Below are 72,089 nucleotides of genomic sequence, written 5' to 3' on the forward strand. Positions count from 1 at the left end.
TACATGGATAAAACCAAATTCATCATCTTTCCACCATCTCATTCCCCAACTGACCTATCCATGAAAGTCAATGGCTGCCCACTCTGATCTGTCCTTGAAAAGTCAGATCCAAGCCCTTTCCACTTGCTGCCGACTACAACTCCAAAATATCTCCGGTATTCACACATTCCTCAACCATGAATCTACAAAAACACCAGTGCATGTCCTCATTCTCACCCGCCTCGATTACTGCAAGCTCCTACTCTGTGGCCTTCCTTCTACCACTCTCGCACCCCTCCAATCTATCCTAAACTGTGCTGGCCGGCTAATCCACATGTTATCCCGCTATTCCCCGGCTTCTCCCCTTTCTCTGTCAATCCCTGCGCTGGCTCCCCAGCCATCGAAAACCTGTCTCCTCCATACATGTGTGACCTAGTCTCCCTGCATGCAACCTCCCATCCTTCCAAGATCTTCTCTACTTCCCTCTTATCTCTTCTTGCCACAATCCCATACAAGATTTGTCCCGTGCATCTCCCCTACTGTGTAACTCTGTATCCCAACACATCAGACTCTCGCCTACCCTGGAAACCTTGAAAAGGAAGCTGAAGACCCACTTCTTCTGACAAGCGTACAATCTACGGTAACCCTCGCTCCAGCATACCGCTAGACGACTAGCTGTACCCTGACATACTGTATCCTCACCCATCCCTTGTAGATTGTTTGTGCGCCCTCGCGGGCAGGGTCCACTCTCCTCTTGTACCAGTCAGTGACTCCTTTTCACATGTAAAGAGCCAGGGAATAAATGTCGCTGTAATAATAATAATTATAGTACTTGTACTCTGGGTCAATTGATGGCACTTTCCTGGTGTCTACCCCTAATTTGATGTGTTTTGGCAGCTTTTGGACCAGTTTGAAAGTGTTGTGTATGTGTTTGTTGTTGTCCCCCATTGAATCCTGTGACGTTCGTCAATGTTCGGCGAATTTTGCAAATTCGACAATTGTAATCTGACCCGAACATTGAAACATTCGCTCATCTCTGCTCACTAACATATCGCGAACAGGAACCTATACATTCTGATCAGAGGCGTAAGTAAAGTCTGATGGGCCTGGTGCAAGATAAATATATATATATCCTGGCATATATGTCCCTCATTATGGTCCCTTATCTTAGAGCCCCATACTGGTATATACAGTATATATCCCCCATTCTGGTGCTGTTATTTACTGTATAGAAAAAAAGTAAAGCATTACACTCCCCAGGGGTGAACACAGAAGTCATAGTGCCCCATAGTCCCCCCTACAGTATTATGCTCCTACTTATAGTATAATGCACTCCCCATACTCCTCCATACACTATAACCCCACAGTGCTCCATACAGTATAATGCACAGCCCTTAGTCCTCCCTATTGTATAATGTACTCCCCATACTCCTTCATATAGTATAATGCACCCTCAATAATCCACCATACAGTATAATGCACACCCTATAGTCATGCATGTAGTATAATGCACAGCCTATAGTCCTCTATATAGAATAATGCACAGCCCATTCTGAAATATGTGCCCCATCCTGGTATATGGCCCTCATCCTGGTATATATTCCCCATCCTGGTGTATGGCCCTCATCCTGGTATATGGCCCTCATCCTGGAATATGGCCATCATCCTGGAATATGGCCCTCATCCTGGTATATGTCCCCCATCCTGGTATATGGCCCCATCCTGGGCCCCCATCCTGATATATGGCCCCGCTGTTGGTCAATAGACAGAAAAAAAAAACGCTCCTACTCACCTTCCTAGCACTCACCATGCTGTGCGGCGTCCACATCTGAAGCTGGCAGCTGATTTTGGTTGATTTTGACAGGAGCGCATAACGTCACTGCCATGCGCCCCCGGCCGCCTCTGATTGGCCATCAGCATGTATTGCGGAGCATGGATCTGGCAAGTTTTTGCGCTGCAATACACTTCAGCTGAATGTGTGCCCGAGGATGCACATTCAGCTGAAATAGGGGCTGGCGCCGGCGAGCCCCTTATCCGCCGGGTACGTTATGCCCCTGATTCTGATGTTCTATTGTATACATGGCAGGAGCCAATATATTGTGATGACTTCACTATTATATACCACCAGGAGCCCTTACATTATAGTGTCTTTAACAGTGAAATGGCTAGAATGTATGGGCTGCAGTCAAGAACTGGAAGGAGACCATACATTGTAGGCTACATTCTGCTAGCTTCACTAACATATACCTGGAAAATGATCATAGATTCTGCTGGCTCCAATAATATATACCTAGCAGGAGCCCATACATTCTCCTGCCTCCAATAATATATACCAAAGACAAGAAAAATACCCAAATGATTGAAAGTAAATATATAAATCGCACAGTGCAAAAATAATAATAAATAATAAAGGGTATTTAGTTAACATAATTTTGATCAAAATATTGTAAAAGCTGTCCCGCCACGTCACGGCATCCCTTGTGGGACAGTCCTAACTCTAATATTAAAAACCTTACCATTTGTCAAGTGACATACATATGGACAAGGACAGAGAGACTGGATCCTTGGTGCAAGCATAAAACCGAGGCAGGATCAGCGTCCCAGCCCAGACAAAGGGCGGCCACACCCTTTTATATGCACTCAAGCATACTAACTGCAAAGAAAAAACCTGAAGGTGTGAACTGGAACATAAATTGATGTGCATGCAAAATGTAAATGCATGTTCACACAAGGCCATTAAAGAGAAACCAAAGACAAGAAAAATACCCAAATGATTGAAAGTAAATATATAAATCGCACAGTGCAAAAATAATAATAAATAATAAAGGGTATTTAGTTAACATAATTTTGATCAAAATAATGTAAAAGCTGTCCCGCCACGTCACGGCATCCCTTGTGGGACAGTCCTAACTCTAATATTAAAAACCTTACCATTTGTCAAGTGACATACATATGGACAAGGACAGAGAGACTGGATCCCTGGTGCAAGCATAAAACCGAGGCAGGATCAGCGTCCCAGCCCAGACAAAGGGCGGCCACACCCTTTTATATGCAGTCAAGCATACTAACTGCAAAGAAAAAACCTGAAGGTGTGAACTGGAACATAAATTGATGGCCTTGTGTGAACATGCATTTACATTTTGCATGCACATCAATTTATGTTCCAGTTCACACCTTCAGTTTTTTTCTCCAATAATATATACCTGACAGGAGCCCATACATTCTCCTACCTCCAATAATATATACCTGACAGGAGCCCATACATTCTGCTGCCTCCGATAATATATGAGAAACACAGTAGCCCACATGTTGAGATTCACACAAAGGCATTGTGGAGGAAATGCCACTCACACCCCATATCCGTGTCGCCAACTCGAACAAGATATATATATAAACAGGAGAAAAAGCGAGCGTATTGGCATAAAAAAAAACTTTATTAGTAATTCATATAAAATTCCATTAATAAATGGCAAGAAATATATAATGTAAAGTGCAGACATGCAGATAAAAAAAAAACACTAAATCTATATCCCAAAAGAAAGGGTAATATAGATATATTCAAGAAATTACATAAATATCAAAAAACACACAAGTATTACACACACATCCTCCAAAAGGGAGGAAATGTAATGAGTATTAAATAATAATGACAAAACAGTAGAGGTAGTAGAAAGAAATAGACCGGGGCCAAAAGAGGTGGTATACATGGACAATTAAATATACCACTGAGTATATGGGGATCACGTATACCATAGTCCAATGCCATTAATCAATTGCCATAGTGCATATCATGTACAGGACAATGGTGACTCCAATATTGTCACATGCAGAAAGGGGACCACATGAGGGCAGGTGTCTGTCGTGGAGGGCAGCCTCGACGCGCGTTTCGCGGGTGCTTTTTCGAGAGGCGTAGGTAAGAAAAGTACAAGGACCTTTTTAAATACATAACTCCGCCCCCTCCGGCCATCACATGTGTGGTCATGTGATGATTAAAGATGGCCGACAGTGGAATGGTGTGAACGGCGCATGCGCCGGGATAATCACCACCCATCATGACGTGGGCGAAACCCAGAAGCGTCACCAAGACCACATCCGGGAGGCGCGCCAAAGCCATAAAGATAGATGACGCAAGGACGAGGGACGCGAGCCACCCAGCGCATGCGCACAACAGCATATCACAGCCGTTCGCCGTATCACAATGTAACAGTCCCCAGCTCCGTGCATTAGCATCCATATACTAGATGACATAGGGGTTAACAACATATAATGGCCACTGTAGTGGTAACAGGCCACTATAGTTAAAGAGGAATTGAATAGTAGAGAAGTATAAAAAAGGAGGGGGGAAAGAAAGAGATAAAAAAATATATAGAAACTAGTACATATCAATAGCACAATTTACAAAGAAAGCAAAAAACAAAAAACAACAGACTGATGAACAGACAAATATATCGTTGTGGGTTGCTCCTCCAAAGAAATTGCTGTGGAGGAAACTCCAATATCCCAGATGTCTGGACATCAGAACAAAGGTCAGGTGGGGTCCTTGAAGAAAAATCACAGACAAAAAAATAAGCAAAAATGAAAAATCAATAAAGAAAATATTAAAAAGACAGAAGACCAAATAAGCCCCCATATGTTAAAATATACAGCAGGGGTCGCAGGAGAGCATATCAATCAGGTCCATCAGATATCACATTGTCCAAGAATAGGATATGGAATAAATCAAATGGTAGAATATTAGATAAATTGCAGAACTAGGATGAGTCAAATCAAAGAAATGGCGCAAACCCCAGGCTCTCATTCAGACCCTGTGGCGCCATAGTATCCAAGGTAATGATCCACCTCGCCTCCTTTTGTGCCAGGAGGCGTTTGGCATTCCCACCCCGAGAGCCCAGGCCAACCACATCAATGCCCCGTATTTTCAGTGACCGCGGATCACAATTGTGAGCAGTCCTGAAATGTCGAGGCAGTGTCTTGATCTCCCGGGGATCAGTGGCCAACCGGGCCGCACCAATGTCCCTGACGTGTTCACGAACCGATACGTAGCTCCCTAGATGTTAAACCAACATATATTAACCCGCACCCACATGTGGCATAATATACCACATGTGTGGTGCTACAGGACACATAGTGGCGAATATCAAAATGGTGGGAGCCGTCAGAGCTCGTGAACGACGTACTACGTAGGACATTGGTGCAGGCCAAGCAGTGTCCACATGGGAAGGTACCCATCCTAGGGCCACGGGATCCGAAAGGGTTAGATGTAGGGGGAATATAGTGGCTAGTAACTAATAACTCCCCTAGAGTGCTCGACCGTCGTGGTGTCATACACGGAGCATCTCCAATGTATTCCCGAAGGGAAGGCTCCGCATTCAAAATGTTCCAATGCCGAGAGAGGATCCGCCGCATAGCCCCCCACTCATGATTGAATGTAGAGATGTAGCGGATCCTCTCCGGTCCCCCATGTGTGTGTCTGGGAGGGGGATGAATGAGATGGTCACGGGAGGTATTACGGGCCCTCACATAGCCACGGCCAATACATCGATTGCTATAGCCACGTTGTCGGAAACGTTCAGCCAAATCGGAGGCCCGTTGCTCGAAGTTGGAGTTTGTGGAGCAGATCCGCCTCACCCTGAGGAACTGTCCAACCGGGACAGCCCGAATAGTTGACAAATCATGTGCAGATGTAGCATGTATCAGAGAATTCACTGAGGTAGGCTTTCTGAACAAGTCAGTCTGGATACGATATTCTGAATCCACTTCAAGTGTAATATCCAGAAACTCGATCCGCTTAGGATGGCAAGTATACGTCAGCTTCACAGCACGATCATTAGAATTTAGACGTGCCATGAAGTCGTCGAGCTCCTCCACCGTCCCACGGCAAAAAAAATAAAATGTCATCAATATACCTCATCCATGACACGACATGGACCGCGCCCTGCGTCCCCTCATCACCAAAGATGTCCCTCTCCCAAGCACCCAGGAAGAGATTGGCATACGAGGGGACATGGGCCGCCCCCATCGCCGTGCCACGGATTTGGAGGTATATTCTATCTTTAAATAAGAAATAATTATGGCAAAGGACAAACTGGAGCAGCTCAAGGATGAATTCTCTGGAAGGGCCGCTCAGGTTGGAGCCCCCCAGGAAGAGGCGGGCCGCAGACAAACCAAGATCGTGGCTAATGCAAGTATAAAGGCTCTCGACGTCGGCCGGAGCCCATACATTCTCCTGCCTCCAATAATATTTACCTGACAGGAGCCCATACATTCTGCAGGCTCCAATAATATATACCTGGTAGGAGCCCATACATTCTGCTGGATCCAATAATATATACCTGACAGGAGCCCATAGATTCTCCTGCCTCCAATAATATATACCTGACAGGAGCCCATACATTCTGCTGCCTCCAATAATATATACCTGACAGGAGCCCATACATTCTCCTGCCTCCAATAATATATACCTGACAGGAGCCCATACATTCTGCTGCCTCCAATAATATATACCTGACAGGAACCCATACATTCTGCTGCCTCCAATAATATATACCTGACAGGAGCCCATAGATTCTGCTGCCTCCAATAATATATATCTGGTAGGAGCCCATAGATTCTGCTGCCTCCAATAATATATACCTGACAGGAGCCCATAGATTCTGCTGCCTCCAATAATATATACCTGACAGGAGCCCATACATTCTCCTGCCTCCAATAATATTTACCTGACAGGAGCCCATACATTCTGCAGGCTCCAATAATATATACCTGGTAGGAGCCCATACATTCTGCTGGATCCAATAATATATACCTGACAGGAGCCCATAGATTCTCCTGCCTCCAATAATATATACCTGACAGGAGCCCATACATTCTGCTGCCTCCAATAATATATACCTGACAGGAGCCCATACATTCTCCTGCCTCCAATAATATATACCTGACAGGAGCCCATACATTCTGCTGCCTCCAATAATATATACCTGACAGGAACCCATACATTCTGCTGCCTCCAATAATATATACCTGACAGGAGCCCATAGATTCTGCTGCCTCCAATAATATATATCTGGTAGGAGCCCATAGATTCTGCTGCCTCCAATAATATATACCTGACAGGAGCCCATAGATTCTGCTGCCTCCAATAATATATACCTGACAGGAGCCCATACATTCTCCTGCCTCCAATAATATTTACCTGACAGGAGCCCATACATTCTGCAGGCTCCAATAATATATACCTGGTAGGAGCCCATACATTCTGCTGGATCCAATAATATATACCTGGTAGGAGCCCATACATTCTGCTGGATCCAATAATACATACCTGACAGGAGCCCATACATTCTGCTGCCTCCAATAATATATACCTGACAGGAGCCCATACATTCTGCTGCCTCCAATAATATATACCTGACAGGAGCCCATAGATTCTGCAGGCTCCAATAATATATACCTGGTAGGAGCCCATACATTCTGCTGCCTCCAATAATATATACCTGACAGGAGCCCATACATTCTGCTGCCTCCAATAATATATACCTGACAGGAGCCCATACATTCTCCTGCCTCCAATAATATATACCTGACAGGAGCCCATACATTCTGCTGCCTCCAATAATATATACCTGACAGGAGCCCATACATTCTCCTGCCTCCAATAATATATACCTGACAGGAGCCCATACATTCTGCTGCCTCCAATAATATATACCTGACAGGAGCCCATACATTCTCCTGCCTCCAATAATATATACCTGACAGGAGCCCATACATTCTCCTGCCTCCAATAATATATACCTGACAGGAGCCTATACATTCTAGCGTCTTCCCTAGTGAGCGAGCCTGAATGTATGGGCAGTAGTCAGGACCTGGAAGGAGCCCATACATTCTAGGCTCAACCCTCCCGGCCGACGCCTCCATCACGCCCTGTACACAGACGTCGTAATAACTAGTGCGGCCTCTGCTCGGCTGATACTACGACACCGCCTGCTTTACAGTCACATGACTTGAAGATGTCACCTGACCATGTGACGTCAGAAGGTCCTTCCGCGGTATGAGACTTACCGCACAATATGGCGGCGCTGTGTGTAGGAGCAGTGACTAGTGGCGATTACCTGTGACCGATATTGTAGCTGAGTGACTTCTACTCCGCTGTGTCTGTTACTGCCGACTGATGCTGCAGGTCCTGCTGTACCGAGTCAGTGACAGGTGAGTGCAATGGCAGCCGGAAGAGGTGAGGGGATGACCGGAGAGCTGCTCTGCTCCCCGGCCGCTGGGGACTACGTGCAGTGACGGTAGTGCTGAGCCTGCTGTGTGCTGGCCGGCATTGTGCAGGAGGAGCTCTCATCACCTCAGTATGAGGGAGTGCTGGGATGGCAGCCGAGCTCCCTGCTGTCAGCCCCACAGCACGGGGCCTTCACCATATATTCCCTGATGGGCTCCTAAACTAAAGCCTTAAAAGGATTGTCCACTAGTGGATTGCCCTGTATGACCGGCCCTAAGGTGCTACATAAAATAAGTCTATGCTCCCCTCCCTCCTCCGCCCTGTGCCCCCCTCAGCCGTGTGACCCCCTCAGCTGCTCTCAACTCTGTGACCCCCATGCTCCCCTCAGCCCTGTGCCGCTCTCAGCTCCTTGACCCCCTCAGCGCTGTGCCTCCCTCCTTCTCTCTCAGCCTCGTGCCCCTCTCAGCTCTGTGACCCCCCCACCCGATGCCCCTCTCAGCCCTGTGACCCCCATGCCCCTCTCAGCCCTGTGACCCCCTCAGCTGCTCTCAGCCCTGTGACCCCCATGCTCCCCTCAGCCCCGTGCCTCCCCCCAGCCCCGTGCCCCTCTCAGCCATCAGGCGGCAGCGGTCATGTGACATTGTTTATGTTAGGAGACCGGTGGGGGACACAGGGTTGAGAGCTGAGGAGCAGCGTGGTCCAGGAGGAAAGTTTATTTTTTTGTTTTTTTTATGTAGCTACTTTGGCACATTCATAAAGGATTGCACAACCTCTTTAATGCCCTCGTGCACTTTAGAGAAAAGTCTTGCTGCTGATTTAAACAAGACCGGCCCGAGTATCTTATATCTATGAGGGTCAACCGACACTTCCCCGAAAGAGATCAGGGTGAAAAAAGGGTGTTGAATTTTAAAGCGCACCTGTCAGCACGATTGTGCTCAGTAAACCACATACACTGTCAGGTGGGCGACATTACACTGAGTAAAATGATACCTTGGTTGATGACATCTGTCCTGTGGTTCTTGTGTAATCTTTGCTATCAGTTTGGAGATAATGATATGCTCGTGCTCCGGGGGGCCTGTGGGGGAACCTCAATCTCGTGCTCTGCTCATGTATTCATCTGTATGCTCTTATGGCAGCTGACTGTGCCTTCACTGACCTACTTCCTATTTTACCTAGCCCCGCACTACTAGACGCAGTATGTAAAATAGGAGGCAAGTCAGTATTCTGACATAAGAGCATACACATGAATATGTAGTAGAGCTCCCCCTGGTAGCTGCTCATTCCCCGTTGAAAACGCTCACGTGTACGGGGTCAGCTGGAATAGATGTCAGCCATTGAAGGTGTACCGATATCTTTAGTTTTAGAGGCTTTGGTTCCCAGGAGTCGGCCTGCTCACCTGTACCTGCTCATGATGCCAGTGACTAGCCTGTGTATAGCGCTGCAGAATATGCTGGCGTTATACAATCTGCAGGAAATAAGCAATGGATGGTCAGCCTGTGTCTATGAATGAAGTGGCTCTGCCCTGATAGTGTTGTATATCTTCTACTTATAAAGGATCGCTCAGGCCAGGTCTGTGTATGGCGGCCATTGTACACAAACCTTCATGTTCTATTTCCATTTTTTGGCCCGGTGCCCACACGGTTGTGTATTTCCTCTTGTCACTGCTGCAGTGTTCATTGTGCAACACTTACTATGTGACAGTATGGCGCAAGAGCAGTAGCTAACCTTATATAGGTACACTTGCCAGAAAAATTAAGTGAACCCTTTGGAATTCCCTAGATTCCTGCATTTACCACTAGTAAAGTGTGACGTGATTGTTAATGATAGAAGATCACAAACTAAACTGACAACACATGATAATCTTTCAGTGCAAATGCATCTTAAATGTCCACAGTGCTCAGAGAAAGTTAGTGCACCCCAGCCAGAAATTAACCCCTTCATAAGCAGGTGATTTTTATTTATTTTTCTTCCCTTTTTTGAGCTTTTGTGCCCCCCCCCCCTCCCTCATCTTTCAAGAACCAAACATCTTTATTTTTCTGTCGACATAGCCATGAGGGTTTGTTTTTTTGTGGGCTGAGTTCTAGTTTTACATGGCTCTGTTCATTTTACTATACATTATACTGTACCCTACAACAAAAATCCACTTTCAGTGTTATAAAACACAATTCTGCTTTTGCTTTTCTGTTTTTGGTCATGTTTTTATGGTGTTCATTAACCCCTTAGTGACCACCAATACGTGTTTTTACTGACCTGTGAGATATGAGACTAGCGTCCCCCGACAGGTGACAATCCTTTAGCTGTACACTATCGTTGACAGCTTGCTGCATCAGCCATGATAAGTGTTGGCACCGACCATGGCCATTTAACCCCTTAGATGCTGCTGTCAATAGTGACTATAGCTTCTAAATGGTTAACAGAGTGCAGGGGGGGGGTTCCTCTTTTACCCCATTGGCACCCTGTATCTTGGTTGTGTGGTCCTGATTTACTATGGCAGTTCATGATCAAATAACCGCCTTAGAGTCTGCCGGCTATAGTGACCTGATCAAAAGTTATCAACATTTAGGTGGTAAAAATAAACTTTTTCAGTCCTGTCATGCCACTTTTCATTAATTTCTGAAAAGCACCTGAAGGGTTAATGATCGAGCTGAAAGCAATTTTGAATACTGTGAGGGGTGCAGTTTTTAAAATGGTATCACTTTTGGAAGGTTTCTAATATATAGGATCCCCAAAGTCACTTCAAAACTGCTCAGGTCCCTAAAAAAATAAGTTTTGTAAATTTCCTTAAAAAAATGAAAAATTACTGCTGCATTTATAACCCCTCTAAAATGCTAACAAAATAAAGCAACATTTTACAAATGGTGCTGATGTAAAGCAGACATGAGGGAAGTGTTATTTATTAGTTTTTGTGTGATATGACTATTGGGATTAAAGGGATAATCATTCAAAGTTTGAAAATTGCAAATTTTTTTATTTTTTTTTGTCACATTTCTGATATGTTTTGCATTTATTTATAACAATATCATCCTACATTTACCATTATTATAAAGTGTCACAAAAAAACAGTCTCAAAAGCAATGGGACATGTTGAAGCATTCCAGAGTTATTACTGCATTAAGTGAGACTGGTCAGATTTAAAAAAATTGGTCTGGTCACTAAGGGGTTGAAATACCTGCCAGCATATTTCCCCAGGTCAGTACAATTTCAGTGATACCAAGCACGTGTGAGTGTAGATAGATTTATAGATAGATTTTTTTTAAAAAAACTTACTTACAAACCTTAGCTTTTTTTTTTATCACCACTTTGAGACCTGTGACTCTTTTATTTTATCGTTGATGGATCTGTGTGAGCTTGTTTTTTCCGTAGCAAGCTGACTTCTTTTGGATGCCAATTTGGGTTACATACAGGTGCCTCTCACTAAATTAGAATATCATCAGAAATTTAGTTTATTTCAGTTCTTCAATACAAAAAATGAAACTCCTATATTATATAGAGTCATTACTAACAGTGATCTATTTCAAGTGTTTATTTCTGTTAATGTTGATGATTATGGCTTACAGCCAATGAAAACACAAAAGTCAATATCTCAGTAAATTAGGATACTTTATAACACCAGCTTGAAAAATGTTTTTAAAATCCGAAATGTTGACTACTGAAATGATATTCAGTAAATGCACTCAATACTTGGTCGGGGCTCCTTTTGCATCAATTACTACATCAATGCGGCGTGGCATGGAGGCGATCAGCCTGTGGCACTGCTGAGGTGTTATGGAAGCCCAGGTGGCTTTGATAGCAGCCTTCAGCTCATCTGCATTGTTGGGTCTGGTGTCTCTCATCTTCCTCTTGACAATATCCCTTAGATTCTCTATGGGGTTAAGGTCAGGCGAATTTGCTGGCCAATCAAGCACAGTGATACTGTTGTTTTTAAACCAGGTATTGGTACTTTTGGCAGTGTGGACAGGTGCCAAGTCCTGCAGGAGAATGAAATTTCCATCTCCAAAAAGCTTGTCGGCAGAGGGAAGCATGAAGTGCTCTAAACTTTCCTGGTAGACGGCTGTGCTGACTTTGGTCTTGATAAAACACAGTGGACCTACACCAGCAGATGACATGGCTCCCCAAACCATCACTGATTGTGGAAACTTCACACTAGACCTCAAGCAGCTTGGATTGTGTGCCTCTCCACTCTTCCTCCAGACTCTGGGACCTTGATTTCCTTATGAAAATTGGAACTCTGGGACCTTGTGGAGGGTGTCAATGACTGCCTGCTGGACATATGTCAAGTCAGCAGTCTTCCCCATGATTGCATGATTGTGGAGCCTACTGAAACAGACTAAGGGACCTTTTTAAATGCTTAGGAAGCCTTGCAGGTGTTTTCTGTTAATTATTGTAATTTACTGAGATAATGACTTTTGTGTTTTCATTGGCTGTAAGCCATAATTATCAAGATTAACAGAAATAAACACTTGAAATAGATCACTCTGTTTGTAATGACTATATAAAATAGATGAGTTTCACTTTTTGTATTGAAGAACTGAAATAAATTAACTTTTTAGTGAGATGCACCTGTATGATGTTTTAATCACTTGTTATTACATTTTTAGGGAGATGCGGCGACTGAAAAAATATCCCAGAATTCTAGCACTTAGATTTTTTTTCTCTTTACCGGTTTTACCTTATGTATTAAATAATTTTATCTTTTGATCCATCAGACTTTTATGGACAAGAGAATGCCAAGAGTGTGCAAAGCAGTCATCAAAGCAAAAGGTGGCTACTTTGAAGAACCTAGAATATAAGACATATTTTCAGTTGTTTCACACTTTTTTGTTAAGTATATAATTCCACATGTGTTAATTCATAGTTTTGATGCCTTCAGTGTGAATGTACAATTTCCATAGTCATGAAAATACAGAAAAATCTTTAAATGAGAAGGTGTGCAAACTTTTGGTCTGTACTGTATGTGTGTGTGTATGTGTAGATATCTATCTATCTATCTAAACGGTGACTAACCACTAAGTATTCATATGCATAGTGGATCATAGTCATTTCCAGTTCTATAATAGACCAATATGAAGAGTGGTATCACATTTATGCTAGCCAAAGCGAGTAAATGAGAGAAGTTGATTACTCATTTTAATATCCAGGAACACATCACTCCATTTCCCCAACGCGCGTTTCGTGTCACTCGCTTCCTCAGGGGATGTGGCTACAATCCGATGACGTCCTTTTATGAACAGCCCGTCAGTCACATGTTCACATTTGTCGAAGATAATGGCTTTGAACTAACAGATCTTTTAAATTCTTACTTTTTCTAGACGTCATTGGGGGAAAATCAGATATTTTGCCAAAGTAGATTCTGTTTTTAAAATCTGCCAGTGTCGTCGTAAGATTGTTCTCAGGGAATCCCACTCTCCATTGAATGTCGAAATGAATAGCGCCTTATTGTCAGTCCTCTTCTCGGCTGAGGATCGAAGCAAAAAATCGTGTGAAGTTTTTTAGCACAAGTATAACTGTTTTTGATACATCTATTACTATAGCCTCCTCTATGTCAAAATCTACTTTTAAGATCTTCCGCTTGTACTTCAAATTTAGGGTAAGTTGAACATATCCATTTCATTCTGAGGAATTGTCTGACTGTAATGGCCTTTATAGTAGTGAGATGATGACTAGATGTAGCATGCAATAAGGTGGGTTTTCAGTAAACGTCTGACGTAATTGTGAATTTGAGTCTATATCAATAAGGATATCAAGAAATTCCACTCTTCTCTTATTGCCTTAATAAGTTTGGTATTAAACAAATTCATATTAAGCTGCTCCATGAACTGCTGTAGAAGGTCCTTCCCACCCTGCCAAATCTAAAAAATAGCATCTATATACTAATGTGTTGGTGTATATTATGAAAATGACTAGTTCTCTTATGATGCCTACAAGTTGGGCTTCATAGGACTTGGATGGGGCCTTCAACTCATTGACACCCCACAATTGTGCTATTTATATGCCATTATTACGGCATTTGAATGGTCGAACTGTAGCTTGCTGCTGTTACAGGAAGATGATATGATCTCCAAGGTATGACAAGTACTTTTCTCCTGATCCCGCTCCATACATCGGCACCTGAGTTGTGACATACTACTCCCCCCCCACGTCGGGAGGGGTCACTAACCTCTAGAAGCCCTTTAGCAGTGATCGCCTTCACCAAATGTATTTTAAAGTTGTAAATAAGAGTTGCACAATGAAGAAGAAGAAATCCTTCCTCCCTGCTAATGTATTTCAGGCCATGAATATTTCTGGGGTACCTTGTGAGCACAGTCCTCCTCAGGACATGCGACGGCTTCTCAACAGCTTTCAGGACTGAGACTTGGCAACTACACATTTCTTGTTTTTCTCCTGCCCTTGGGGAGTTTGCACAAAGACGTACTTTGTACATCTCTTTGGGTGTTATTAGTTCTATTGTGTTTGTCTATAATTGACTCTCGGATAATAATCAGACTGAATTTTATTAGTAATCAATGCAGAAATAAATGTAATTCTAAAGGGTTGACTTACTTTTCCTTGCAAATGTTTTCAATCTAGATACGTGGTGGATATCAATCTATCGGAATCTCTGTAGCATTCGTGGTATTCGATATTTGTGTTGATTCACAGGTATTTCTGCATTTTTGGTAAACGAGGATATTGACAGCGTTGGACTTTTCCACATGTCATCCCTTATGTTGGGGGACATATGTTTTTCATTGCATTTTTGGTGGGGAGTATAGCAACCAAAAAAACTCTTATTCTGATGTGTTGATATTTTTTTTGTATGTTTCAGCGGGCACCATATGAAATAAATATGTTTATATATTTTTAATTTGGACAATTCTGCACACAGCTTTACCAAATGTCAGGTTTTTCTTTTATTTTTTACTTCTCATTTTACACTTGGGAGGGGGAGGTGGGTGATGTAAACTTTTATACATTTGTTTACAAATGTTTTTCTTTTTTTGTCATTTTTTTCTCATTCTACAGTGGTGGCCAAAACTATTGGCACCCCTGCAATTCTGTCAGATAATACTCAGTTTCTTCCTGAAAATGATTGCAATCACAAATTCTTTGGTATTATTCTCTTCATTTAATTTGTCTTCAATGAAAAAACACAAAAAGAATTGTCCTAAAGCCAAATTGGATATAATTCCACACCAAACCTAAAAAAGGGGGTGGACAAAAGTATTGGCACTGTTTGAAAAATCAAGTGATGCTTCTACAGGTGTAATTAACAGCACCTGTAACTTACCTGTGGCACCTAACAGGTGTTGGCAATAACTAAATCACACTTGCAGCCAGTTAACATGGATTAAAGTTGACTCAACTTCTGTCCTGTGTCCTTGTGTGTACCACATTGAGCATGGAGAGAAGAAAGAAGACCAAAGAACTGTCTGAGGACTTGAGAAACCAAATTGTGAGGAAGCATGAGCAATCTCAAGGCTACAAGTCCATCTCCAAAGACCTGAATGTTCCTGTGTCTTCCGTGCGCAGTGTCATCAAGAAGTTTAAAGCCCATGGCACTGTGGCTAACCTCCCTAGATGTGGACGGAAAAGAAAAATTGACGAGAGATTTCAACGCAAGATTGTGCGGATGGTGGATAAAGAACCTCGACTAACATCCAAACAAGTTCAAGCTGCCCTGCAGTCCGAGGGTACAACAGTGTCAACCCGTACTATTCATCGGCGTCTGAATGAAAAGGGACTGTATGGTAGGATACCCAGGAAGACCCCACTTCTTACCCCGAGACATTAAAAAGCGAGGCTGGAGTTTGCCAAAACTTACCTGAGAAACCTAAAACGTTTTGGAAGAATGTTCTCTGGTCAGATGAGACAAAAGTAGAGCTTTTTGGGGAAAAAGCATCAACATAGAGTGTACAGGAAAAAAAAAGAGGCATTCAAAGAAAAGAACATGTGCCCTACAGTCAAACATGGCGGAGGTTCCCTGATGTTTTGGGGTTGCTTTGCTGCCTCTGGCACTGGACTGCTTGACCGTGTGCATGGCATTATGAAGTCTGAAGACTACCAACAAATTTTGCAGCATAATGTAGGGCCCAGTGTGAGAAAGCTGGGTCTCCCTCAGAGGTCATGGGTCTTCCAGCAGGACAATGACCCAAAACACACTTCCAAAAGCACTATAAAATGGTTTGAGAGAAAGCACTGGAGACTTCTAAGGTGGCCAGCAATGAGTCCAGACCTGAATCCCATAGAACACCCGTGGAGAGATCTCAAAATGGCAGGTTGGAGAAGGCACCCTTCAAATATCAGGGACCTGGAGCAGTTGGCCAAAGAAGAATGGTCTACAATTCCAGCAGAGCATTGTAAGAAACTCATTGATGGTTACCGGAAGCGGTTGTTCGCAGTTATTTTGGCTAAAGGTTGTGCAACCAAGTATTAGGCTGAGGGTGCCAATACTTTTGTCCGGCCCATTTTTGGAGTTTTGTGTGAAATGATCAATGATTTGATTTTTGCTTCATTCTCTTTTGTGTTTTTTCCTTGCAAGCAAATTAAATGAAGATAATAATACCAAAGAATTTGTGATTGCAATCATTTTCAGGAAGAAACTGAGTATTATCTGATAGAATTGCAGGGGTGCCAATACTTTTGGCCACCACTGTATTAGGACTTGAACTTGCAATTTCTTGTTTGTCTAGCTTCCATCGCAACCTATCTACGCCCCATAATCAAGTCACGTGGTGGGGGGAGACATGAACACCAGTCTTCAAGGCCTTTTAAATGCATTTAAGTGGTTAGACTGATTAATTATCACTGATCACATTAGTTACTCACTGGAGCCGGATGTGTACAAGCCGACAACTGCGCTGTATGGTGCATACTCAGCTCCTGAGCCTGCTCCATGTAGAGATGGCTAATGGCTGCGTACATGTACAACAGCCATCGCTAAGGGGTAGTGTCCTCCCAACCAGTGGCTCTGGAGTCGCTTGTGTCCACATATCAGTTGTAAGCTCCTGATTATATTGTCACAACATTGCTAGAACTTGGTACATGAATCAAAACCATAATGACTGCCACTTGACACCCAAGTAGGGATTCTGTCAATTGTCATATCTTTACAGGTTAGACCTGCTCACCTCACTTCCACTTAGTACTCCTCCTTGCAGGTGTTGGTGGCATCAGCACCTGCCCCGCTCATCTCTCCATATGGAAGTGACTTCATGACACAGCTAAATGTTGGTTTTCTTTTTATTCTTTTTAGATGCAAGTCTTGCTTTTTTGGTCAAAATGGACAAGATTTTGGAAGGTTTAGTGACATCTTCTCATCCTTTAAACCTGAAGAAAGTTATCGTCAAAAAGGTTGTTGAATCTGCTGAGAACTCAATCAATGAGGAGCAATGCAAAGCTATGTTCTCCTTGACCACCCGATTGGTATTGGAGGGTGAAGACTGTTTTCAGAAGCAAGTCGGGCACCAGGTTTTGGAAGCATATGCAAGATATCACCGTGCAGAATTTGAGAACTTTTTCAATAGAAATTTTGTTTTAACCCTCTTACAAGAAGGTTATGGGTCTTTAGATCGTAAAGATGTAGGCATTATTGACTACATTCACAGCGGACTTAAGTTGATCATGAGTTGTCCTTCAGTTCTGGATATCTTTGCTGTTCTCCAAGTGGAAGTTCTGAGAATAGTCTGTGAAAGACCAGAGGCATTTTTGTGTGCTAGGTTAAGTGAGCTTCTGAGTGACTTTGTACAATGTGTCCCAAAAGGTAAAATGTCCATCTCCTTCTGCCAGCAGCTAGTTAGGACCATTGGACATTTTCAATGTATTTCAACACTGGAGAAGGAATTACGGGAATATGTTTCTCAAGTCACCAAAGTTAGTAGCTTGCTACAGAATATCTGGAAGGCTGAGCCATGCACTTTACTGCCTTCCTTACAAGAAGTGTTTGCCATTATTTCTTCTACAGGTAAGGCAAGATATGTAAAGATCTGATCTGTAGACCTTTTTGGCCAGTTAGCAAAATCTGTGATGATGCGCATGTGATCTGCTTAGACTTATATTATATGCTACCAAGCAGTCAGATATTCTGGTGTGGTACATTGCACATGCACCCTGGGCGATACTTCCTGACACTGTGTAGCTGCCCCAACTACTGCTCTGGCCAGTTCGTAAACAATGTCATAAGGTCTCACTTTGCGGGAGAATGAGAGTGTAGGTACGCTTAAACCTTCAACGTATTCTAAGCTACCTGCTCTTTTATTTACAACTACCAATAGATTTGTGGCATGAAGCTACACTACTAAATTAAAAAAAAATGCAATAAATGAATAAAACCAAGTAAAAGTGGACATCATAGAGGGAAGACTTCTCCAGGATTCCTGTCTATAACTAGTAGCCTCATGAAGCCGTTCCCTCTATGAAGCAGGCCCACTCATATCAACTGTCCACACTTCTTAAAGGGAGTCTTGTCAATAGGTTTTTGCCACCTAATCTGAGAGCAGCATCATGTAGAGCAGGGGTCCTCAAACTGTTTAAACAGGGGGCCAGGTCACGGTCCCTCAGACCATTGGAGGGCCGAAATATAGTTTAAAAAAAAACTATGAACAAATTCCTATGCACACTGCACATATCTTATTTTGAAGTAAAAAAACAAAACTGCAACAAATATAATATTTAAAATGAAGAAGAAGTAAAGTTAAATCAACAAACTTACCGGTATTTCAATGGGAACTATGGGCCTGCTTTTGGCTAATGAGATGGTCAATGTCCGGTTCCATATTTGTCACTGCTAGTCGTAACAAGTGATGCAAGTGTGCATCAGTTAGTCTGGATCTGGTTGGAGAACAGAAAGAAGGCATTCTTTAACAAATTACCTCAGGCTCAGACTGGTGTGGTGCGTGAGTCCCCAATAGGCAGGTAAATATCCCCAATAGGCAGCATAGGTTCCTTATAGGCAGGTAAATATCCCCAATAGGCAGCATAGGTTCCCAATAGGCAGGTAAATGTCCCCAATAGGCAGGTAAATGTCCCCAATAGGCAGGTAAATGTTCACAATAGGCAGCATAGGTCCCCAATAGGCAGGTAAATGTCCCCAATAGGCAGCATACGTTCCCAATAGGCAGGTAAATGTCCCCAATATGCATGATAGACCGGACCCAGTGTTAAAAATAAAAAAATACCAGTACTTACCTATGTCCCCCGCTGCTCTGAATAGGCGCCCGCTCGATTCTGTCTACTTCTGGCACAGGCGCGTGACGTCATCACGTCGACTGCGCTGTCTTCCGGAGTGGCAGCGCATCGCCTTTACTCGCCGCATCGTCGTTCCGCCCACGATTACAGGGCCCGCCGGCATTGAACTGTCGTCTGCTAAGCAGGACAGGCAGCGGTGGCAAAAACACCTGGCGGGCCGGATAAACATCCTCGACGGGCCGCATGTGGCCCGCGGGCCGTACTTTCTTGGCTGCTTAGTGTAGTTTTGTTAATCTCCTACAGGAGATTTTATCACTAGAGAACTAATAAACCTGCTGCCAGGTAATCCTCCATATTCATGTACTCAGTATAACCCCGCCCTCACCACTGATTGGCAGCTTTCTGCCTATGTACACAGAAAGCTGCCATTCAGTGCTGTGGGCGGGGTTATACAGAGCTCAGCATTCAGAGAACTGGTTGATCTCCAGCAGATAAAACAAGGATGTTATTAAAACTGCTGTAAGCAGCCCAGTAAGTGATATATCGCTAGAATCAGGGTCTCTGCCCCTATATTATGTTGCTCTCAAATGAGGTATCAATAACCTGGTGACAAATTCCCTTTAAATAAAAGGAGGGCCTATTACCTGGGCAATTTTTGCTCTTATTTTATTTACACTACTCCCTTAAGTATTTTTGTTTTATTTATTTTTTTCATCAACCATACAATTCCAGAGAAATTGGACCTTTTCATTTAGTGCTAATTTTTATGGTCTTTTCGAGGGGGCTTGTCTTTAGGCTGCTCTTGATTATTACTCCATGAGCCATGCCACCTTGGTAAAGAGCATAAAAATTAGCATTGAATACAGCAGAGTTCACAGAGTACAGCAGAGGTAAGCTTTGTATCATTACAAACATTTACAGCAGCACTTGTGCTCTGTGTTGTCAGCTCTGCAGAGCTGTGCCTGACTATAAACAACACAGTGCAGCAGAGTTGAACCATATCTCATTACAAACAAAGCAAGCACGTTTGCAGTTATTCTCTCGCAGTGCTGTCAGCTCTGCTGTACTGCCCCCCCCCCCCACACACACACACACACACTAGCTGCCTGTGAGATGGAAGCTGAAGTACTATGAGAGGACAAGTGCTGCTGCAAATGTTTGTAATGAGACAAACTTCACTTCTGCTGTACAGCGTTAACATCTCACTGCAGAGGAGTGTATGATTATGAAAGCAGTGTCAGTCATTACATGTCTCACATTGGTAGCGCCCCTTTTCATTGAAAATAATCTCTTGGGGCAGATTCTTGTCCGGCCCATAGATCTCATCAGCTGATTTACGTATAAAATATGTGTATTTCTCTGCAATAAGACATCAGATTGCAGTTATCAAGGTGTCATTTTATTCACCTTTTATGACCCACATGACTACTGACTGATTCCCTTTAAAAATGGAATATTCAAGGGAGCAAATAAAATAAGAGCAAAAAATGGCCACTTATGACTTGGTGACATGTCCTCTTTACAGAAGTCTTCTTGTTTGTGTCTGTGCACTTGTGCTTTAGTTATGTTGCCTGTTAAGATTGTGCAGTTTCTGTGGGCACCTGTCTTACACATGTTCTTTGTGTCTATCCAGTCTGTACCGCTTTGCTGTATTCACACTGTTGCTTAATATTTCTATTTGGGGATGTTTTGTTTCAGATGCTTCCTTTGAACCATCTGTTGCCTTGGCCAGCCTGGTACAGCATATTCCTTTACAGATGATCACTGTCCTCATCAGAAGTTTGACCACGGATCCTAATGTAAAGGATGCAAGCATGACCCAGGCTCTGTGCAGGTACAGCACATCAGTAATCGCTGTCAGGACGGACAGCACTACATTATAGGTTATGGCTCAATAGGAGCAAAATATTTGGTATTAATGGCAACTTTACCACAATTTAACCAGTACTCTAAAATGTTTCACTCAACTAGACCTATCAAGTAGATTGATTATCATCACACTGGTAACTTTTTTTTGCCATTTGCTTTATATTTTATAGTAAAATAATCTGTGCCATTCAAAACTACAACTTGTCCCGCAAAAAAACAAGCCCTCACACGTCTGTGTTGATGGAAAAATTAAAAAGTTATGGTTCGTGAAAGAAGGCGAGGAAAAAAAACAAAACGCCTAACAGTCCCAGTCACTTCCAGTTCTGAGTCTGCACTGGAAAGTGCTGTGTGAAGGGGGCTGGCTGACTGCCTATTTGAGTAGCTAGACCAGCTCATTTCACACCCATCACGGAGGATGTGCCAATGCTGGAACTGTAAAGGAGGAGCGCAGGGCTGAAGTGTAGCTGTCTGGACCCAGGACCAGGGCTGTTATCAGACTATAGACATTTAGAAATAAAGAATCTCAATATATGGCCCAAAAGATAAGTGCAGGCACAACAAAAACCTACAGAGAAAAGGAAGCGAATGCACACTCTATTAAATTTAAACCTTTATTAATTCAGAAAAGGACTGTATTCCCCCATATTAAAAAGAGAACAGATGCATAGTTACTATGTCATTCAGAGAAATGATGAAGATCTTTCCCCAATATAATATTCATATAGTGCCATAATGTAACATGAACCAAATAAATACACTGCTCAAAAAAATAAAGGGAACACTTAAACAACAGAATATAACTCCAAGTAAATCAAACTTCTGTGAAATCAAACTGTCCACTTAGGAAGCAACACTGATTGACAATCAATTTCACATGCTGTTGTGCAAATGGAATAGACAATAGATGGAAATTATTGCCAATTATCAAGACACCCTCAATAAAGGAGTGGTTCTGCAGGTGGGGACCACAGACCACATCACAGTACCAATGCTTTCTGGCTGATGTTTTGGTCACTTTTAAATGTTCTTTGTGCTTTCACACTCGTGGTAGCATGAGACGGACTCTACAACCCACAGAAGTTGCTCAGGTAGTGCAGTTCATCCAGGATGGCGCATCAATGCGAGCTGTGGCAGGAAGATTTGCTGTGTCTGTCAGCATAGTGTCCAGATTCTGGAGGCGCCACCAGGAGACGCCGTGGAGAGCGATCTGCTGCCTGCAACATCCTTCAGCATGACTGGTTTGGCAGTGGGTCAGTAATGGTGTAGAGTGGCATTTCTTTGGAGGGCTGCACAGCCCTCCATGTGCTACCCGAGGTAGCCTGACTGCCATTAGGTACCGAGATGAGATCCTCAGACCCCTTGTGAGACCATATACTGGTGCGGTTGGCCCTGGGTTCCTCCTAATGCAGGACAGTGCCAGACCTCATGTGGCTGGAGTGTGTCAGCAGTTCCTGCAAGATGAAGGCATTGAAGCTATGGACTGGCCCGCCCGTTCCCCAGACCTGAATCCGATTGAGCACATCTGGGACATCATGTCTCACTCCATCCACCAACGTCACATTGCACCACAGACTGTCCAGGAGTTGGCGGATGCTTTAGTCCAGGTCTGGGAGGAGATCCCACAGGAAACCATCTGCAACCTCATCAGGAGCATGCCCAGGCGTTGTGGGGAGGTCACACAGGCACGTAGAGGCCACACACAATACTGAGCCTCATTTTGACTTGTTTTAAGGACATTACATCAAAGTTGGATCAGCCTGTAATGTGTTTTTCCACTTTAATTTTGGGAGTGACTCCAAATCCAGGCCTTCATTGGTTAATAAATTTGATTTCCATTGATGATTTTTGTGTGATTTTGTTGTCAGCACATTCAACTTTGTACAGAACAAAGTATTCAATGAGAATATTTCATTCATTCAGATCTAGGATGTGTTATGTTGTGTGATGTTCCCTTTATTTTTTTGAGCAGTGTATATCAGGAAAAAAAAGGACTGGATAGTCCTATATAAAGTGCAATACAGTTAACTACTTCTTCTCTAGAGTCAAGTGGCCACATAAATAAAGTGCAGTGCAGTAAATTGCTTGTGATACCTCTGTGCAATCACAAGACCACTACATGGATATTATATTGGGGAAAGATCTTCATTATTTTTCTGAATGATGATAGTTTGGGTATTTGCTTCCTTTTCTCTCGGTTTTTATTTAGAACTAAAAGTATATTAGTACGTTTTATATGTTTACTGTTACAAAACAGCAGAACAATATTCATTCAGGTTGGCAAACCAAAGACCATCAATCTCTTACACAGAGGATAACTCTTAAATGGGCTGTCCAGTGTTGCATCCCTTACTCGCTCTAGATAATGGATGTATAACTCTCTTATACTGCTTTCTGTCAATTCTTCAGCATGTAGCTAATCTTCAGGACAGGCGTGGATGGGCTCTGCTGTAATGTGTATGTGATCATTACTTAGTATTGTTTTATGAATAATATTTTTAGTATTGGTTCGTTGCCATGTTATTTCATGGAAGCATTCGTTTTCAGGGACCACTTTGGTCCTCAGGTTGGAAGTCCTTTGAGGTTTAGCTGCGTGGACACGGTTTTGGCTCCGCTCCTGTGGTGTACAACGGCATTGCCTGAGTGCTACAGAAGTGCGTTTCCTTCCTCAGCCGGCTGATTACTACATCTATCATTAGTCAAATCCTCTAATTAGAGTTCTTGAGTCTGTTGTGGCGAGAGTTCAGTGTGTAGAACTTGCTGTCCTTTCTCTTTCAGGATGATTGACTGGCTTTCCTGGCCTCTAGCACAACATGTGGAGACCTGGGTGATTGCTCTGCTGAAGGGACTGGCTGCTGTCCAGAAGTTTACTATTCTCATCGATGTCACATTGCTCAAAATTGAATTGGTATGTAAACGGCTGCACCTCTGTCATTTCAGAATGATTATTTTTTTAAATATTAAAGGGGCTGTCCACTACTACAATCAGAGGTTCAGAGGTTGCTAATGGGCTGCAGTTCTCACACTTTCTTTTTATGTCCAAGGGAAATGTAAGCGAAGCAGCCCATTAATGGCTGATTAGCTGCAGTGCTCTCGTGGCATAACAATGTCATGCGAGCCTCGGGAGACCCAACACAGGAGGTAAATATGATTTTTTAAATTTTTTTTTTTTTTTTTTTTTTTTACTAAGGGGGGGTATAGTATTTAAAAAGGGTTGTCCGAGTAATGGACTACACCTTTAACAATACTGACAGTGGACTGTGCATAGATTGCTGTATACACTAAGGCCTGCCATGTGTGAGTATAGAAGTCTCACCAGATGACCGAACGACTATCTAGTTTTTGGTAGGTATTAGTGATGAGCGAGCATGCTCGTTACTTGAGATTAACGAGCATGCTCGGGTGTTTTCCCAGTATCTTCAGCGTGCTCGGGTGTTATGTTTGAGTCACTCCGTGCACATGATTTGCGACTGACAGTTTTAATACATGTGAGCAATGCCTGTTTCTTAGGCGTTCCTCACATGTATTAAAGCTGTCAAACAGTCGCAAATCATGCACATGGAGAGACTCAAACATAACACCCGGGCACGCTAAAGATACTCTGCGAGCACCCGAGCTTCCTCGCCGACCGGGTTAACAGAACATACTCATCACTAGTAGGTATACTTAAAAGCATAGCTACCCTTTTTTTTTTTTTTCTTTCTAATGCGTGACAGTGCCTAACATACCCTGCAACTTGGTGGAAGTCTGGGTCCTCAGACCCCTACCAATTGCACACACAGTCAATAGAAAGTCTGTGGGACCATACTCTGCTCTTCGCACGCACTAATGCCAAAACAGCCTCCAGCTAAAGTATTTAGAACAGCCGGTGGGGGTCTCCGGGCCAGGACTCTCTGATATGCAGGGCATTTCAAGTCCTGTCACATATTAGTCAAGAAGAAAAAAAAGTGTTTGTACGCTTTAAATTGTAACTATGTTTGTGAAACAGGACAGAACCTTTTAGCGGAGCACTCTCCCCCTTCTCTGCTTAGCTCTTTTTGGAACAGAATGTCTTATGGGTTCATAGAAAGTATGTGAATCCGTGCTGAACAGAGCTGATGAGGCACAACACTAAGCCGTGTGGATCTTCCACTTAATTGTAGTGATTGGTTGGCGTATCATGCCCGGAACTTCACTCATCATACCTTCAAAATGTCAGCTGTTTTTTTTTTTTTTTTTTTAAATCAAAACTTTTTATTGAGGTATAAACATATATAAAACACCAGATCAGATAAGTATATTGATATTTGCAAACAATAGAAAAGAAAATGCATAATATCATACAGCATATGAAAAAAACATTCACTTCAGATCTTGGATACAAATGACAAGAACCCCCCACCCCAACAACCACCCACCTTTGTTTGGAATGCAGACCAATATAAATACATACAAATACCCCATGCATTAGGAAGGGCTAAACCACCCTGATCTTTGAGCAACTGTAGTTTTTCTATTCTAGGGGCAACATTTTTCCGGACCAGGTTCTGAAAGATATGCATTTTTTTTTTAAACCAGTGCTTTCGGATCAAAACAGTAGAATTATGCAATGCATATAGTACAGAGGGGTAAAGGCACTTTTTAATGAGGTTTGTTCTGCCAGAGAGGGGTAATTACCCCCCCCTTCCCCATGCTGAGACTTCACTTCTTGCCTTAACTATTAGGGGATTCAAGTTTACAGGGATGTAGTCATTAACCTCTCTGGTAACATAAATGCCTAGGTATTTAAACTTTTGCACCTCCGGGATTGCTAACAACTCATTTGGTCGAAGATGTACATTCTTATCCAGTGGGAGTAAAGCAGACTTCAACCAATTAATATTTAGGCCTGAAAAGACCCCAAATTTAGAGATGATATCCATTATTAATGAGGGAGAGAGAGGTATTCAAATTATCAACGAATAACAACAAGTCATCCGCATACAGGGGGCGATCCGTTCATCTTTGTCACCTTATTTAATGCTCCTAATACCAGGGTGTTGTCTAATACAGGCTACAGGCTCTATTGCAATTGCGAAAAGCAGGGACAATAGAGAATAGTCTTGCCTTGTTTCCCTAAGGCTATATGTCCATGATCCAGAAATGCTGCATGTTTTTTCCGTTTCTCCCTGGCAGGAAAAACGCATGCGGATTTTACATGCGTTTTTCCCGCCAGGTAGAAGCGTTCGTCAAGCGTCTTTGCATGCATTTCTGTATGCGTGTTATCAAGCACTTTTCCAAGCGATTTTAGCATCACTTGGAAAAGTGCTTGACAACTTGTTCACACTATATAAATCCATGTAACCGGCATGGATTTATAGTAGTGTGACCAAGTTAGTTAAAAAAAAAAAGAATAAGAATGGTAAAAAATAAGGATTATACTTGCCTTCCGATGTCCTCCTGGTGTTTTCTCTGCTGCGTCCGGTCTCTTGCACTGCTCGTGGTGGTGTGAAGGACCTGCGGTGACATCATTGAGTCATGTGTCAGATCTAGTGTTGAGCATTCCGATACTGAAATATCGGGTATCGGCCGATATTCGCGGTATCGTAATTCCGATACTTAATTCCGATACTTTTAGAATATCGGATACCGGAATCGGAAGTTCCCATAATGCCTGCGCTCTGCAGTGTCTCTGAAGGATGACAAGCTGGATGTCAGCGCTCAGCTGCGATCCAGCCTGTCATCAGAATGCCATCCCAGCGTGGGAGAATTCTCCTGATTGTTTAAAAGCCGGCGGGCGGTAAAAAGCCGCCGGCTTTTAAACCATCACACAGCCCCATACTGCTTCCCCGCAGTCTCCCACCTCGATCCTCCGCTCCCCTCGCCATTTCACATCCCGATCGTAAGTTAGGACCGGGCGGGGAGCGCAGCACCAGGGAGTGGGGAGCGAAGGACCCGGGCGGGGAAGCCGGCAGTGAAAAGACTTCACCGCCGGCTTTCCCGTTCTGTGCTGCGCTCTCCCGCCGGTTATTTCAAATAAACAGCTGAGGTATCAGGTGATGCCGATCAGCTGTTCATTTGAAGTAGCCGCGGTGCCCTCAGAGGGTTCATGTGAGTTCATGCTTCACTGCATGAACTCACATGAACTTTCCCACGGCCACACAGGTCAGCCTCACCTCCCAGACCATCAGACCCGTCATGATTAGTGTGTGCGCGGTGTCTGCGGGTGTGCACGATGTCTGCGGATGTGCGCATGCAGGCAGACATAGGCCGATGTGACACTACTACTCACATCGGCCTATGTCTGTCCCCCGTCCACTCGTGGCAGCAGCATCAGCTCGATGGGAGCAGTAGTTCCCATCAGCCTGATCCTGCTATTTAAACTGCCCCATATGTTATTTTTGCCCCTATACATCTTTTATTTTTTTAGGCCCCCATATATATTTGTTTTTGGTCCCCAATAAATTTTAAATACATGTCATTGATGGCCAGTGGTTACCTAAAATAAATTAGTTCATACATTACCTGTCCCCGCCGATCGCCACCTAAAATAATGTAAAAAATAAAAAACTACACCTATACTCACCTAGACACCTAATTCCCCGAAGCCATCGATCTCCTGTAATAAAATATAAAATAATAAACCACAACCTTATCCTTACCCCTCCGTAGTAGTCCACGAGTGTCCCACGATGATCTCCAGTTTAGAGCAGCCACATAGAATGTGACCGCTCTGAACCGCTGCTGCCGCTAGAATGATGGGGCCGTAAAGCAGCCCTGTCATTGCATAAGCGGGTTCGCCGGAGTTCAGGCAGCGCTGCTCCGGTTAGCTCCTTAACGGCCCTGCTGTACCGTGAGAAATTCCCACGGTACAGCAGTGCCGTAAAGGAGGTCTCCGGAGCTGCGCTGACTGAATGCACTCCGGTGACCTCAGTCAGGGCTCACGCTGCCGGGAGTGTGAGCTTACAGGAGCCATGCACAGCTGTCACCATCTCCAGATGTGACAGCTGTGCATGGGAGATCAGCGCAGGAACGTGAACAGGTAACAGTTTTTTTTTTAGTAAACTAAGAATTAAATAAAATGGTGTGTTTTATTTCAAATAAATTTATTTTTTTCTGGGTGTAGTGTGTGTTTTTTCTTTTTAACACTTTGTAGGTTAGTAATGGGGGTGTCTTATAGACGCCCATCATTACTAACCTGGGCTTCATGGCAGCTGGCGCTGACATGAACCCCACCACGATTACCCCCTGCCACCGCACCAGGGCAGCGTGGAAGAGCGAGGCTAAGTGCCAGAATTGGCGCATCCTATGGATGCGCCATTTCTGGGGCGGCTGACGGCTGGTGTTTCTAGCCTGGGAGGGGGCCAATATTCATGGCACCCTTCCTGGGCTATTAACATCAGCCCCCAGCTGTCTGCCTAGCCTTTGCTAGCTATTAAAATAGGGGGGACCCCATGTCATTTTTTTTGGGGGGGGGGTCCCCCATTTTAATAGCTAGTAAAGGCTAGGTATTCAGCTGGGGGCTGATATTAGTAGCCTGGGAAGCTCCGTGGGTATTACCCCCTTCCCAGGCTTCAAACATTTGCCCCAGCCGTCTGCTTAACCTCCGCTAGAGACTAAAATTATGGGGGATCCCACGCCAATTATTTTTTTAATAAATCCTTTATTTTAAAACTAAATGACACTTGAGGGGTTAATAAAGATGGAGTTCCTAAATTATTATTTATTTTTTAATTAATTTTTCCCAAAAATTTTGACGTGGGCTTTGCCATATTTTTGTATGCCAGCCAGGTACAGCATCCAGGAACGGGCTGCCCCCAACTCCCAGCTGCCTATTTGTACCTGGCCGGACACAACAATATAGGGAAGCCCTTTTTTTATTATTATTTCATGAATTTCATGAAATAAGTTAAAAAAAAAAAAAAAAAAAATACGTGGGGCTTCTCCCTATTTTTGTGTCCAGCCAGGTACAACTAGGCAGCTGGGGGCTGGAATCCGCAGCGCAGGGAGGCCCAAGCTTTCTGGGCCCCACCCGCTGCAAATTGCAGTCCGCAGCCACACCGGAAAATGGTGCGTTCATAGAAGCGCCATCTTCTGGCGCTGTACCCAACTCATCCAGGGCCCTGGTGCGGTGGCTCACTGGGTAATAAAGGGGTTAGGGCCAGCTTGGCATTATCAGCTGGCCCTAAGCCCGAAATTCATGGGGTCGCGCCAATATTAGACATGACCCCCATGAATTTCTAGTAAAGTATTTAAAAAAAAAAAAAAAAAACACAACACCCAGAATAAAGTCCTTTAATTGAAATAAACACACAATTGTTTATTGTTCTAAATTAAACCATACTTACCATCACGCCCATTCCAGCTGAAGCCAACGATCTCCTGCAATAAAAGAAAAAATAATGAAGCAACATCATCCTTACCTTTCGATGGTTCCCAGGACGGCTTCAGCTCTGCTACATCGAGATGGCAGGTTGGACCGCAGCAGAACGCTTCCATCCAGCCTGTCATCCCGCAGACACTGAGAAGCGCAGGCATGCTTGCGCTCCTCAATGTCAGGCTGTGACGGCATCCAGATGAGCCGAGTCTCTCACGCTCACCGCATGCGCAGGAGAATTCTCCCACGCTGTCCGTGACGTGCATGAGGTGAGCTGAGTTCATTGTCGGCTCATCTGGATGCCGTCACAGCCAGACACTGAGGAGCGCAAGCATGCCTGCGCTTCTCAGTGTCTGCGTGATGACAGGCTGGATGGCAGCGTTCTGCTGCGGTCCAGCCTGTTATCTCGATGTAGCAGAGCTGAAGCTGTCCTGGGAATCATGGAAAGGTACGGATGATGTTGCTTTATTATTTTTCTTTTATTGCAGGAGATTGTTGGCTTCAGCTGGAATGGGCATGACGGTAAGTATGGTTTAATTTAGAACAATAAAGAATTGTGTGTTTATTTCAATTAAAGGACTTTATTCTGGGTGTTTGTGTTTTTTTTAACTTTTACTATGGGGTTAGTAATGGGGGTGTCTTATAGACGCCTCTCCATTACTAATCTGGGCTTGATGTCAGCTGGCATTATAAGCTGACATCAACCCCAGCCCTATTACCCCACTGCCACCGCTACAGGGCAGTAGGAAGAGCGAGGCTAAGTGCCAGAATTGGCGCATCCTATGAATGCGCCATTTCTGGGGCGGCTGACGGCTGGTGTTTCTAGCCTGGGAGGGGGCCAATATTCATGGCACCCTTCCTGGGCTATTAATATCAGCCCCCAGCTGTCTGCCTAGCCTTTGCTAGCTATTAAAATAGGGGGGACCCCACGTCATTTTTTTTGGGGGGGGTTCCCCATTTTAATAGCTAGTAAAGGCTAGGTATTCAGCTGGGGGCTGATATTAGTAGCCTGAGGAGCTCCGTGGGTATTACCCCCTTCCCAAGCTTCAAACATCTGCCCCAGCCGTCTGCTTGACCTCCGCTAGAGACTAAAATTACGGGGAACCCCACGCCAATTTTTTTTTTTAATAAATCCTTTATTTTAACACTAAATGACAAGTACAGTAATCAACACTATCACTGTACTTCTTATATATGTGACTGACATGTTTCTATCTATCTAATCTATGTGTGATACTCTATTCTTTCTGTTATAAATTGTCGGGTACTGATGCTGGATTGCCGGCCGGCTTTTTTAAAGAGACAGTGCATGAAAACAGTAATATTTTTTTAAATAAATCCTTTACACTAAATGACAAGTACAGTAAGCAACACTGTCACTGTACTTCATACATATGTGACTGACATGTTTCTATGTGTGAAGCTCTATTCTTTCTGTTCTAAATTGTCGGGTACCGGTGTACGCCGCTGCTGAATTGCCGGCTTTTCATGTTTCACTGTGGGCACTGTTCCCATCGATTTGGGCAACCACCTCCCCCAATACATTCTACATTATTGTTAGTTGTTTTCCTTCATGTAGAATTAACCTACAAAGAAAGAAAGGGTTTATTTTCCTTCCGATATTTGTGTCCCATTGACTTGCATTGGTTTCCGGTATCGGAATCGGCGATATCCGATACTTTTTGGGTATCGACCCGATCCAATCCGATCCGATATTTCCTGATATCGGAAGGTATCGCTCAACACTAGTCAGGTCACATGACTCAATGACGTCATGGCAGGTCCTTCAAAACACCGCGAGCAGTACAAGAGACCGGACGCAGCAGAGAAAACACCGGGAGGACATCGGAAGGTAAGTATAATCTTTATTTTTTATTTTAAATTCTTTTTTTTACAGTTTCTATGGTACCCAGGTCTGGATGAGAGTCTTCTCTCCTCCAGACCTGGGTACCATCCGCACCTTGAACCGTGTGATATCCGCATGTGTAGATGCAGTGATGCGGATGTCACGCGGTCCAATGCAAGTCAATGGCGGCAATTACTCTGCGTGTCCGCAAAATGAATGGACTTGCTGTGGATTTTTGAGCGCAGCATAAATGCTGCGAAAAAATCCCCAGAATGGGCATTGACATTGCGGCTTGTCATTGGGGACCATGGGGGACGGATTGCCAAGCGTTTCCGCAGCATAAACGCTTGGAAAATGCTTCGTGGGCACACAGCCTAAAAAGATCAAAACTCTCCGTCATATCCCCATTAGCTCTTATTATGGTTGTTGGGGACTTGTACAGTAGTATTACCCATTTGATGAAATTAGGCCCAAATCTTATTTCCCCTGGCACCGCCCACATATATTTCCACTCCACACTATCAAAGGCTTTTTTGGCATCTAAGGAGGGAACAGCTTTGTTTCTGGGATTAGGCTGTACCATTTGCAAGTTTAAAAATACCCTTCATGGGTTAATGGCGGTCGTCTTAGATGGCATGAAGCCGGCCTGATCCAGATGTACTACCACAGAGCTCAACCTATCCACCAGGATTTTTGCCAGAATCTTGACATCAGATGTTAGTAGTGAGATGGGTCTGTATAATTCTGATAAGTCCCCATTAGTGATGATCGAGCGTGTTCTGTTAACCCTTTTGACGAGCATGCTCGAGTGTTCGCCTAGTATCTTCAGCGTGCTCGGATGTTATGTTTGAGTCACTCCGTGTGCATGATTTGCGACTGTTTGACAGCTTTAATACATGTGAGGATTGCCTAAGAAACAGACATTCCCCACATGTATTAAAGCTGTCAAACAGTCGCAAATCATGCACACGGCGTGACTCAAACATAACACCCGAGCTCGCTGAAGATACTCGGGAAAACTCCTGAGCATGTTCTTAAATCTTGAGTAACGAGCATGCTCGCTCATCACTAGTCCCTATCTTTCCCTTCCTTGGGTAAGACGACTATTATAGCCTTGTATAATGGTCTTGGCTGTGTCCTCTCGGAAAATGCATCATTAATAGTGTTGAGCAAGTATGTTCTATTAACCCTTTCGCCGAGTATGCTCGGGCCGAGCTCCGAGTATTTACAGCTGCTCGGTGATATGATTGAATCGCTCCCGTGTGCATGATTTGCAACTGTTTGACAGTTTTATTACATGTGAGGAATGTCTATTTCTTACACATTCCTCACATGTAATAAAGCTGTCAAACAGTTGCAAATCATGCACACGGGAGCGATTCAAACATATCACAGAGCAGCTGTAACTACTCGGAGCTCGGCCCGAGCATACTCGGACAGAACATACTCGCTCAACACTAATCCTTAACCATTTCCAAATAGTGCGATGCAAGATTTCTACTGGATGGCCGTTTAGTCTTCGATGGTCAGCTAATTGTTCACCCCATACAAATACAAATTGGAACAGAAGCGGAGTCTCTAAAATTTGAGGAGTTTGGGTATTAATCCTCCCTTCTCGATCTTTTAAGCGGCGTATAAAAGCATTCTTCCTCTGAGCTTGGGCCATTTTGGCTAGTAAGCGGCCAATCGTTTCACCTTTCCCATAAAACTGCTGTTTCAAAAACATTCTTTTGTTATCAGCTTGCTCTGTTTGAAATAATCTTGTATTAATAATAATAATGTTTCGGTTTCTGAACCCTACTTTCTAATTCGACTCCTCTTTTCCGCGAGTTATCTTTTTACCAGTTCTCTCTAATCTGGACCCCCCCCTTTAAAAAGTCCTTCATAGCGTCTCAAATAATATTATTAGGAGCTGACCTAGAATTGATATCAAATAATTCTTTAAAGGGGTTGTTGGGTCTAAATTGATAAGTCGGCAGTCACTCTGTGTGACTGCAGACTTATGAATCTCCCTAGCGCACGCACTGTGCACTGCAAGGATTCGGCAGTTTCTGAGCAGGGATCAGTGGTGATGTATGTGTTATACATACTCCTTGACAGAACCCGTCTAGTGGCCTTGGCCTCGCTCCATACACTGCCGTGACACGGCCGTCCAGTGGGCGAGGACGCACCCACTACACGGGCTTTGGATGGGAGTATTGCACACATCCCCGATTTAACTTTAGAAATTAGTGGTATCATTTGGGTATTACTTAAGGCTAGATTAATTCTTGATAGGTTGATGAGGTACAATTAAAAACCTTTAAGTTTGGGAACTTCTCCCGCCAAATGTCAGTCCCGCCTCTCTAATAAGGCAGCCAAAAGGGGACGAAGTACCAGTGCCACCCCCTTCCCTCGGAAACTTATCCCTACCAGGATTACTAATATTAAAATCCCCCATGATCACTAGGGGTATATCCCACCTCACCGCGAGTCCCTTAAGAATCTTTTTGACAGGGATATTTGAATATGGAGGAAGTTTATAGACCACGACAATAATACATTCTAAGTGCTGGATTTTACATCTAACCCCTAAAAATCTACCTTCTGAGTTTTTGAAGGAGTCAATATACGTACATGAGATACCTTTATATACAGTTAGACTAACCCCCCTTGAGTAATTAGAATGAACTGAATGTAATGTATTCCGCATTTAGGATCTATGTATCTGATTGATGGTGTCTTTTGTTAGATGTGTCTCCTGTAACCCTATTATTGCTGGGTTGAATCTTTTTATGTATTCAAGGATTGCGAGACTTTTGGAATCATTGCTCAACCCATGAATATTCCAAGAAATAAAATCAATCATAGTACCCAACTTTAAGAACGCCCATGTAAGAAGATGATCCTTGTGAATTAACCGTTTTCTGGCTCTTAAAAGTATCCAATTGTTGGTACGGAAGAATTCCAAACTGTCCCCCTCTCCCCCAAATGTGAACCAGTAAACCTGCTCCTATTTATGTTGTAAACCTGCCCTTTCTAGTAAGAAATGGGGCTCAAGCGAACCTTTTAACCATTAGGTGCATGCACCTGTAAAGGAAGAAACGCAATAAACAAAAAATCATTCTGTTACTGCCCGCCGCACTAATTTAGACATTAAAGTAAAAAGAATACAGAGGTTTGGACCATAAATTCCAGCCTCAATAGTACTAATGTCACATGTTGGCATGAAATGAGGCCACAGTCATACTACTGGAAGAACCTGTTGGAATTAATAGCATGTAGTGAGAAAAAGGACTTTCGGGCATCATCATGCATTAGGGCTGTCGCGGGCCTTTCCAGCCTCATGCCGGATTTGTTGCTAGTGAATGTCCAGCCATCTAAGTGTGTCTTTTGAGTATTCAAAAAATGTTGTAGTGCCAAGGGTGACCACCCTGAGCTTGCGGGATAGATTGAGAATTGCAGGCCCAGTGTCCCATCCATCCTCCTCTTTTTGTCTGAAACTGGGACCTTTTGCGCTGGACCTCCACTGAAAAGTCTGGGGTAAAAAGTAGATTTTCTGTCCCCCCAACTTGATTTACTGCATCTTTCTTGTTTTCCTTATTATGACGTCTCGGTCCTTGTAGTGCAGGATTTTGATTAGAATAGGCCTAGGAGGTCTTGGCCTGGTCTTGCGGGGACCGTGTGAGCTCTTTCCACAGCAAACAAATGAGTGAGGGTAACTTTACCAAAGGTATACAGTAACCATTTTTCAAAAAAATCATCTTTGTCGTTCCCCTCAGTTTTTTCAGGAGCCCCCCCACCAGTTTGATATTATTGCATCTCTAACAAGTCGCCAGTCTTAGCAATCAGTGCTGTTACTGCCTGTGTGTGACTCAGTATATCTCTGCGGACTGGTGGGAGAGTGGCCCCCAGCTCGCTAACTCTGCTTTCCACTACTGTTTTGCCTTCCTCCTCTTTCTACACATCGTGGCGTGTTACATATATAGATTCTTGTATATGGCCGACTTGTCCCATTAGCGTATTGAGGGTAAAGATGCATTTACTAGCTGCATTAATGACATGTTGCTGGGAGGGGGAGTCCCTCTGGGAGATCTCTTTGAAGATACAGCTTTTCCCCTTAGGAGCTGCAGTAGAACTATTATGCCTTTGAGGGGTTACCCCTACCTCAGGGGCTTCAGTCTCCTCCTCCATAGATTATGCCATAAAACGGGACCCTACACCAGGTGTTCCCCTTATCCCCTGTGTAGCAGACACTGACCTCTTGAGTGGGGTATTGGAGGCATGTGGGCAAACTGCTCCAGCCGTTCCATCACATCTCCAGTCACATCCCTCTGCCTCCGCCCGCAATGCTGGCGCCATGTTGGATTTCAGCTGGCACCGCATCTTCATCTGTTTCCTGCTTATTAGAGCGTGTTATGGTACAGCCGCAGCCCAGAGATCAGCTCCCTGACGTCCATGGACCTTTAGGTAGCGGGTGAGTAAGTCCCTAGTCCTTTCCTCTAAATAATTCTTTCAGGATGAGTGCCACGGGAGCTCAGAGAAGGCACGTCTCACCGCATACACCGCTCGGTCACGCCACCCAACACGTCAGCAGTTTAATGAAACAATAGATACATAAAAAATCAGGGATGGGATAATCGACTGCACTGATAGCTGGACCTTGCTTTTATATTCCTTCCACTTTACTGCTGTTGTTGCAGTTGGCACAGATGTTGTATGGCGGCAGTACAGCGCTGTGCTGGATTACTTGTGCTGCACTACAATGGTACATCTGACGGTATACTGGATGTACAGCTAATCTATCCTAGGAACAAGCTATTGCAAGAGCGTGTACAGTATACATTCATGGTTGTGCATTTGGAAGTGGAAATATGGACCAGAATGTAGTGTATGAGACTGCTTACTAATTTATTTTTTTTTTACAGTGACCTTGGTAATTTTTGTTATGGTGTACGGAAATATGCTGGCAAACTATTGTCCAGTACATGTCCCAGTCAGAATGGGAACTCATTGTCCATCATTGTGGCAGTTAATTTGCTTTATTTGCCAAGTAGTGTTTTTTTTTTTTTTTTCGCTTTTGAGACCATTTGTGCTGATGACATCAGTTACCCTAACAAAAAACACAATGGCTCAGATGGCAGAGGACTGCAAAGGGCTGCTGACGTCTGTGTTCACACTACATAGCATTGTTTCTTTTCTGAAGATACTTCTGTTCTTGTACAAGAGGGAAAAGTTACGTCCGTACAGAAAAAAAGCATAGTAAAAATACTGTATTTGTAAAATCAGTTCAGTTTTATTGGCTAAGGGTCTTGATGTATGTTGTTATGCTGTTCTATTCTGTAAAAGAAATGTAGTAAAATAGTAATAAATGAGTAATATATTAATGAATCTGCAATGCACGAGTATATAAGAACAATCAATGATGGTAGATCTCTTAAGTGTAGAAGTATTGCCCATAATACGTCTCATGGAAACCATCAGCACACGGCCATACATGAAGCTAAGTCATAAGACTTCTAAATTGGGTCCCCCAGGCCACAGCTGAGAATAGAGCCATGCTTAAGAATAACTAGAAAAGAGTCGGCTCACCCATATCAGAAGTTCCACGCACGGAAGCCAGCAGAAAGAAAAGAATTCCAGCGTTCCAAGCTTCTTTAAAAAAATATATATATATTTTAATGAAAAATCATTTAAAAATGAAAGTAGCCTGAGGCTATGAATAAGGAACTCTTTCCAAAACGCGTTTGCTTGTAGAACTCCTCCTCCTAGTGTTTATATACACTTTGTCTCTGGAAAGTTGTCTACTTTCACTTTAAAATGATTTCTCATTAAAATAATTTTTCTTAAGAAGTTTGGAACGCTGGAATTCTATTCTTTCTAAAGCCATACTTCTTTACAGCTCTTTGGCCACATTCTTGGTGAGTTCACGTTTTGGTGAAACTTGTTCACAGCTTCTGATTTTACCATTTTGTTTTTTTGTTTTTTAGGTGTTTAACAGACTTTGGTTTCCTCTGGTGCGGCCAGGAGCATTGGCCGTCCTTTCTCACATGTTGCTTAGTTTTCAACATTCTCCAGAGGCTTTTCACATGGTAAGAACTTTTTGTAAATTTTGTATAGTAATTCTTGGGGTTTAAGTGTCCAGGTGAATTAAATATTCAAAAATGTGTCAATTGGGTCTAGTTGAAATAGAGAAAACAACACACAACAATCATGGTTATTAATGTCTGAGAATCAGAGGCAATCCGAAATATGGACCTGGTAATGAGAAGGGATATTTTCCTCTCCTTGTTTGAGAAACCTTCTGTAGCCATTTCTCAAACAACTCTTAGCCCACAGCTGAAATTCATAGGAAGACATATTGCACAAGGACCGAAGAAGGGGGGGCTGATTTATATGTTTTTATTGATTTATTTTACTAACTTATATAGCGCTATTAATTCCACAGTGCTTTACAGACATTATCGGCACTGTGGGGCTCACAATCTAGATTCCTTATCAGTATGTCTTTGGAGTGTGGGCGGAAACCGGAGGAAACCCACGCAAACACGGGGCGAACACTCTGGACATGACAAGCTTTGAATGAGTGTCCTGCTTTCCGTCAGCCTTTACCTGGTTTACACTCTATGCTCTATGTGAGCTTTAAGTCCGCATGTGTGCCACTAGGATTAGGAGAGTAAACCGCTTCCAGGCACCTCCTGACAACTACTCATTTCCCATGGAACAGGAGATAAAAAGCAATTTTTGGGCTGTTGTAATCCAATTGCAACATCTGCCATCAGGGGAGAGTTAGGAGGTCACCATACACATTAGGCGGTTGGCTGGTCCTGTCAATAACATCATGTTTGGACCCTCTGCATCTAATGATCCTTGAGCTGGCCATATGTGTATGACTATCTTAACTACTGGCGGATCGGCCACTAGCTTAAATCGTCTGGGTGATCCACAATATGACTCTGTAATGACATCACTGGAGAGTCAGCAACTGCATGGAAATCGTGCATCTTCAGGAACGTGAAGGTGGATGTCATAGACAACCAGAATGCCCACAAAGATGGCAGAGAAGGTTTATTACCAACTATGCATTCTTAATTGCTGTATTACACCGCACTGAACGGGCACTGTGTATACACTACATGAAGCGCTAACAGCTTTTCTTCATTTGGGCCCATCAATCATATGATCACCCGCTTCTGTAAAGGGGAACACAATTTAAATATATTTTAATGGTCCTTTATGGTTGTTTTTTTCTTCCCTTAGTAGTGCATAAAGAATTTCTGAACGATGATGGAAAAAAAAAGTTCTCATTTAGATGGTAGTAGTATTTGCGTGGGTTTCCTCCAGGTATTCTATTTTTCTCCCACACTCCAAAAACATACTGATCGGGACTCACAATCTAAATTCCCTATGGTGACAGTGATGCTGAAGTCTGTAAAGAGCTGTGGAATTAATGGTACTATATATAAGCAAGTGAAATAAACTTTGCAGAAACAGATATGTTATGCTCTCTAAGTTGCATGGATGATGTGTATTTCTCTAGGTTATCATTGATTTGTTATGTCTTTTTTTTTTTTTTTTTTACTTTAGATTGTCCCCCATGTTGTTAATTTGGTTCATTCCTTTAAGAGTGATGGCCTCCCATCTAGTACAACTTTTCTTAGCCAGTTTTCGGAATTGATGCACTGCATGATCTATCATTATTCTGGATTTCCAGATCTTTATGAGCCTATTTTGGAAGCTGTTAAGGTAATTACTCTTATTTAATTGACAAATAATAAATTCTCTGTTTTGACATTTTCTTCAGTGAAATGATTTGATGAATTACTTTTTTCAAGTCCCAGTAAGGTTAAAGGTTCATCTACAAGTGAATGAGTAGAAGTAAAAACACTCAACTTTAACAGTTAATTAGTCAAATTAAGCTTAGCAGTGTGTTGCCATATTGGCTGTGAGAGGCTGTCCTTTATATGGTGGCAGGTAATAGAAATAATCGATCCATTTAGAGAATGGTACTAGGCTCAGCACAATGTGCGGCTTTTGCTGCTCATTATTTTTAAAATATATATTACTGTTCTGAATGGAAAATATTTTATATGAATGACATGAACTGCTGTGCAGTGTTCGCCCCCTTCGCATCACCAAAACTGCTCGGACCCATTACATCATGGACTGCACAGGACAAGATGTCTTATAGAACCATTGCCCAGGGCAACCCACTGACTCAGCCGGCTCGCTCTGGGGCGCTACCCTGTCTCATCCGGCTTGTTCCAGGCTGTCCGCACAATGTAATAAAAAAGGTGATCACTAAACCCAGCTACCTTCTTAGAGCCCTCTCACATGGTGTTTCTTCCTATATTCAGTGGCCCTATTGGGGCTTGCGTTTGAATCGTAATTCCCCCCCTTCCCCGCTAAATGGGATTCGGGCATATGCGCTAACAAAGCCATTGATTATAATGATGCAGATGGAGTCACTGTGTGCTGTGTCACGCATCATTTTCAGCCATATACGCCTGTTGGAGGTGGACAGCTGGACATAGTCTACTACATCTTGGTGTTCTCCTCCAATAGGTGTGTACAGACCAAAATGATGCTTGACAGAGCACACGGTGACCCTGTCTACACCATTTTAGTCAATAAGCGCATACACCCAAATCCTGTTTTGTGGGGTTGTTCGGACATAAGCCCCGATGGGGCCACTGAATGTAGGAAAAAAATGCAATGTGAAAGCTCTTACATTACTGCATGATGCATCTTTGATGCTTTTGTGCCCATTGCAGGCGCTTTCATTCATGGATAAAGGTCTGCATAGGCACTCTGACTAGTCTGCAGCTACATGGCTCCATACAGGCAGGCAAACACCTTTCGATTATAGAAAACAAAAAGTTTTACCACAGTTTATTCTACAGTAGCTCTTCCATGAGGTCAGAACAGACTGACTAGCTTTTGCTCTACATAAATAAGCTCTGAGTGCCCATGACCCTGATGCTGGTATAATGGTTGTCCCTTCTTGGACCACCTATGGTAAGTTATAACCTCTGTATATCTGGAACACTCAACCTGATGTTTTGAACATGCTTTGACCCAGTCTTCTAGCCTGAACAGTATGGCCCTTGTCAAAGTTGTTTGCCCATTTTTCCTGTTTCCAACACATCAACTTCAAGAACTGACAATGTACTGATAAATATATCCTTGCATGTATGTCCTTATTTTTTCACCTGTCCACAGTTTTACTTTTAAAGCTGTATAAGGATAAAACATCTCAGTCCCCCATATTCTGATCCTATTTTAGTCAGAATAATATCCATCTAACTAGCATTACTTCTCTATACGAAACAGCAAGTCTGCAATTACAGGTTTAGCTTTTGCCAGTTGAGACTGGTGAAAATTCCTTCCATTTAAATGTTATTGAACCAGTCTACACTGGCAATCATCCATGCCATCATGGTTACAATTTGTCCCCATATCGTCAATTGGCATCAAACAGCCTCTTTTTTTTTATCCATTGGTTTTTCAAATAGAATAGTGTTGCATCCAGTGATCCTTTGACAGCAATGAGCGTTAATACATATATATGAAGTCAATCAATGCTCATTTGTACACCAATATGTGGAATTGTTCCTTCCTATTCCCGTAAAAAACATAAAACAGCCGGCATTTTATTTTTTACTATAAAATCCAATTGCTATTTGATAATGCATTTAATGTATTCTTTTATTATCATTTTGTGTATCATACCAGTGTATTTAATTGACCTACTCATCAAGAAGAACCTGCTGGTTATGTTGTTTCAGCAGAACATCTGCCTTGGTATTCGGGCTAATGTAATCTTCCAAATCCTTATGTGGTAATGTGCTTTTTCTGGTTGATCTTAATGACTTGTTGAATTGCTGATACATGAGGTTCCTGATTGTGGCGTCATAGGTATACAAGACTGAGAGGCAAGTCCGCTCCTCTTCCACCTTCAAAGAAGCATTATCTGTTTGCTTCACAGGGAATTATTATAGGCAATAGACTTAAACTTGAAGTGGGGATTCCTGGGATTATAGTACGTTTATTTACATGTATAGTACAGACCAAAAGTTTGGACACACCTTCTCATTTATAGATTTTTCTGAATTTTCATGACTATGAAAATTGTACATTCACACTGAAGGCATCAAAACTATGAATTAACACATGTGGAATTATATACTTAACAAAAAAGTGTGAAACAACTGAAAATATGTCTTATATTCTACGTTCTTCAAAGTAGTCACCTTTTGCTTTGATGACTGCTTTGCACACTCTTGGCATTCTCTTGATGAGCTTCAAGAGGTTGTCACCGGAAATGGTCTTCCAACAATCTTGAAGGAGTTCCCAGAGATGCTTAGCACTTGTTGGCCCTTTTGCCTTCACTCTGCGGTCCAGCTCACCCCAAACCATCTCGATTAGGTTCAGGTCTGGTGACTGTGGAGGCCAGGTCATCTGGCGTAGCACCCCATCACTCCCCCTCTTGGTCAAATAGCCCTTACACAGCCTGGAGGTGTGTTTGGGGTCATTGTCCTGTTAAAAAATAAATGATGGTCCAACTAAATACAAACCGGATGGAATAGCATGCCGCTGCAAGATGCTGTGGTTGCCATGCTGGTTCAGTATGCCTTCAATTTTGAATAAATCCTCACCAGCAAAGCACCATCACACCTCCTCCTCCATGCTTCACGGTGGGAACCAGGCATGTAGAGTCCATCCGTTCACCTTTTCTGCGTCGCACAAAGACACGGTGGTTGGAACCAAAGATCTCAAATTTGGACTCATCAGACCAAAGCACAGATTTCCACTGGTCTAATGTCCATTCCTTGTGTTCTTTAGCCCAAACAAGTCTCTTCTACTTGTTGCCTGTCCTTAGCAGTGGTTTCCTAGCAGCTATTTTACCATGAAGGCCTGCTGCACAAAGTCTCCTCTTAACAGTTGTTGTAGAGATGTGTCTGCTGCTAGAACTCTGTGTGGCATTGACCTGGTCTCTAATCTGAGCTGCTGTTAAGCTGCGATTTCTGAGGCTGGTGACTCGGATAAACTTATCCTCAGAAGCAGAGGTGACTCTTGGTCTTCCTTTCCTGGAGCGGTCTTCGTGTGAGCCAGTTTCTGTGTAGCTCTTGATGGTTTTTGCAATTGCACTTGGGGACACATTCAAAGTTTGCCAATTTTTCTGACTGACTGACCTTCATTTCTTAACCCCTTTACGACATAGGGCGTATTAGTACGCCCTGTGTCATCACCCCCGATTCAGTGAGGGCTCCGGCGGTGAACCCGCACTGAACCGAGCACATGTCAGCTGATTCTTACAGCTGACATGTGCCCGCAACAGCCGCGGGTGGAATCGCGATCCTCCCACGGCTGTTAACATGTTAAATGCCGCTGTCAATCTCCGACAGCGGCATTTAACGCGCGCTTCCTAAGCCCCGCCCATCGGCGACCCCGTCACATGATCGCGGGTCACCGATGTGTGGGCATGACAACCCAGGGTCTGCAGCAGACACCTGTGGTTGTCATGAGCTGGTCGCTATGAGCGCCACCTAGTGGTCGGCGCTCATAGCACAGGACCATTTCTGCTGCATGCAGGGGATCTGCTCGTCCCCTGTATGTAGCAGAGGCGATTGGACAGTTGCTGCTTCTAGTCTCCTATGGAGACTATAGAAGCATGCAAAAAGTGAAAAAAAAATGTTTTAAAAAATATAGAAGTTTAAATCACCCCCCTTTCGCCCCATTCAAAATAAAATAATAATAAAAAAAAAACACATACACATATTTGGTATCGCCGCGTTCAGAATCGCCCGATCTATCAATATAAAAAAAGAATTAATCCGATCGGTAAACGGCGTAACGAGAAAAAAATTCTAAATGCCAGAATTACGTTTTTTGGTCGCCATAAAATGCAATAACGGGCGATCAAAACATCATATATACCCCAAAATGGCATCAATAAAACTTCAGCTCAGTGCGCAAAAAATAAGCCCTCACCTGGCCCCATATCCCAAAAAATGGAGACGCTACGTGTCTCGGAAAATGGCACCATTTTTTTTTTTTTTTTTTTTTTTACCAAACTTTGGAATTTTTTTTCACCACTTAAATAAAAAAGAACCTATACATATTTGGTGTCTACAAACTCGTAATGACCTGGAGAATAGTAATGGCAGGTCAGTTTTAGCATTCAGTGAACGTGATAAAAAAAAAAAAATAAAAACCTCTGTGGTATTGCACTTTTTTTGCAATTTCACCGCGCTTGGAATTTTTTTCCCGTATACGATATGGTAAAACTAGTAATGGCGTTGAAAAGTACAACTCGTCCTGCAAAAAATAAGCCCTCACACGACCATATTGACCAAAAAATAAAAATGCTATGGCTCTGGGAACAAGGGGAGCGAAAAGCGAAAACTCAAAAACGGAAAATGGCCCGGGGGTGAAAGGGTTAAAGTAATGATGGCCACTCGTTTTTCTTTACTTAGCTGCTTTTTTCTTGCCATAATACAAAATTCTAACAGTCCATTCAGTAGGACTATCAGCTGTGTATCCACCTGACTTCTGCACAACACAACTGATGACTACCTCTTGAAGCTCATCAAGAGAATGCCAAGAGTGTGCAAAGCAGTCCTCAAAGCAAAAGGTGGCTACTTTGAAGAACCTAGAATATAAGACATATTTTCAGTTGTTTCACACTTTTTTGTTAAGTATATAATTCCACATGTGTTAATTCATAGTTTTGATGCCTTCAGTGTGAATGTACAATTTTCATAGTCATGAAAATACAGAAATTTCTTTAAATGAGAAGGTGTGTCCAAACTTTTGGTCTGTACTGTATGTGTGTGTATGTATATATAATATGTGTGTGTATATATATATATATATATAATGTAGCAAAGTTGTCAGATTTTCTTATTTTGTTTTCTTGTAGGACTTGCCCAAACCATCTGAAGAAAAAGTTAAACTTATTTTAAACCAAAGTGCCTGGACATCCCAATCCAACGCTTTAGCATCTTGTCTACCCAGGCTGTCAGGAAAATCAGAAACTGGAAAAACTGGGCTAATCAACCTAGGGAATACATGCTATATGAATAGTGTTTTACAAGCACTTTTTATGGCTACAGAGTAAGTACCAAGAGTTCAGCAATGTTATTCTTCTGTAACCAAACTGGCAGTATCTGCTGACAAAGAAGCAATGATAACATGTAAGGTTATGTTCACACATGTTGGGTTTTTCAGTGTCACAAATATGCAGCAAAACTTAATCTCTGTCAGGAAATCAGCTGCGTCAAAAACCCAGGTTTTGCTGTGTTTTTTAAAGCATTTTTTCAGCCTTTTTCACTGTCCTTCTGTCTCTATATATGCATTTACATAAAGGTCTGTGAAAAAAAAAAGAACCCCATTCTATTTTGCCATCAAAAACTGAAAAACCGCTGATGTAAATTTTGGTGCTTTTTTTTTCACCACTCATTACTTCCTATAGGTCAGTGATGGCGAACATTTTACCGACTGAGTGCCCAAACTGCAATCCAAAACCCACTTATTTATCTCCAAGTGCCAACACGGCAAATTAACCTGAATACTGAGGTTTTAGTTTAGAAAAAAACAACTCATACAGAGAGCAGACGAGGGCAGCATAGAGCAGCCACAGAAAGGAGCAGGGGTATGAGACTGCAGAAATAATGTGCTCACCCCCATCTTGTTATATGCCCCCATCCATGTATATATGCCGCCCTCCCCCAATCCATATATATATGGCTGCCCTCCCCCATTCCATGTATATATTCTGTTTCCCCCCCATTCCATGTATATATGCTGTTTCCCCCCATTCCATGTATATATGCTGTTTCCCCCCATTCCATGTATATATGCTGTTTCCCCCCATTCCATGTATATATGCTGTTTCCCCCCATTCCATGTATATATGCTGTTTCCCCCCATTCCATGTATATATGCTGTTTCCCCCCATTCCATGTATATATGCTGTTTCCCCCCATTCCATGTATATATGCTGTTTCCCCCCATTCCATGTATATATGCTGTTTCCCCCCATTCCATGTGTATATGCTGTTTCCCCCCATTCCATGTGTATATGCTGTTTCCCCCCATTCCATGTGTATATGCTGTTTCCCCCCATTCCATGTGTATATGCTGTTTCCCCCCATTCCATGTATATATGCTGTTTCCCCCATTCCATGTATATATGCTGTTTCCCCCCATTCCATGTATATATGCTGTTTCCCCCCATTCCATGTATATATGCTGTTTCCCCCCATTCCATGTATATATGCTGTTTCCCCCCATTCCATGTATATATGCTGTTTCCCCCCATTCCATGTATATATGCTGTTTCCCCCCATTCCATGTATATATGCTGTTTCCCCCCATTCCATGTATATATGCTGTTTCCCCCCATTCCATGTATATATGCTGTTTCCCCCCATTCCATGTATATATGCTGTCCCCCCCCCCATTCCATGTATATATGCTGTTTCTCCCCCATTCCACGTATATATGCTGCCCCCCCCAATTCCATGTATATATGCTCTCCCCCCCCCCATTCCATGTATATATGCTCTCCCCCCCCCCCATTCCATGTATATATGCTCTTTCCTCCCCATTCCATGTATATATGCTCTTTCCCCCATTCTATATATACATACATACTGTTCCCCCCACCATTCCATGGATGTACGCTCTGCCCCTCCACCCTCCCATTCCATGTATATATGCTGTTTCCCCCCATTCCATGTATATATGCTGTTTCCCCCCATTCCATGTATATATGCTGTTTCCCCCCATTCCATGTATATATGCTGTTTCCCCCCATTCCATGTATATATGCTGTTTCCCCCCATTCCATGTATATATGCTGTTCCCCCCCCCATTCCATGTATATATGCTCTTCCCCCCCCCCCCATTCCATGTATATATGCTCTTTCCTCCCCATTCCATGTATATATGCTCTTTCCCCCATTCTATATATACATACATACATACATACTGTTCCCCCCACCATTCCATGGATGTACGCTCTGCCCCTCCACCCTCCCATTCCATGTATATATGCTGTTTCCCCCCATTCCATGTATATATGCTGTTTCCCCCCATTCCATGTATATATGCTGTTTCCCCCCATTCCATGTATATATGCTGTTTCCCCCCATTCCATGTATATATGCTGTTTCCCCCCATTCCATGTATATATGCTGTTTCCCCCCATTCCATGTATATATGCTGTTCCCCCCCCCCATTCCATGTATATATGCTCTTTCCTCCCCATTCCATGTATATATGCTCTTTCCCCCATTCTATATATACATACATACATACATACTGTTCCCCCCACCATTCCATGGATGTACGCTCTGCCCCTCCACCCTCCCATTCCATGTATATATGCTGTTTCTCCCCATTCCATGTATATATGCTCTTTCCTCCCCATTCCATGTATATATGCTCTCCCCCCCCCCCATTCCATGTATATATGCTCTTACCCCCCCATTCCATGTATATATGCTCTTTCCCCCATTCTATACATACATACATACATACATACTGTTCCCCCCACCATTCCATGGATGTACGCTCTGCCCCTCCACCCTCCCATTCCATGGATGTACGCTCTGCCCCTCCACCCTCCCATTCCATGGATATGTATGCTCTGCCCCTCCACCCTCCCATTCCATGGATATGTATGCTCTGCCCCTCCACCCTCCCATTCCATGGATATGTATGCTCTGCCCCTCCACCCTCCCATTCCATGGATATGTACGCTCTGCCCCTCCACCCTCCCATTCCATGGATATGTATGCTCTGCCCCTCCACCCTCCCATTCCATGGATATGTATGCTCTGCCCCTCCACCCTCCCATTCCATGGATATGTATGCTCTGCCCCTCCACCCTCCCATTCCATGGATATGTATGCTCTGCCCCTCCACCCTCCCATTCCATGGATATATGCTCTGCCCCTCCCCCCTCCCGCCCCCCATTCCATGTACAGTATATATTACGGTCTTCCGCCCCCCTATTCCATCCTGTTGGCACCGCTGTTCATATATTAAAAGAAAAAAAACCATAATAAACACTCCTACTCACCTTCCTTCCTCTCCTGTAGTCAGCAGATGACTCCAGTGTCCTGGCGACGGGGCGCATGACGTCACTGCCTTGCGCATAGTCGCTTGTACGCTGACATCATCTGCTGGCCTCTGATTGGCCAGCAGCGTATATTGCAGCGCACAGGCCTGGCAACTAGTGCGCTGCAATACACTTCAGCTAGATGTGTGTCAGAGAACGCACATCTAGCTGAAGTGGGGACTGGTTTCGGCGGGCTCCGAGTACTCACCCACCGGGCCAGGTCCTGGTCCAGTAGCGCTAGCGCTGCGGCGATGGCGCGCGTGCCCTTAGGAATGGCTCTGCGTGCCCACTCTGGCGCGCGTGCTATAGGTTCGCCAGCACTGCTATAGGTCTAAAAACGCTGAAAGAAGTGACATGCTCTATTTTCCAAAAATCCAACCAAGGCACAAAATACGCAACAAAAAAGCCATGTATAAACAGAGAATTCTGGTTTCTCATAGACTTTGCTGGTACCGCAAAACGCAGCTGAAAATTTGCATAAAAATCTGCAGCAAAAAAAAAAATGCTGAAAAACCCAACATGAGTGAACATACCCTTACAGTTGCCTTGTAGAAGAGATGCAGCATGGTGTGATACGGAGCAGGAATGGATAGATTATGATGAATAAAGCAATCTTATTACGTAGCCTTGCTCCATTGACTAATGCACCATAAAATCAGCGAGTACATTGATCTTTTACCTCCACTGTTGCTATTGACTACTATACACAAGTAGTTCATTGCCAGGTTTGTGGACTCGCTTGACTATTTATTACTCCTTCCTAATAATAGTGAAAAGTATCATGGAACTCGCTTGTGGTACTAGTGAGTGCTGTGGTATTTTGCACAACTGTTTGGAGAAACGCCCCCACCTCACCCCCCACTACAGAACACCACAATCTTGTAGCTACGAGTGCTGTCTAGAAATTTGACTTGATTATTATTCCGTTCTATGAATTGGAAGCTTTATAACCGCCCACACCAGAGTTATTGGTGACATCAAGAAATTAATCAGAAACCTCATAGGAAAGAAGGAATAAATCGGATTTAGGCCTCATTCAGACATCTGTTTTGTCGTACATGTTTTATCCTTTTTTTCACAGGCACAGTACCTAGCAAGTATATTCTATTGGCCTTTCCTACATGAAGGCTTCCTTTCTTTTTTTGCGGATAAAAACAAAGAAATGTCTGATTTTGATCCGTTCTGTGAATCAAAATTGACAGTTCAAGTCAATGAGTCTCCAAAAAAAAACAGCGCAGTTGCATCCCTGTACTTTTGTATTTCACTTGTATCTAATGGGTAGAAGAAGCTTGGAAATTTTAGTCTAAAATTGTGATGAATTTTTGATGAGTTACAAAAACACACACTTGTTTTTCCTGTCAGTGTTAATCTGACGTCTATATTTAGATTTTTGGGTAACTTGTACGAATATAATATTTGTAGTTATGAATAAAAATACAAATTTTAGATGTAATTTAATGGCTCATTTTGAAGCCTGAGAAGTGTAGATTAGATGTGACGGAGTCAAAGAAAACACAAATGTACAGTATTTAGTGTTTAATGTTGAGGCCCTGGAATCCGTTCATATACTCATCCAATCTTCTTTCAGTTTTCGGAGGCAGGTACTGTCACTTAATTTGAATGGCTGCAACTCATTGATGAAGAAACTCCAGCACCTTTTTGCTTTCTTGGCTCATACCCAGGTATTTATTCAATAAAAAAAATAAAAATAAGACTTTCCAAAGCAACAAGGTTTACTGCATGTTAAAAATCTTGCACAGATAGGGTTTTCCTCCCCACCCCTTATACATTTTTCACGTCACAGGCTATTTTGGCCTAAAAACAGGCAACCACTTTAAGTTGGTTCTTTTTGGAATGGGGGTGTATTTTATACATTTAAGTGTTATTTTTAAAGCGTTAGATGTTTTTACATTAAAGGGTTATTCCCAAAATCACAATGTGGTCTTATAATAATGTAGACATAAATGTATTAATTTGTGTCAATATCACCTAGTTTTTAAATCTGCACTGTTTTGCACATATCAACCCCTTAAGAATGCACCTCCCGGCTTTATGTATACCCTTCAGTTGCAATTGGAATGGTCCTGTAGTTCCTGATGTCCTGTTTGATCTGCACAGTGCAGGATCTCAGCTGGCATCCTGCCAGCATAACTGCTGTGTGGAGGACAGAGCTTCTACTGTGAGGGATGATTCATGGTTAAGGGAACTCATACCAGGAAACCGCAGTGCCTGTGTGTTGGTAACTCGGAGGAGCAATTAACTGCAGGATGTAGCTGTGTATATAGGGTCCAGAAAGGAGAGATATATTGCAGGATCAGCTATGTAGAGGGAATAGAAAGGAGAGATGTACTGCTGGATGGGCTGTATATAGAAGTGACAGACAGATATACTGCATGTTGAATTGCAAATAGAGTGGCCTGGAAAGAGATTTTCTGCAGTATGGGTTGAATACAAGGGCTGTTATTAGTTGAGCTATGTTTGTTGCCTCCTGATGAGGCCATTTATGTGAAAGCATCATTTGTAGTTTCACATCACTTATTTGTCTGTAACAGGAAACAAACAAACTCTGTACTGGTGTTGTGACCAAGAGCCGGAGGGTTGAACTTTGCTAGAACCAGCTGATAATTATGAAAAACTACACAGCAGTTATAGTGATGTAGATGGCAAATAAAAAAAAAAAATCGGTTAGTCCATGTTAGCTTGTAAAGTTTAGGTTATAATTTATGTTATAATCAACTAAGCATTACCAGAGATTTGTCTCCGGGGGCGTGTGCTTCTTCCTCTGCTTGACGTAGACCAATCGTAAGCAGGCAGGAACACATGGGAAAAAAAATACACTCCTTCCTCTCCTCGCCGTGCATCTCCCCAGAAATGTTACTTCAGTCGGGCTGTAGTAGCATTTCTTTGTGTTAAATACACCCATGAGCTTCTTGAAACTGACATGAAAGGTTTCATGAATCACGCATTAAACATTTATTTTTTTCTTTCGGTGCAGCTATGTGAGGGCTTGATCTTTTAGAGGCACCATTTTTGTGTAAAACAATTCACCATTCATATCGTGTTCTATTCTATTGGTCAGTACGATTATGGAGATACCAAAAATGTATTATTTTTTTTTTTATTTTGTTTTACTACTTTTATATTATAACACCACTTTTTTGGAACTGTTGCAGCATTGCAAAAGCCTTAACTTTTTTACTTCTCAGTTGTTGTAGCGTTGTGGTCATGTTTTTTTTCCCCCTTTTTTTGTAAGGGAAAGTCTTCTCTTTTTTTTCATTATAATTTAGGTATATAGGGACATATAAATGATTAAATAGGATCTTTCAACAGCTTGTGCATGTTAAATTGTCCACATCATGGAATAATGTGTCATCTCTGTTGCGGAGATATTAACTTCTGAAGTTTAGGTTATAGTTTCTTATAGTTCAGCTGGCTGTCACCAGAGATTTGTCTCATTGGGGCTTATACTTCTTCCCCTGCATGAAGTTGACCAATCATAAGCGGGCAGAATCATTCAGGGGAGAAAAGAACTAATCTCTCCAGCAAATCTGTAGAGATGCAACAGTGCTGAGTTATGTATCATTGAAAACCCTTCCAGATCTCATCTCACAGTGTTGTCATTGTGTGGGGGGAAGGTGAGCACTTACGGCACTGTACGATGAGATCTTGAAGGGTTTGTAATGATGTATAACTCGGCTCTGCTGTATCTTTACAAACATGATCTTTTCTCCCCTTAATGAAGCTGCCCGCTTATGAATGGTCAATCTCATGCAGGGGAAGATGCGCCTAATTCATTAAAGGGAACCTATCACGTCCTAGTTGCTATGTACACTGCCCCCATAGCGTTGTTAGTGATGCAATGCCTCAGTGCGCACGCGCCGGACCAGCGGCCCGACGTGTGCAAATGTGCATGCGCCCCTCAAACCTAGCGCTTGGCAGTATTCAAATATCATGGGCACTAACTGAACACGGCGACCGCCCATGAATGAATCTGAGAATCACACCCCTATAACTGAATATGAGCAGGTAAGACAAAGTATATAAAACGTTATAACCTCATTATAACACCACCAATGTTCATGAAAACTGCTTGTTAGTGATGCACATTGCAAAACTAACAACGCTATGGGGGCAGTGTACATAGCAACTAGGACGTGACAGGTTCCCTTTAAGTGGCATGCCCCACTTAATAAATATGACACCTCATACTCTAGCGAGCCTTTTATTAAGACTGATGTGCGCAATGCCAGTCCTAATGAATTGGCCCCATAGTTCTTTGACTGCAACAATGAAATAACAAAAAATGCTTTGTCCTAAAGTCCTAAGATTGGCTGGTCATAAGTTCATTAGTGCTTGAAGTTTTTGTTGGTTTTTTTTTTGTTTCTTTCCCTACATAGAGAGAAGCATATGCACCGCAGGTTTTCTTTGAGGCTTCTAGACCTCCTTGGTTCACACCACGATCTCAGCAAGATTGTTCTGAGTATCTCAGATTTCTTTTAGACAGGTATAGTAGAATTGTATTAATTGCTTTATTTTTTCTTGCCCTGAATCTAAATAATCCATTCCCATGTTAAAGGTAGTTAAAGTGGACCCTACACTGACTTGGAGTGGCCCTCACAAACTGATTTCGCTCAAGAATGTCTGCACTTTCCAAGAAGCTGCAGTAGTAGAAATAGGAGGCCCCTTATGTGCTCACGTTCAGGAATTGCTTGCAGAAATTTCTGCAGCCTTTCTGCACCTCTTGGCTGCAAAACCGCTGCGGAAAATCCGCATCATTTTCATGCGTTTTTGATGTGTTTTTTTGTGCGTTTTTGCCTGCGGATTTGCCATGCGTTTTTTCCTATGCACTGTATAGGTAGGCAAAAACGCACAAAGAATGGACAATGAAAGCACAACCAATATTCAAAAGTGACCAAAACATCAGCCAGAAAGCATTGGTACTGAGATGTGGTCTGTGGTCCCCACCTGCAGAGCCAATCCTGTATTGAGGGTGTCTTGATAATTGCCAATAATTTCCATCTATTGTCTATTCCATTTGCACAACAGCATGTGAAATTGATTGTCAATCAGTGTTGCTTCCTAAGTGGACAGTTTGATTTCACAGAAGTTTGATTTACTTGGAGTTATATTCTGTTTAAGTGTTCCCTTTATTTTTTTGAGCAGTGTATATCAGACAATTACTATAAAAGTTGTTTCTTCATGTTTTAAAAAGAGAGGAGGCTCAGTAATAGTTTTGTTTCTCTTATGTATAGTAAAGTAAAACCCCTGATAGTAGTAACAATTGATTAAGAAACATAACCACTTACATCCATCAGGGTGGTGGACTATGCAGATCATGCAGTGTGGAGGTTATTTTGGTGCATCTAATTGATCACTTTTGTTATCCATCTTATTTTTTATTTGTCCTTCTATTTTGTTAATAAATGATCATTTGTGTTTATTAGATTACATGAAGAAGAGAAGACTCTCAAAGCGCTGTCCTCCAGGAGTCCAGATACTATGATCACTGATGGTAATGTGCAGCCATGCTCCCCTTCAGGAGCAGATGTCTTTCCGAGCCTACAAAACACAAGCTGGAGAAGTGATGATAAGACCCTAATAGAAAGTATGTTTGGCGGTAAGCTCCAAACAAACATTTACTGCCTGAACTGCAGGAGTACTTCTCAGAAGATAGAGGCCTTCTCAGACCTTTCTTTAGCATTTTGTCCTTCAGCAGCTGATAAATCTGCACAGAATATGATCTGTTCAGCTGTAGAAAAAGATAATGATTGTATAGAAATTGATGTCACACCTGAAACTGAACTGAAAAATGAAAATCTTCCCTCTTCTGAATGTGACAATGACTCCACCAAGCCGAAATCTGCTGGGAGTGACATTCATGCCAATAGTTCCTGTGCGTTAAACACCCCTACATGTGAAAGTACAGTAGAGTGTGCTATTGACTCCTGTAGAAACAGCGGACGAGATAAACCCTTGTCTGTAACAGACTTGTTAAATTATTTCTTAGCTCCTGAGATCCTTGATGGAGAAAATCGTTATCATTGCGAAAAGTGTTCTTCCCTCCAGAATGCAGAAAAGACTATGCAAATCTTGGAAGAGCCAGAATACCTCATATTAACTTTATTAAGATTTTCATATGATCCAAAATGTCATGTGAGGCGTAAAATTCTGGATAATGTGTCCATTCCACTGGTACTTGAGCTGCCAGTAGAGAGAACTACCTCAGTGGCTTCCCCTGGAGATTGGAACCGAGATGTTGACATTCCTGATGTTGGAGAAAACTTGGCCAAGAAGCTAAAACCATCTGGCACTGAAGATATGAGCTGCACACAACTTATACCTTACGTTTTAAGTTCCATTGTGGTCCATTCTGGCACCTCTTCAGAAAGTGGTCATTATTACTCATATGCCAGGAACATCACCAATTCAACAAGATGTATCCAACCAGAGAAATCCACCTTGACTTCTCATCAAAGTCAGATAGTAGGCAAGGAGACTTGCAATGCTGTTGTTGGAAATGACAAACCGTGTAATGATCTGTCAAAAGAGTGGTTTCTGTTTAATGACAGCAGAGTGACTTTTACATCATTTCAGTCTGTTTTAAACATTACAAGTCGATTTCCAAAGGATACTGCCTATGTGCTGATATATAAAAAGCACAGCTCTGGTGATCTAGAGAACGTGCAGTCTAACTCTGCACATGGACTATGGGTCAATGGAGAGCCCCCACTTCAGAAGGAGCTCATGGATGCTATTACAAAGGATAATAAGCTCTATTTACAGGTATGGGCTTACAACTATGCTGTGGATTTCAGTAACTGATAAACTACATTAATCTGTTAATGACTACCCACTGTCTAGTGATGGCAGGTGATGCAGATCCCAAGTCTACATAGACGTTCCTACTCCTGCAACGAGGGCTATGTAGTGTATAGAAGCATTGGAAAAATATTATTTTACCGAAAAAGAGTGAAGAGCTTTTTTAAAAAAAAAAAAACTGTATGTGTGTGTGTGTATATGTATATATATATATATATATATATATATATATATATATATATATATATATATATATATATATATATATAAATATATATATATATATATATATATAAATATATATATATATATATAGTACAGACCAAAAGTTTGGACACACCTTCTCATTTAATGATTTTTCTGTATTTTCAGGACTATGAAAATTGTACATTCACACTGAAGGCATCAAAACTATGAATTAACACGTGAAATTATATACTTAACAAAAAAGTGTGAATCAACTGAAAATATGTCTTATATTCTAGGTTCTTCAAAGTAGCCACCTTTTGCTTTGATGACTGCTTTGCACACTGTTGGCATTCTCTTGATGAGCTTCAAGAGGTAGTCACCGGAAATAGTTTTCACTTCACAGGTGTGCCCTGTCAGGTTGAATAAGTGGGATTTCTTGCCTTATAAATAGGGTTGGGACCATCAGTTGTGTTGTGCAGAAGTCTGGTGGATACACAGCTGATAGTCCTACTAAATAGACTATTAGAATTTGTATTGTGGCAAGAAAAAAGCAGCTAAGTAAAGAAAAACGAGTGGCCATCATTACTTTAAGAAATGAAGGTCAGTCAGTGCGAAAAATTGGGCAAACTTTGAATGTGTCCCCAAGTGCAGTTGCAAAAACCATCAAGCGCTACAAAGAAACTGTCTCACATGAGGACCGCCCCAGGAAAGGAAGACCAAGAGTCACCTCTGCTTCTGAGGATAAGTTTATCCAAGTCACCAGCCTCAGAAATCGCAGGTTAACAGCAGCTCAGATTAGATACCAGGTCAATGCCACACAGAGTTCTAGCAGCAGACACATCTCTACAACAACTGTTAAGAGGAGACTTTGTGCAGCAGGCCTTCATGGTAAAATAGCTGCTAGGAAACCACTGCTAAGGACAGGCAATAAGCAGAAAAGACTTGTTTGGGCTAAAGAACACAAGGAATGGACATTAGACCAGTGGAAATCTGTGCTTTGGTCTGATGAGTCCAAATTTGAGATCTTTGGTTCCAACCACCGTGTCTTTGTGCGACGCAGAAAAGGTGAACGGATGGACTCTACATGCCTGGTTCCCACCGTGAAGCATGGAGGAGGAGGTGTGATGGTGGGGGGGTGCTTTGCTGGTGACACTGTTGGGAATTTATTCAAAATTGAAGGCATACTGAACCAGCATGGCTACCACAGTATCTTGCAGCGGCATGCTATTCCATCCAGTTTGCGTTTAGTTGGACCATCATTTATTTTTCAACAGGACAAGGACCCCAAACACACCTCCAGGCTGTGTAAGGGCTATTTGACCAAGAGGGAGAGTGATGGGGTGCTATGCCAGATGACCTGGCCTCCACAGTCGCCAGTCCTGAACCCAATCGAGATGGTTTGGGGTGAGCTGGACCGCAGAGTGAAGGCAAAAGGGCCAACAAGTGTTAAGCATCTCTGGGAACTCCTTCAAGATTGTTGGAAGACCATTTCCGGTGACTACTCTGCCAAGAGTGTGCAAAGCAGTCATCAAAGCAAAAGGTGGCTACTTTGAAGAACCTAGAATATAAGACATATTTTCAGTGGTTTCACACTTTTTTGTTACGTATATAATTCCATATGTGTTAATTCATAGTTTTGATGCCTTCAGTGTGAATGTACAATTTTCAAAGTCATGAGAATACAGAAAAATCTTTAAATGAGAAGGTGTGTCCAAACTTTTGGTCTGTACTGTATATGTAAATACTTTTATGCCCAAAAATTACAAAACTATTCTCGGAGTGATACCTTTATTGGCTAACCAGAAAAAAATATATATATGCAAGCTTTCGGAGCACAGAGGCTCTTTCCTCAGGCAATATTACAAATGAATTGATATGACAAAAGGCACAACATTTAAGAGATGTTACTGCAAGACATTTGTTCATGAGGTGTAAGGGGTGATGCCGCCTAATGAGAAGTCAAATAAATCAAATTTAGGGTTTTTAGTTGCAAAAGTCTGTGGACAACCGGACTCAATCGAACACCTGGATTTATGACTTATTACATGGATTCAATTCACACCTCTACCAGTCTCCAGATAAACATTCCCACAGACTTGCCATTTGCAACTAAAAACCCTGAATTTGATCTTTTTGACTTCTCATTAGGAGGCATCACCCCTTAGATCTCACAAACAAATGTCTTGCTGTAACATCTCTTAAACATTGTGCCTTTTGTCTTATTAATTAATTTGTAATATTGCCTGAAGATGGAGCCTCTATGGCCTGAAAGCTTGCATATATACGGGGTGGGCCATTTATATGGATACACCTAAATAAAATGAGAATGGTTGATGATATCAACTTCCTGTTTGTGGCAAATTGATATATGGGAGGGGGAAAACTTTTCCAGATGGGTGGTGACCATGGCGGCCATTTTGAAGTCTGCCATTTTGGATCCAACTTTATTTTTTCAATGGGAAGAGGATCATGTGTCACATGAAACTTATTGAGAATTTCATGAGAAAACCAATGGTGTGCTTGGTTTTAACATAACTTTTTTCTTTCATGAGTTATTTACAAGTTTATGACCACTTATAAAATGTGTTCAAAGTGCTGCCCATTGTGTTGGATTGTCAATGCAACCTTCTTCTCCCACTCTTGACACTCTGATAGCAACACTGCAGAAGAAATGCTAGCACAGGCTTTCAGTATCCGTTGTTTCAGATGCTGCACATCTCGTATCTTCACAGCATAGACAATTGCCTTGAGATGACCCCAAAGATAAAAGTCTAAGGGGGTCAGATCGGGAGACCTTGGTGGCCATGAAATTGCTACATGATGATGTGTTGCCCTCTTTATGCACTGAAGATGGCACGTTCCCTGAGTTTTTCCCAACAAGATGGTGCACCACCACATTATGGGTGTCAGGTCCAAGCATTCCTACATGAACAGTTTCCTGGAAAGTGGATTGGTCGTCGTGGGCCAGTTGAACGGCCACCAAGGTCTCCCGATCTGACCCCCTTAGGCTTTTATCTTTGGGGTCATCTCAAGGCAATTGTCTATGCTGTGAATATAAATGGCCCACCCTGTATATATTTTTTTCTGGTTAGCCAATAAATGTATCACTCCGAGAATAATTTTGTCATTTTTGGGCATAAAAGTATTTACATCGATTTTTCTGGCTAACACGGTAGCACAATATAACTTTGTACTGTACACCTTGTAATATATATAATTGTGTATATGTTTTCTTTCAAGTAATAAGAATGTCTTTTTTTGCCTTCTTTAGGAGCAAGAACTGAATGCACGCACACGAGCCCTACAAGCAGCATCTGCTTCCTGCTCTTTTCGACCTAATGGTTTTGATGACAATGACCCACCTGGGAGCTGCGGTCCTACTGGAGGTGGTGGAGAAGGAGGGTTCAGCACCATTGGCAGACTTGTCTTTTGAATAAGACTAAATGTCAATATAATGTCCAATATGCACTGATGACAAAACCACACTGGCCAATGAGACTGTGTAGCTCAATTTCTGACTTTGACATATCGCATTTCACTGAACATAAACCAATCCATTGAATTGACAGGCAGCTTCTATATTTACAAGATTTATGTAAACTTGAATGGATATGCATCAGTGTGTTCCTCCTTGAGAAAAAAATGCTGCCTATATATACAGTTCTTCTTTAAATACAATTATAAGAGTGTAGCGATCTGTGAAACTGGTATTTTTTGTTCTTTTTCACTACATTGTTTTGTTACATTTTCCTGAGATAGTGAAAGCTTTATGGTGCATCCTATGCCGAAAGCAATAATGGTTTGCATTTTGATCCAGTTCAGGGTATTTTCCACTAAAATATAAAGCACCAGAGAGAATGTGTATAGATCCATGAAGTCACTTTTTATGAAAATGCATGATCTTCTACAAACTTTTTTTTTAATCTAGAAAACAAAATGCTAACTTTATAGTATTTCTAAATTGTTTTCAGAATTTTTAAAAATTCTACTTCAGGGAGTACATCTGCTGTGTAAATGAGGGAAAGTTCTGTATGTGCCTTGCAGTACTGTAAATCAAAATGAGATTCCTCTGGATTGTCTCGTGTGATAAGTATTCAATATTGTTAATATTATGAATTGCGGCTTAAAGTTACTTTATTGCTGGAGTAAAACAGTGGTTCCATAAACGTTCTTATGGTCTTGCTGTTATTTCTAAAAAAAAAAATAAAAAATACTGTATGTGTACATAAGTATATACTGTATGTGTGTGTGTGTCCATGTACGTGCATATGTGTATAATGCACTTGTTCTTCAGAGTTCTGGATTGGTGAGGTTCCCTGTGGTCATGCCCCACGACTTTTGTGAAGTTATCTCTATCATTTGGATAGGGACACCTTCCAAACTTTTTTGTTTTTGTTTTTCTATGGAGGCTTTAATTGTGCAGTGTTGTGTGACTAAATTCATAGTGTGGACGTAATATTAGATTAGGGTACTCTCGGACTTTTTGTAGCGAAACATAAAATGATAGGTACACTTTAAATTCTATCAAAATACAGGCAGTCCCCCTGGTCACAAACTAGATAGGTTCCATAGGTTTGTTCATAAATTTTTGTTCAAATTTGTATGCAAGTTAGAATTGAGGCTGGAAAAAAACGAATACTCGCCTAATCACTGACCACACCGACCATCCAGCTGCTTACTTCTTTCCCTCTGGTCTTCTTTCAACTATAGCAAACAGCATCTCCACCCTCTTCACTAAAGGCCAGGACTTCCAGCTGTGTCCAGGCCTTGGAGGTCACTAAGTATTGTAAGGTTGTGACCTCAAAATCTGTGCTGCAGCTTTGACACACAATGAGTTCCATGCCCTGGACACAGTGGAAGTCCTGGCCTATAGTGATGAAGCTAGCGAAGTGGCACGCAACTGCAGAAAGAGGAGGATCGGATGGCGGGCGGCCAGAGAGGTGAGTATTAGGCTATGTGCCCACGATGCAGAAATGCTCCAGATTTTTTCCTGAGCGTTTCTGCATCTTCCTGGCAGAAAAAACGCATGCGGATTGTACATGTGGATTGTACATGCGTTTTTCTTGCCAGGGACAAGCGGATGTGAAGCGTTCTTCACATGCATTTCCGCATGCGGGTTGACAAGCACTTTCCAAGCGATTTTAGCATCACTTGGAAAGTGCTTGACAACTTGGTCACACTATATAAATCCATGCAAAAGGCATGGATTTATATACTATGACCGAAAGAATGGTAAAAAATAAATATATACTTACCTTCTGATGCCCCCGGAGTTTTTATTCAATGCGTTTCGGCTTGCCGGCCGCTCGCGGTACACGGAAGGACCTGCCGACGTCAGCGGTCGCGTGACCCGTCACATGACTAAATGACGTCTGCGGTGGACCCAAGGACCCTGCGCTGACGTCATTTAGTCATGTGACGGGTCACGCGACCGCTGACGTCGGCAGGTCCTTCAGTGTACCGCGATCTGCCAGCAAGCCAAGACAAGCACACCAGGGGCCATCAGAAGGTAAGTATAATATTTATTTTTTATTTTATTCCTTTTTTTTTTTTTTTTTTTTTAAATACAGGTTCTATGGTACCCGGGTCCGGAGGAGTCTCTCCTCTAGACCCGGGTACCATCAGCACATTGAACGCATAGTGCTGCTTTTTTTTCTGCAATGATAATCCACATGCGGATTATCATTGGGGAACATGGCAGGCCTTCTGCCAAGCGTTTTTCAAGCATTTCTGCAGTGGAATTGCTGCTGCGGAAATGCTTAAAAAAACGCATCGGGAGCACACAGCCTTAGGGTGTTTTTTTTTTTTAACCAATACTCTCCTCTCCACCCTCCCACATAAGCTTATAGCTCTGGTGCTTCCTACTATGTCCTGACTGGTTTTGGAGCACATTCCTGGTTTACTTTCATGCAGAGTGTCCCTAAACTGCTGCAGTTACCAGCCATCCACTCTTTCAGAGGAAGGTTAACTTGGTCTAAGCTGTTTGCCAAGAGTATACATGCTGCAGCTTCTGGACTTAATACAGTGACCAGGGGCATGCCAGCCCTTAACAGAAACCCCTCTGTTCTTGTAGTAGTTACAGAGAGGAGAGATAGACTAACAGACTTCAGGACAGTGAGATCCAGAGTGGAGATGACAACAGTGTATTGAGAGCCAAAGAAGAGATCAAAGTGATTGCATAGTGAGAGAGAGATAAAAATCTGGCGGAGAGGTTGCAACTGTATTGAAGGGGAAAAAAGTAAAATTAAAGGGGTTGTACACTTGTCGGACAACCTCTTCCCAATCTGAATGTTTGCTCCCCTTTAAAATAAAACCACCTCTATTTGCCTCCGGTACCTGCACTGTTCCAGCGGTGTTGGCACTCTTGTTCCTGGGGCCCACGTGAGATTATGTCATCACGGTGGGGCAGCATGGTGGCTCAGTGGTTAGCACAGCAGTCTTGCAGCGCTGGGGTCCTGGGTTCAAATCCCACCAAGGACAACATCTGCAAGGAGTTTGTATGTTCTCCCCGTGTTTGTGTGGGTTTCCTCTGGGTTCTCCAGTTTCCTCACACACTCCAAAGACATACTGATAGGGAATGTAGATTGTGAGCCCCAAGGGGGACAGTGCCGATAATGTCTGTAAATTGTCTGAATTGTAAAGCGCTGCAGAATATGTTGGTGCTATATAAATAAAAAGATTATTATTAAAAAAGATTATTATGTCACATGGCGAGCTCTGCACCCATTTAGCGCCGGCTTCACTGGCTACCCCTTCAGACGTATTGAACATCAACAGGAAGCCAGGGCTGCGGCTGTTCTTTGACTTCTTGATGTTCGATTTGTGCTGAGGCGAGGACAGTGAAGCTGGCGCTGATTGGGCACAGGGCTCACGTTGACAACAATGTGACGTGAGACCCGGGATCACGAGTGCCGACACCATGGCAACTGCACTAGCACTAGAGGTGAGTGTAAATTTTCTTTATTTTAATGGGGGGCAAATGGCCAGATTGAGAAGGGGTTGTTCGAGTAGTGGACAACCCCTTTAATTGATAAGGATGTAGCAGAGCTCATTTGCAGAAGTGAAGGTTAATTAATATGTGTGGAGTAAAGGCTGCGGCCTGTGCGGAAATAAAGGAAAAGGAGAGTCTGCATAAGCCATGCATGAAAGGGAGATACCTAGCCCTACCTTTGCGTACAGCAGTTCACAGCTGAAGTAAAGCTCTATCATCACTCCCCGAAACCTCTGTACTTCTCTGTTCCTAGAGATGGATTTGACCTAATAGCAGGCAGTAGAGAGACGGAGAGCTAGGGGCCAGCAATTTAGGGCATTATTACTGGGATATGACAGCATTTTCAGTAAATAAATATATACAGTTTTGCTATTTAGTACACTGGTTATGAAATAGATAGAAGTTTATTGAATCGGCAGTGATAATTAAAATTTACATGAAAGTTGCGGTCCATAGAATTACAGTGTTCATGCAACATACGAGGGGCGTTCATTAAAGATTTCCCCTGACCCACTTCCTGTGGACTGAGAGCAATGAAACTGGGCACAGTTATTAGTCCTCTATATAGGTGCCACCTAGGGACACCCACTTCTTCCATCTCTTTAAGCAACTGTAAACACCTCGCTTGTAGAAGTCGACAGGTTGGTCCAAAAGCCACGTTGTGACGTCGGAAATCTGAGTCTCATCATCTGAAAAATGCTTGCCCTTCAAAAATAACTTAATTTTTGGAAAGAGGTGGAAGTCCGATGGTGCAAAGTTAGGTGAATAAGGGGGATGCCGTAGAATTTCTAAGCCACAGGAGCATGCTTCCATTTGGGCAACATGTGAGTTGTGAATTGGTGCATTGTCTTGCAGCAGGCAGACAACTTTGGTGAGCATGCCATGTCTCTGGTTTTGATGGCCTCCCTCAATTTCCGTAGCAGTGAAGCATAGTATGCCCCAGTGATCATGGTACCCTTTGCTAAAAAATCCATCAATACTACTCCATGCTTATACCAAAATACTGTGAGCATGACCTTGCCTGCTGAGGGTTGGGCACGTGCCTTCTTTGGAGGCGGTGAGTCATGATGGTTCCATTGCACCGACTGGACTTTAGTCTCAGGATCATAGTGATGGACCCAGCTTTCATTCTGTGTGATCAGTCTGTTGGAAAAGTCGTCCTGGTTTCCATGGCACATCGTCAATAGAGCTTGAGAGCATTTGACTCGTTCCTGCTTCTGGAAAGATGTGAGCAGCCTAGGAACCCAGCGAGCGAATACCTTATGCATGTGAAGATGGTCTTGGATGATTTTTTTCCATGGACCCCACACTAATCTTGAAATTTTGGGGTAGGTGGCGATTGGTTACGTGGCGATTTTCCAAAATGGTGACCTCCACTTGCTGGATGGTGTGTTCATCAATAGCAGAGTGGGGTCGCCCTGGAATTGGAGCTGTTTGCACCGAAGTCTGACCACATTTCAATTGACGATCCCAGTTCTTGACTACATCATATGATGGGGAATCATCACCATAAACCTCTTTCATCTCATTGAACATCTCCTTTGGTGTGCTGCCTTTCAAGTAAAGGAATTTGATAACTGCTCTGTATTGCACTGGCTCCATTATCAAACCTCTCATCACTTCAGCACCTGTAAAATCAGGACCGTTATCAGTTCTGAGTTGCAAATTGGCATGTAACCTATAGAGACTTATATCTTTGTACATGTGAAGTTTCAGTGTCCTGTGATAAATAGGAATGGGTCAGGGGAAATCTTTAATGAACGCCCCTCGTAAGAACGAACTAATGAAAAAAAATTGCATTCAAGCCTACAAATTTGATTACAGTTAAAGTTGTAGCTGTTGTGCTGCAAATCAGTGTGTAGATCATTTAACACTTCTGTTAGAATAGTAATGGTGCACACCACTTCAAAGACATATAAACACTACCGGAGTACCTTGTCACACGATAAGAAGAGACCTCTTTCAGAATAATTCATTGAGAAAATTCAGAATATTTATTTAGATATTTGAATATTAAACAGGGAATACCTCATACGAGTAAATACATGCCATACAGGATCTATGAAGAATGAATCAAAAGAATAAGCCCACAGTCGCAATACACTAAGGCAAAGAGCAAGTGCAAAATAACAGAGTAGGTATCTCAATTGGTAATTCAGCCAATAGCTAAATGTTTGATAAGGGCCAACTAAGTATGACTAAATCAATTCATAGTGTAATCACTGTGATAGTGAAATGTCAGAATCAGTTGTACTTACAGCAATGTATGTATAGAGAATCCTGTTGGTGAGTGTCACTCCACCCAGACACTGTTTTGCCACACTTATTCCGGGGGTGTTTGCTAAGGGAGTGGATAGTACCGATTAATTAGTGTATGATAGCCAATGAGGGAACGCAGAGTAAATATTGTTAAATGCTGCGGACGGTACTCGCGGCGCATAATGCAATTACAGGCTTTTCATTGGTGGAACCGTCACTTCCGGTTTACGCACGTTGGAACGCATGCGGTCACTGGAGCGCTAGACCGGAAGTAAAAGAGAGCTGAAGTAAAGCATGCGCACAATCAGGAGCAGCAATATAAGAAATTGAATGAATGGAAGCTGTCATGCAAAGGTATGAAGGAAGAGAATGTTGGACGGTGTTTCAAGTGCAAAATGAATTATATAGGTTTATGCCACATACCTGGAATCTACCAATTATGATTACAGAGTGTATCTATCAATTGTTTATATTATTAGTAGTAACAAACACGTTGGTACAAATTGACAAATGCAGTTAAAAATATTAAAAAAAAAGTTAAATATGAAAATAAAAAATGTAAGAAATGAAAAATAGAAAATAATAAATGAAATGAGAGGAAAAATTAAGTATAAATGCCTAGTGAACTAAATAAGGGGATAAAATAGTGCATGAACTCTAGTGTGAAGGAAATTAGTGTATGCGTGGAATAATGCCGTGAAATAAAAAAAAAATTAAGTACAAAAAAATTGTGTACAAAATGTACTTCTGAAAAATCTGAGGAGTTCTATGTAGCTCCAAAGAATATAAAAAAAATGGTTAACGAGCTCTTGTATGTTTACAGTGACCTTTTTCCAGATGCTGTAGCATTAAGTCCAGATTTTGTGCATATAACTCGAAACTGGTGAATATAGAGGACAACCAATCCATCAGGGGCTATTTTACAGTCCCGATTCTCAACCAGGTAAGTTCAATCAACGGCATCAATAAGGCTGTTCAGATTTCAAGAACCAGATGTAGGGATTTCCCTGGACCCTTCTTCAGTTGAGAAAGCTTCTAGGAGTATTCAAAATCCAGCATATCATCTAGTTCCTAATAAATAGAGAATAAAAGTGAGCAAGCAATAGAAACAATTTAGAAAGGGGATTATTTTCAAACCACACCCACCCAGGATACCATCATTTTAATGAAAAGACCCAAAACGCAGGCTTTCACTCAATCCCTGGGGAGATAAGGATCCCAGTCTGTATATCCACTTATTCTACGTCTGTGTCAAGATTCTCCCCAGATCACCTCCTGTAGGGCCCAGGACTATCTGGTAAATGGCTTTTACATATGGGGTATCGATGTACTCAGGAGAAATTGCACTTCTGCACTCTTGTGACAATGCAAAATTTATGGCTAAAAGAACATTTTTGCCGGAAAAATGTGATTTTTATTTTCACGGCTCAACATTAATAAATTTCTGTGAAGCACCTGGGGGTTCAAGGTGCTCACCACACATCTAGATAAGTTCCCTGAAGGATCTAATTTCTAGAATGGTGTCACTTGTGGGGTTTTCCACTGTTTAGGCACATCAGGGGCTTTCCAAACGCGAATTATTCCAGCAAATTTTACATTCAAAAAGTCAAATGCCGCTCCTTCCCTTCTGAGCCATGCCATTCGCCTAAACAGTGGTTTTCCCCCACATATGGGGCATCTACTTTCTCCTGAGCATGCAGCGTCAACAAGATAGGTCAAATAATACACTGTATACCAAAACAGTTATGACATAACAAGAAACCCATTTCTTGTCATTTCCTGAAAGCTCTTGGCAGAGATGTGTCTCAGAGTGCAGCATTAAGGCCATGGCCCCACTATCAGTATTTGGTCAGTATTTTTTCTCAGGAGTGGGAGCCAAAACCAGGAGTGGGTGATAAATGCAGAATTAGTGACTTGTTGTCACCTGGTTTTGGCTCCCACTCCTGAGAAAAAATACTGACCGAATACTGATAGTGGGGGCCGTGGTCTTACACTCAGTTTTACACATATATTGATCTATTATCTTTTTAGCAAGAGTGTTCTGTCCATAGAACGGAATGAAAATTCTTTAGATAGAAAATTGAAGGATTAACTGTTGCTCAGTCTAAACTACTAACACAGAAGTGTCATTCCATAAAATACACTGCAACTATCAGAAGATGCCTATATTAAGCCAAACTATTTGCAAGAAACCTCGTAAGGCACCATTGCTGAAAAAAAAGACATGCATTGATGTCACGTTGGTGGGTGTGGACCTCTAGCGCCACGGACCGGGCTTACCCAGGAGAGGCGTGACTACCTGGTTTATACTAAAGCATTTGGTGGTGAGGTTAGGCTTGACTGCAGGTATTTGTCAGGCACCACTCCAGGGCAGTTTCCCGGTACTACAGCTGCTGACCAAAGGGTCAGAGGCACGGGTTCATCATACAGGAGGGCAAAGACAAAAACGTGGTCTGATGGTCCAAGGTCAGGGCAGGCAGCACAGTATCAGTAAATGGAGCTGAGGTCAAGAGCAGAGAGGTCAGACAAGATGGGTAAACAAGCCGGGTCAGTAACAGTAAAGAGAACAAAGTGGAAAGGATGCTAAACACATAGGAACCAATGTTCGGATGGGGAGTTGTAGGTGGAGCCACCTAATAAAGGCCCTGCTAGCAGGGGATAGGCTGGGGAACCTAGCAGGGTTAAATTCCTGCAGAGACCTGCCACGCCCCCCTAAGGCTAAGTAAATGGCACAAGTAGTACAGCAGTGCAGCATGAGGCAGGCTAGCTGACGCGAGAAGAAACCGCATGGTGAGTAGAGGGGCGCTAGGAATGCATGTGAGTTAGCACCATGACAGTTGAAAAGCTTACAGTTTGCCAAAGTGTAAGGTGCACAGGGCGGTAGTCCTGAGCGAGGGGATGTTGTTCTCCCACACCTTGCCCCCTATAAATAAGCAGTGTCCTAATTCTCCTGTGCTGTGCATGTGGTGCATAACACTCACGTTTTGGTTGCTGGTCTCTGCTGTCTCCATATCTTCAACTTCAGGAACCGCCGCACAGACATTACGGGACATCCAGTTCGTTTTATAATAAAGAAGTTTACTTAACTGTCCATTTTAATCATAATGAGACACGTAGTATTGGGCTCAAACTTTTCAGTTTTCAAAGTCCATGACACAGTACGTTCTGGTGTCCACTGTCTGCTTGCCCTGAGCTATCACTTCCTGTTCTGGCATCTCTGGCCACTGGGGATAAGCCGTCCAGCGCTGCAGCTTCCATGAGTCCCGTCCCAACTCCCTTATGCGATTTGCCCATCCAAATTCCACTCCTAGGAAGATATTGAGGCATGCTTCTCAGTACCTCAGCTGGACCATAGGCCCCGGACATTCCAAAAATATCCGCACCGAGTTTATGCTAACGTTCTCTTGCTGCTGAACAGCCCATGCTTCTCGTGCCCTCTGCACCTCCAACTACTGCTACTTCTCCATCTAATCTCTCACTCCAACTCTCACTGCACTAACAAATAAGTGTCCCACTGTTAACTGGCCATGCCCCTCTCACACTGGAGCTGTTCCTGAACACATTAACTGTTTCTTAACCTGTATCTACTTCCTGATTCTATAGTGCCCACCACTGCACTTTTCCATTCCTTGTCTATATCTAATGCTCTATCTATGCCTGTGTCCTATACTTAACCCTAAACTTTCCCTATATGTTACACATAAGCAACATTATACATTCTTCACATTACAATACATTAGCTGCACATGCACACCTTAGTGCGTATAAGGTTCTATGCAGAATGAAATACACTTTCCAATACACAATTCATAATTGTCTTATACACAAGGGTGAGACATTTGACCGTTCCAGTCATACTCTTACAAAAGAACACATTGACTGCCCTAAAGAGAAGTGGCGTAACATTATATGAACAGATGAGAGCAAAATTGGGTCTAAAGGCCACAGACAGAGATGGCCCCCAAACACTGAATTCAAGCCACAGGACACTGTGAAGACTGTAAAACATTGAGGTGGAAGTATAATAGTTTGGGGATGTTTCTCTTACTATGGAGTTGGACCCATTTATTGCATACCAGGCACCATGGACCAGTTTGAATATATCAAAATACTGGAAGAGGGGATGTTGTCTTATGCTGAAGATGAAATGCCCTTGAAATGGGTGTTTCAGCAGGACAACCCCCCCCTCCCCAAACACCAGCAAGCAGATAACACCCTGGTTCCAGACCAACAAGATTGATGCTATGAAGTGGCCACCCCAGACCCCAATCTGGTTGACAGTTTGTGAAGTGATCAAAAATGCTGTTTTGATATAAAACCTAAGAATGCAAAAGAACTGTGGAATGTAGTTCAGTCAGCTTGGGCAGGAATATCTGTTTGCAGGCGTCAGATGTTTGTTGACTCCATGTCACACAGATGTAAAGCAGTTATCCGATATAAAGGTCATAGAACTAAATATTAGTTCAATGTTTCACAGAAAAGCTAAGTCTGGAAACAAATTTCAGTTTATATTGTATTTAAATACTTGTATGACAAAAGTATTCTTGGGGTGATACCTCTATTGGCTAACCAGAAAATATATATATTTTCTGGTTAGCCAATAAAGGTATCACCCCAAGAATACTTTTGTCATTTTTGGCATACAAGTATTTACATCGATTTTTCTGGCTAACACGGTACCACAATATAACTTTGTATTGTACATCAGTTTATATTGTAAAGATTCAAGTTTGTAAATGAGAATGTAGACACTGCAATTTTTTTGAACAGCCTATTATTCATTTTTCTTCACTTTCAGTTTAAAAATATATATTTTGTTCATGTTTTCATTTGGAATTGAATGTGCAGTGCTCCCAGTGCCTTTGTGTATATGGAAATCCATGCTATTATGAGGATTGAGCTTTTTCTCAGTTGTTTTTATTATTTTGCACATAACTGTATGTGGGGATGTCAGAGGAGATGTATGTTACCCGAATGAGAAACACTTTGGTTAAACCATCTTCTGTTCTGAAAAGTTTTTTTTTTTCCAAACATCATTATTAATAATACTTGCCCACATAGTATTTTTTACCCAAAACGTCTTACATTTGTAAATCAGAAGTTAGAACAATAATCACAATTTGGTAATTGTTTTATTTATTCATAGAAATTTTGACAATTGCTCGTTTTGTGAAAGTTTTCCCAAACATGAAGTCAAATTACCTTCGAATTATCCTCTCAGAAAATGAGGCTAAACTCTTCTTCTATCAGCATTTTTATCAATGTCTGTGAGATAATTTTATCACCAATTTCTGTTAAATCAATGCGTAAGTGAAATTGATTAATTCCTTTAAAAGTGCATACTAGCAAACAGTCCGGTGAACTGCACTACAAGTGTGGCAGGCTTATGCCAATGAGCATAAAAGAAGTATTTCTTTGCTATTTTGGGGGAGTTTCAGGATGTACAGACAGTTGTTTTAGAATATAGTTTGTGCAAATCAATAGTAAAAGGCCAGTCAATAAAAGAAACCAAATTTATAGAGGTTATCTGCAACTTTTTTTCTTCTATTGGGCTAAATACTTACCGATAGTTAATTGCTAAGTACCTGAGTGTTCCACTGAGCGTCAATCTTTCTTGGCTGATATCGGTCTTGTGGCAGCTCCTTGAGGTGATTTTCCCACTTCCTGTGACATCATGTTGACCGAGCTGTTCCTTATTTTCTGCTCTGCTGTGTTGATGGGGTGTCACTGCCGACATCATGTGGATTGACATCTGACTTCCCGCTGCCTAACTCAGCACAGGCACACTGAGTTAGTGCAATTTACATTGCATGAGCTGGTGGATGAGCAGTGTAGTGAGATAAGTCTGTTACACTGGGTATCCGAGTCAGTAGCAGACTTATCTCACTAGCTCATGCAATGTAAATTGCGCTAAATCAGCTCAGGTGCGCTGAGTTAGGCAGCGGGGAGATGGCTGTCAAACAACATAACGTTGGCAGTTATTCCCTTTCAACAAAGCAGAGCGGAAAAGAAGGAACTGCTCTGTTGACATGACATCACAGGAAGTAGGAGACTCCCCACCAATTTAGGAGGATTATCTAGCAGAAGAAAAATATTTTTGTGTATGAAATGTAATATAATTGAACTTAATAAATCACTTTATTGTTCAAATCTGCACCTATGCATCATTTTTGGTGCCCCTCTTCCACCATTGATTTAACATAGGAAGGAAGCTCCTCCCTCTTGTTTGTTGATAATGACCAGGAACACGATAACAGGTCTGGATGTCTTTGCTCAGAAAACCCCCAAAAGGGATACCATTTTAAAAACATGAAATATTTAAAACCACATTCAGGAACTTTATTAACTCTTCAGATGCTTCAGAGGAATATTATACTAGAAAGTGAATAAAAAAAATAAACAATTCATTCAACTAAAATTTTATTTTAGCCTCTAATTTTTCATTTTTGACAACTTGTAATGAGAGAAAATGCACTGAAACATGTGGTCAGCAATTTCTTCTGAACGCACCAATACCCCATGTGTGGTCGGAATCTACTGTTTGGGCACACGGCAGGGCACAGAACGGAAGGAGCACTATTTTACTTTTGGAGAGCAATTTTGGCTGCAATGGATTCTGGACGCCATGTCACATTAGCAGAGCCCCCAAGGTACTGAAACAAAATAACCCCACCCTCCCCCTCCCCCACACACAAATGACCCCATTTTGAAATCTACACCTATCTAGAAATTCAACTTGGGGTGCAGTGACCTTTTTGAGCTCACAGGTGCTTCACAAAAATGTATAACATTAGGACTAGAAAATGAAAAATGACATTTCTTCCACAAAAACCCCATGCAAGATTGGCAACTACTATTTAGGCACATAACAGGGCCCAGAAGGGAAGGTGCGCTATTTGACTTTTGGAGTACAATTTTGGTTTGACGAGATTGTGGACGCCATGTAGAGCACCCAAGGTACCAAAACAGAAAACACCCACAAATGACTCCATTATGAAAACGATACCCCTCAAGGAATTCATATTCGAGCGTAGTAACCTTTTTTGGACTTACAGGTGCTTCACAATAGTTTATAACACTGAGACGTGAAAATGAAAAACTATGTTGTTTAAAAGAAAAAAGGTAGTTTCAGCCCTAATTATTTTCTCTTCACAATGGTAGTAGGATAAAGTGGAACCGACAATTTGCAAAAGTCCATTTGTGGTCAGAATCTACTGTTTTGGGCACAGGGCATGGCTCAGAAGGGAAGGCACGCTTCATGACTTTTTGAGCACAATTTTGGCTTGAATAGATTGTGTACAGCATGTCACATTTCCAGAGCCCCCAAAGTGCCAAAATAGGAGAAATCACCCACATGTTTTGAAAACTACACTCCTCACAGAATTCATCTTGGGGTGTAGTGACCTTTTCGAAATCACAGGTGCTTCACAAAAGTTTATTATATTGTGACGTGAAAATTAATACTTTTTTTTTCCATGAAAATGTTTTACTCCAACATTTATCCCTTTCACAAGAGTAACAAGAGAAAATGGATGGCACAATTAGAAAATCAATGTCTCTTGAGTACACTGATACCACAGACGTGGTTTTAAACTACTGTTTGGGTACATAGTCTGACTCAGAAAGGAAGCTGTGCTATTTGACTTTTTGATCTAATTTTTGGCTAGAATAGCTTGTGGATACCATATTGCATTTTTAGTGCCTCCAAAGTGCCAAAACAGCAGACACTACCCACAAATGACTCCATGTTAGAATCTACACCCCTCAAGAACTTACCTTTTGTTTTCTCAAAATGTTCTAATATTAGGATGCAAAAATGAAAAAAATATATTTTTCCACTAAAATGATGCTTTAACCCCTAATTTTTCATATTCATAAGGGGTGGAAGGAGAAAATGAACACCACAATATGTAAAACAAATGCTCACAAATATAACAATAGCCATGTGGTTGAAAACTGCTGCTTGGACAATTTGGCATTTGGAGTGCAGATTTAAATGAAATTTTTTTTCGGGCACCACTTGCAAAGCCCTCAAGATGCCAGAACAGCAAAAAAAAAAACAAAGTGTTAACTACACTCCTTAACAAATTAATCTAGGGGTGTGATGAGCATTTTGAACCCACAGATGCTTCACAGAATTTTATAATGTTGGGTCGTGGAAATGAAAAATTATATTTTTTTCCATAAAAATGCTGTTTTAGCCCCAACTTTTTCATTTTCATAAGGAATAATAGGAGGAAGTGGACACCAACATTTATAAAGCAATTTCTTCTAAATTTGATTTGCAGCAAATATGCACAAATTTCATTA

At 42.3% G+C, this 72,089-nt stretch overlaps 1 protein-coding gene across 1 annotated transcript; it reads left to right on the forward strand.

Annotated features, from left to right (window-relative positions):
• The first annotated feature begins 7,967 nt into the window (after positions 1-7,967).
• On the forward strand, positions 7,968-58,714 carry USP38 (ubiquitin specific peptidase 38). Its single transcript, XM_073642257.1, has 11 exons — positions 7,968-8,184; positions 17,433-18,140; positions 21,062-21,197; positions 24,008-24,137; positions 37,380-37,481; positions 38,977-39,135; positions 44,315-44,508; positions 49,110-49,203; positions 51,919-52,025; positions 52,966-54,304; positions 57,801-58,714. Exons 2-11 carry the CDS (start codon positions 17,459-17,461, stop codon positions 57,960-57,962), a joined length of 3,105 nt encoding a protein of 1,034 aa, XP_073498358.1. The 5' UTR covers positions 7,968-8,184; positions 17,433-17,458; the 3' UTR covers positions 57,963-58,714.
• Positions 58,715-72,089: the final 13,375 nt, after the last annotated feature.

Source organism: Phyllobates terribilis, unplaced genomic scaffold (assembly GCF_046119375.1).
Source record: "Phyllobates terribilis strain yellow unplaced genomic scaffold, ASM4611937v1 Scaffold_1__5_contigs__length_1240528914, whole genome shotgun sequence".
NCBI classification, from domain to species: Eukaryota; Metazoa; Chordata; class Amphibia; order Anura; family Dendrobatidae; genus Phyllobates; species Phyllobates terribilis.

Excerpts from the sequence above, each read along its gene's own strand:
- USP38 (XM_073642257.1), top strand. The coding sequence starts at position 17,459 with ATGGACAAGATTTTGGAAGGTTTAGTGACATCTTCTCATCCTTTAAAC. Across the intron at positions 21,198-24,007 it reads ATGACCCAGGCTCTGTGCAG|GATGATTGACTGGCTTTCCT; the intron begins GTACAGCACATC and ends TTTCTCTTTCAG. Across the intron at positions 37,482-38,976 it reads CTCCAGAGGCTTTTCACATG|ATTGTCCCCCATGTTGTTAA; the intron begins GTAAGAACTTTT and ends TTTTTACTTTAG.